The following is a 72,089-nucleotide window of genomic DNA, read 5'->3' on the forward strand; positions in this document are numbered from 1 at the left end:
GTTGTTTCTGTTTCAAACATTGCAAATTGTGGACAAAATGGATTGCTTCAAGAAGTGGCAGAGAGATATCTCTAGATTTGTCTGGCAGGGCAAGAAGCCCAGAATAAAATGTAAGATATTAACAGATGCAAAGGAAAGGGGTGGATTTGCCCTGCCAGACCTTAAACTTTACTATGAATCAGCAGCCTTTTGCTGGCTGAAAGAATGGCTACTTCTTGAAAACACAGACACTTTAGACTTAGAAGGTTTTAACAATGTATTTGGATGGCATGCATATTTATGGTATGATAAGGTCAAAGCACATAAAGCATTCAAAAACCATATTGTCAGTAAAGCATTGTTTAATGTCTGGGTAAGATATAAAGACTTATTGGAAAATAAAACCCCAAGGTGGTTGTCACCAATGGAAGCAAAAGCTCAGAAAAGGCTCAATATGGAGGCCAAATGGCAGATATATTGGGAAATTTTGGAACAAGAAGGAGGCAAATTGAAACTGCAGAGTTTCGAAAAATTAAAAAACAAAGTGAGAGATTGGCTTCATTATTATCAGATAATGGAGGCATATAATTTGGACAAGAAAATCGGCTTCCAGGTGGAAAAGTCAAAATTAGAAACAGAACTGTTAGAACCCAAAACTAAGAATCTGTCAAGAATGTATAACTTGCTGTTGAAATGGAATACTCAGGATGAAACGGTGAAATCTGCTATGATTAAATGGGCACAAGATGTTGGACATAATATTATGTTTGCTGACTGGGAACAGTTATGGACCACAGGTATGAAGTTTACGGCATGCAATGCCTTAAGACAGAATATTATGAAAATGATATACAGGTGGTACATGACCCCAGTCAAGCTTGCCCGATAACGAATGTTGGAAATGTAAAGAAGTGGAAGGTACATTCTTTCACCTTTGGTGGACGTGCCCAAAGATTAAGGCTTTCTGGGAAATGATATATAATGAACTGAAAAAGGTATTTAAATATACCTTCCTGAAGAAACCAGAGGCCTTTCTCCTGGGCATTGTCGGCCAATTGGCGCCAAAGAAGGACAGAACTTTTTTTATGTATGCTACAACAGCAGCAAGAATACTCATTGCAAAGTATTGGAAGACACAAGATTTACCCACTCTGGAAGAATGGCAGATGAAGGTGATCGACTACGTGGAATTGGCAGAAATGACTGGCAGAATCTGAGACCAGGAAGAAGAGTCGGTGAAAGAAGACTGGAAGAAATTTAAAGACTATCTACAGAAATATTGTAAAATTAATGAATGTTAGAATGATGTTGGATAGAAATTAAGGGGTTTCCAGCTGTAATGCTTTAGGAGATACGAAAAAAAAGGTTTATAAATGGGTAAAAGCTTAATGGTAAGGATTTGCTGAACTAACAAATTGAAGTGGAATACAAAGAAGGGAGGTATGAGGAGGTCTGTAAGGAAGATATGTTGTGGGAAATTATTTGTTTTTTTAACTGTTTTTATGTTGTATTTTGTATTTTGTTTCTTTTTATTTTTTTTCATTGTTATATTTTAAAAACTTTAATAAATATCTTTTTTAAAAAAAATATTGGAGAACGTCTGAAGCAATTATGGACGATATGGAGGAAAGGAATGAATGGGCCTGAAGACTTAAAGACCTACCCAAACCCCAGTGCTAAATTAATGGAGTGATTAAAAATGTTTTGCTGAGAGTTTATGTGTGAGAGACATTCGATATACAGGCTCCGGCTTTTACATAGCAGAAAGCCTTTCTCCCTTTCGTTAAAAAATTCCTGACAGTTATTTGAATTGATGGTCGAAATGATGGAAAGAGATGAACAGATCTGAGGTCCTATAGATCATCCCAAATCCTAGTGCTGCACCCCACAGAGCAAGTAAAGATTCTTGGTGAAGGAAAGAGCAAAAGGTGCTTTGGACTTCTGGACTTGAGATTCTTATTGAGCCAGCTCTTTCTTAGATGAATGAGAGAGACAATAGACATTCAAGCTCCGGTTTTTGTGTAGTATGGAGGCCTGACTTCTTTGTGTTAAAATTTGCAGAAGTTGCACCAGTTTTGCTGATTTACTTCACACTATTCTTGACTGTTGAAGGGGGTGCAGGGGAAAAAGTTTTTGTGGTGAGAAGAGCCTGGGGAAGCCAAGAGAAGATTTTAAAGAACTGTTAAGAAAATAAGCCCCTCCCGACAGGGTGGGGGGGGGTTACTGGGCTCCCCTCTATTGGTGGCAAGAGGAAATTACTCTGCAAGTAACAGGAAAGTTATATAAAGGCTGGTTAAATGTGTAGGGAAATGGACAAGGGGATTTCGGACAACTAGTGGACAAAACTGGTAACTGAGTAAAAATTTATTTATTTATTTATTCTCCTTTTCCTTGTTAAATGTTATTATTATTATGTTATTATCATCATTGATGGGACAGTGTGCATTAGAGGTGTTGTCAGGGGTTCAGGAGCAGAGGCAAGGGCAAGGGAGGAAACAGAGAGCGAGGGGGAGGAGGCAGAAGAAAAGATGAGTGATGACGACGACCCGAGATCTCCGAGTCTTTCCAGTGAATCAGAAGATTCACAGAAAGGAGCACCAGTGGCCAGGGCAAGGGGGGAGCCTAGGGGGAAACCCCAGGAAGATAGAGCCAGAGGGGACTCAGAGGAGAGCAGTTGGAAATCGGGACCAGCGTCACCGCCGGAGAGCAGGGAAGAGGAAGGGAGCCAGGGATCAAGCGCTGGCAGCTCACAACAGGGGGGAGGGCATGAGTCAGGAGTGGCCACACCTCCATTGGGGAGCGAAGAAACGGTCAGACGGAAAGTGGAAGGTTGGGCGCGCGCGCCAAGTTCAAATGCACAGGAAAGTGACGCAGTAGGCAGCCCTGAACGAGAGCCAGGTCCTAAAGCCCGGCGCAAGGAGACAGGAGGGTCCGGGGGGGTCGGCGTCAGAAGAATCCAGGAAGGAAGAGACCCCGGGGGGCAGAGGGACCCAGAGGAGAACAGTCAGGCGGAAAAGGTGGAGCAGGGCTAGGATATTAAGTTGGTGCACAAGGGGCGGAGACTCAGACGGAGCTTCGCCGATCTAGCCACTAGACGTAGAGTTGCACGCAGCAGCTTGAGAATGGAAACTGTAATTCAATAAAGACTTTTACTTAATGATCGCTGGCTAGCGTGATCCTCTGTGAGCTAGGATCTGGAAGCAGCTCTGACAGTAAGCTCCGTCCCCTAATTGTGGGCATCTACAGCCTCGAGGAGAGGAGAGAAGCAGGTGCCTACTAGCGAGCTCACGAACGGCAGACGACATGACGGCTGAGGGCGCGAACCAGCCAGGGGCTCCTCCTTCCTTCCCAGAGAAGCAGCGCGTGCGCAATCCACGCCTCCGCCAGGAGGTGGGGCGGAACCTATGGAGGTTGGAAGTGCAAGGGCTCAGTCAGCAGCCAGAGCCCTAGCACCGACAACAGTGAAAGCGAAGCCTCCTAGAGGGAACAGGAAGTGTTACATTTGCGAGGATCCAGGGCGTATGGCGAAAGGGTGTCCCCGGAGGCTCCACAAGCACACTGCAGCTTCAGCAATGGTAACTGCAGCAACGCAGCAAGGAGAACCACAGCAGGGAAACGACGATGTCTGGCTGGAGGAAGAGGCACTGGGGCCCAGCCAGACGTGTCAGTGAAGAAGTCCCCGGAGATTTTACAGCCCATGGACCCCCTCCCGCCCAAACCAGTAGTGAGGCTCACCGCATCGCTCCAGTTGCCCAATGGAATCGCCGTGGACGTGCCGCTCACCATTGACTCGGGAAGCAATGCGGACTTTATAGGGCAGGACTTTGTCAACCGGCACGCTATACAGTTGCTGCCTGCCACGCTGCCCCTGCAGGTGGTCACGGTGGATGGCAGGGAGCTGCTAGGGGGGCAAGTGGTGAAGCAGACGCCACCGATGGTGATGCGACTTGGGAATCACAGGGAAATCATCAGCTTCAACGTCACTCAACTATCGGACACGCCCATTGTATTGGGCATGAGTTGGCTGGACAAGCACAGCCCAACGCTGGCTTGGTACCAGAGGCAGCTGACCTTCGGCTCTTCCTTTTGTGCTGAACACTGCATCGTGCCCCGGCAAGAAGGAGAGGAAGAGGAGTCACAGCTGCTGCTAGGCACGCTGCAAGCGATTCCCCACAAGTACGCAGAATTTTTGGAGGTTTTCTGCGAGAAGGAGGCAGACAGGCTACCCCCCCACAGACCATATGACTGCAAAATTGACCTGCTGCCGGGGGCGGCGCTGCCTAAAGGGAAGCTGTATTCCATGTCTGAGGACGAACGGCAGGAACTCAAAGAGTTCATAGATCATAATTTGGAGCGCGGTTTCATCCGAGAGTCCAAGGCAGCGGGGGGCAGTCCTGTATTCTTTGTTAAGAAGCGGGACACGCCCCAAAAAAGACTTGTAGTGGACTATCGCATCTTAAACAGTGTGACCAAGCCATCGGACTTCCCCATGCCCCGAATCGACGACCTCCTCGCAAAGGTACGGAAGGGCAGCGTGTTCACCAAGTTAGACCTGCGAGGGGCGTACAACCTCATTCGCATGCGGGAAGGAGATGAGTGGAAGACAGCCATGTTCACGCCACTGGGCACCTACGAATATAGAGTTATGCCTTTTGGATTGCAAAATGGCTCCCAAGTTTTTCAAGCGTTCATGCATCACGTGTTGGCGGGGCTCCTCTACAAGACGTGCGTCTGTTTCTTAGATGACATCCTGATCTTTTCGGAATCGCAGCAGGAGCATGACAGACACGTCAAGGAAGTGCTGCGCAGGCTACAGCAGCATAGGCTCTACGCCAAGCTGGAGAAGTGCCAGTTCGACGTGACGGAGGTGGATTTTCTGGGCTACAAGTTGTCTGACACGGGGCTCGCCATGGACAGCGCCAAGGTTCGAGCGGTGTTGGATTGGAAAAGCCCACGCAACCGGAAGGAGGTCCAACGGTTTGTCGGCTTCGCGAACTTCTATCACAAGTTTATCAAAGGCTTCGCTATGCAGACAGCGGCCATCACGGACACGCTTAGCTCCAAGAAAAAGAAGTTCATCTGGACAGAGCAGGCGGAGCAGTCCTTTCAGGCACTCAAGCGTCTCTTCGCGTCGGAAGAGCAGCTGCTGCATGTCGACCCCGGCAGGCCGATGAGGGTCGAGACAGACGCCTCGGACAGAGCCGTGGGAGCAGTCCTGCTGCAGAAAGACCCGCAGGGGGTTTGGCGGCTGGGAGCGTTTTACTCCAGGAAGCTCAGCAAGTCCGAACAGAACTATACCATCTGGGACAGGGAGTTGCTGGCCATTCATGCAGCGTTCAAAGCGTGGAGGCACTTCCTGATCGGCGCCAAGCACACGGTGCAGGTCTGCACGGACCACAAGAATCTGGAGCACTGGCACACGGCACAGTTCCTGAACCAGAGGCAGATACGTTGGGCTGAGTTCTTTGCGAACTTCGACTTCCGAATAGAGTATGTCCCGGGGGACACCAACATCATGGCGGACGCTCTCTCCCGTAAGCCACAGTATCTGGAGGACGCCACGCCAGCGGCTGCCATGCACATCTTTGCACCGACAGTGTGGGCCTGCGCTGCGGCAACAGTTGACCTGGATGCGGTGCGACGAGCGTTGCAGGATGACTCCTTCGTGCAAGCAAAGATGGCAGAGGTGCAAAGAGGCACGGCAGCGACCGACGGGTTCCAGCTGAGAGATGGATTGCTCATCCGTAAAGGGGCCATCTACGTGCCGGGAGACGAACTTCGCGCCAAGGTATTGCAGCAGCTGCACGACGCGCCCACTGCCGGGCACTTTGGCAAGGAGAAGACGGTGGGATGAGTCGCCAGGGACTTCTGGTGGCCCGGAATGAGAGGGGAGGTCGCGGACTACGTGGCGAGGTGTGACACCTGCCAGAGGGCCAAACCAGTGCACAGGCCGCCGGCCGGACTGTTGGAACCGCTGCAAACTCCGGTCGAACCATGGGAGAGAGTGGCCCTGGACTTTGTCACGGATCTGCCCAGCTCGAGGGGCAAGACGGCCGTGCTGGTGGTGGTGGACTTGTTCTCCAAGATGGCACATTTCATTCCGTGTGCTAAGGTGGCCACGGCGGAGCACATCGCCAAACTGTTCATAGACCACGTGTTCAAGGTTCACGGTCTGCCACGGTCTATTCTGTCCGACCGGGGGCGGCAGTTCATCTCGAATTTCTGGCAGAAGCTGATGGGCTTCCTGAACGTCAAGATCAACCTGGCGTCGGCGAGACACCCGCAGACCAACGGGCAAGCGGAGCGGGTCAATTCCATCATGCAGCAGTACCTGAGATGTTATGCGAATCAACAGCCTGCGACGTGGGTGGATTACCTGCCGCTCGCCGAGTTCGCCTACAACAACACGAAGCACGTGTCCACGGGGGTCACGCCGTTCTTCGCCAACAACGGGAGGCACCCCAGAACCTTCCCGGGACTGGAAAGAATGGGGGAGGGGGAGCCGCAGACAGCAGACGCGTTCGCGTTGGAGTTGCAGGAGGTCCACGATCAGCTGCGGTGGCACCTGGAGCTGGCCAAACACGCATACAAGGTACAAGCGGACAAACACAGAAGGGTTGGCGAAGAGATCCAGGTGGGAGACTGGGTCTGGTTAGCAGCCCACGCAGTGCCGGCCAGGTCGTTGGCCAAGAAGAAACTAGGGCATAAGCAACTGGGGCCCTACCAAGTCGAAGGGCAGGTCAACCCGGTGGCTTTCAGGCTGGCGCTTCCGGAGGGTTCCAGAATGCATCCGGTGTTCCACAGATCGGTGCTCACTCCCTACAAGGCACCGCACAGGTTTCAGGAACCCGGAACGGCACCGAGTCCGCTCAGAGAAAGAACCGGGCACGCGGGAGTGGCACAGGAGGAGCGCATCAACGAAGTCACGGAGATTTTGGACTCCAGATGGGGGGAGGAGGGGGTAGAATACCTTCTCGCCAAAGAGGGCACCCCGGCCAGTGCGAACAGCTGGGTGCCGGGCTACGCCTTGGACGAACCTCTGCTCAAAGACGAGTTTCATGCCCTTTTCCCACATAGACCAATGCCAGCAGACTTTTTCGACGACTGGCTTTTCACGCCCACGCTTTCTGCCAGCACGTTCCGGGGATTCGACTCGGACGAGGACCCGATACGAGACACCCGTTCCCCGGAGGGGTCACCCTCGGGATCTGCCTCAGAACCCTCGTATTGGTGGGACGATAGACCAGAGGAGCAGTGGCGCAGGAAGTGGCTGGAAGGTCCAGGACGAGCAACGCCGCTGGGAGGAAGTGAGGGAGAGACGGACATGGACGTTTTCGGGGACGACCCTGGTTTCGAGCACGGCAGCACAGAGATGGAAGCGGAGGTGACCGTCGTCGACGAGAGCAGGGAGGAAGAACCGGGAGACTTCAGATGGAGGCCCGCCACGGGAAGCGAACTGTATCCGACGTTCGTCCCTCTGACACAGCAGCACCCAGCTCCCGCACCGGAAGGAGGGGAGGGGGGAACAGGGGGCTTCAAGGGGGGGATGGATGTCAGGGGTTCAGGAGCAGAGGCAAGGGCAAGGGAGGAAACAGAGAGCGAGGGGGAGGAGGCAGAAGAAAAGATGAGTGATGACGACGACCCGAGATCTCCGAGTCTTTCCAGTGAATCAGAAGATTCACAGAAAGGAGCACCAGTGGCCAGGGCAAGGGGGGAGCCTAGGGGGAAACCCCAGGAAGATAGAGCCAGAGGGGACTCAGAGGAGAGCAGTTGGAAATCGGGACCAGCGTCACCGCCGGAGAGCAGGGAAGAGGAAGGGAGCCAGGGATCAAGCGCTGGCAGCTCACAACAGGGGGGAGGGCATGAGTCAGGAGTGGCCACACCTCCATCGGGGAGCGAAGAAACGGTCAGACGGAAAGTGGAAGGTTGGGCGCGCGCGCCAAGTTCAAATGCACAGGAAAGTGACGCAGTAGGCAGCCCTGAACGAGAGCCAGGTCCTAAAGCCCGGCGCAAGGAGACAGGAGGGTCCGGGGGGTCGGCGTCAGAAGAATCCAGGAAGGAAGAGACCCCGGGGGGCAGAGGGACCCAGAGGAGAACAGTCAGGCGGAAAAGGTGGAGCAGGGCTAGGATATTAAGTTGGTGCACAAGGGGCGGAGACTCAGACGGAGCTTCGCCGATCTAGCCACTAGACGTAGAGTTGCACGCAGCAGCTTGAGAATGGAAACTGTAATTCAATAAAGACTTTTACTTAATGATCGCTGGCTAGCGTGATCCTCTGTGAGCTAGGATCTGGAAGCAGCTCTGACAGGTGTAATATAGAAGTATTATAAAACACAATTTGTCAGGAAAAGAAGTAGCTACGGGTACTAACGGATTATAAAACAACTGGTTATGTCAAATGTGAATAAGAAATTTATGAATCCAGCGGCAGCAGTGTTATCTGCAAATCCTAACAGGAGAAACGCAAATCAAGACCCCAGAAATGAATTCAGAAATGAGAGATCTTCTCCTGGGACTGAGAAAAGACATTTCAGAGATGAAGAAAGAGATGAACAACAGTATAAGATCAACAGATCAAAAGTTGGATAAGATGGGGCAAAAAATAGAGGAAAATGCAAAAATGGTGTTAGAAATGATGGTTAAAATCAATGATCTGGTGGTTAAAAATTTGGAAATAACAAAGACTGTACAAGAATTAAAAGGGAAAACGATAAGTTTGGAGGAAGGGCTAAGAAAAGTACAGAAGGAGAGGGGGGGAAAGGGGAAACAGAAAAAATTAAGAAAGAGCTGGCAGATATGAAAGAAGCCCATGAGGCAGTCCTAGATTCAATCTCTATGATTGAAATGCACAGAAGAGAAAAAACATTGAGATTTAGATCTATTCCAGAAGAACCAGATGAAGTGATAGAGCAAAAAATATCATCAGAATTAGCCAAATGGATTGGAATAGAAGAACAGGAAATGAGAAATAAAATTGAGAGAGCCTTTAGAATCAGATCAAGAATTGCAAGAGCTAATAATTGGCCAGGGGACTGTCTGGTAACTTTTGTGAATATGGATATTAGAGATAAAATACTACAAATTAGCAGTACGACAAAACTTAAAATTCAGGAAAAATTGTTCCATCGAAGCTTTTAAGAAAAAGGGAAAAATATAAACCGTTGGTGGAAGCACTAAATAAAAAATCAATTGTGCACAGATGGGAATTCCCTGAGGGAATTTCCTTTTTTTACAAAGGGAAAAGGAGAAGATTTGTTACTTGGGAGGACGCTGACAAATTTTGGAGAACATATAGAGAGGAGTTAGGATGTAAAAGACAGCTGAGAGGAGGGGCGGACGATCTTAAAAAACAATCCGAGGAGGAAGAATCTCAAGCATTAAGGACAAGTGACTTTTCTGAATTTCTTTTTTTAAAAAAATTATTTTATTTTTATTTTATTTTTTGTTAAGAAATTGAATCACTGTGTAGTAAATAATGGAATTAAGGATTGTTACCTGGAATGTTAATGGTTTAAATGATAAAAAGAAAAGAAATAAGGTGGAATTTATATTCAGCAAACAGAAATTGGATTTGATATCTTTGCAAGAAACTCATATCACAAAACAACACACAAGAATTTTATCCAATAAGAAACTGGGACTTGATTTTGTTTCTTCAGATAAATCTAAGAAGAATGGAGTTGCAATATACGCAAAAAAGCATTTGGAGCCGAAATTGATCTATAAAGATTCACAAGGAAGGGTCGTTGTCATAGAAATAATAGTCCTGGGGGAAAGAATTAAAGTTATCAGTTTTTATACACCGAATGAAAAAAAAAAGTGAATTTTATCAAAAGTTGGAACGAGAGTTGGGGGATTTTATTGGAGAGAAAATTTTATTTTTAGGAGACCAAAATGGCGTGGTAAATCCTGATTTAGACAGATCCAAAAAGACTACTAAAAAACAGCAAATAAAACTCCCCAAAACCTTTTTTCAGTTAGTAGATTTGTTAAGTTTAGAGGACGCATGGAGAATACAAAATCCGACAGTGAAAGAATACACTTTTTTTCCTACCCTAGTAACTCGGCAGGAAGAATTGATGCCATCTGGCTAACAAAAGATTTGACAGTCAAAATATGTAAATTTGAAATTCAACCAAAGACAATAGCTAATCATAATGCAGTACAAGTAACGCTGACTTGGGGAAAGAGGAAATCTATAAGATGGAGATTAAATGAAACTTTATTGAGAGATGAAATAATAATAGAAAAAGCAAAAAAGACCTTAAAGGACTTTTTTGAACTGAATTTAAATAAGGGCACCGATTTAAAGATAGTCTGGGATGCTAGTAAAGCTGTCTTAAGAGGTTTCTTTATTCAACAAAACGTAATTCAAAGAAAACAAAAGGGGGGAAAAAACAAGAAATCTTAGAGGAGATTAGAAAAAGCGAGCTGGAATTATACAAAAAACCAAATAGTGTAGAATTAAAAAGAAATATTAAGATCCTACAATCTCAATAGTTAATGCTAATAAATGCAGAAATGGAATGGAAACTAAGATTATTGAAACAAAAAACCTTTGAACATGCTAATAAACCAGGAAGGTTATTAGCATGGCAATTAAAGAAGAGAGAGGCAGAAAGGCTTATAAATAGAGTTAAGTGCGAAGGCAAAATAATAAACAACCCTAAAGAAATAGAGAAACGATTTCTCGAATTCTTTAGAGAACTCTATAAGGAAGGAAATGAAACATCAGAAGAAGTTAAAGAATATTTAGAACAGAACGGTCTTCCGAAACTTACTAAAGAACAAAAAGAACTGTTGAATGCCCCTATTACATTGTACGAAATTCAAAGAGCAATTAAGGAAGCAAAGATAGGAAAGTCACCAGGGCCAGATGGCCTACCGGCAATATATTATAAAAAATTTGAGGACATACTGTCTGACCCATTAAGAAGTATCATGAACAACATTTTAAAAGATGGAACCATGCCGAGACTCATGGAAAGACAGCCTTATTGCATTAATTCCAAAACAGGGAACGGACAATCTACTTATTAACAACTATAGACCAATCGCAATCCTTTTTTAAAAAATAATAATATTTATTAAAAGTTTAAGGATTACAAAACAAAGTAATGAAGAAAAGCAAAGGTAAACAATACAAATCAAAACATTACAGTACATATAAAGAAAAAGAAAAGAGATAAAAGACCGAAAAACACAATACATCCGAACAAAAACAAAAACAATTAAAAAACACCTCCAATATTTCCATATCTTTATCTTTCATTGACTTGTTTCATCGACCTCCTCACACCTCCTTTTTTGTATTCTAGTTATTAATTATTTCAGCAAATCCTTTCCATCTTTCACTATTTTCTGTCATTTAATTGTCTTAATTTATTTTAACCTTATCTTACCATTAAAATCCTAAAACTTATATATACTTAATTCCTTATAACATTTCTACTAAAGCCGTATAATTTCATTCCAACAATTTTTCTAACACTCATTAATTTAACAATATTTCTCTAAATAATTTTTTAAAACTTTTTCCCACTCTTCTTCCACCGTCTCTTCTCCCTGGAGTCGGATTCTGTCAGTCCTTTCTATCAATTCCATATGGTCCATCAACCTGGTGATCTTCTATCCGAGGCTTTTAACTCTTTTCCATGTCCCTTCTGCAGGTCTTCTTCATATCTATACATGTGCTTCACTTTGTCTTCTGCTGATCTTGTTCTTAGTTTCCTTCCTTTGGCACTGAGGAGTAGATCTCGGGGAAACTCCAACCTAGCAATGTCATTGTTCCTTCTCGACAGGTCAGCCTATTCTCCATAGTCAGAACTAAAGTCCAAACAATATTTCAGAGTGTGTTTCAAAGTCCCTCCAAAGCTAAAGGCCCCCACAACTCCAATCTCCCCCTGACCCAAATCCAGATCCCAAACCTGCATAGGGGAATCTAACCAACTTTCCTTCTCCAATCCAAGCGGGACTCCATCCCTCCAAATCTGGCTTTCTCTGGATTCAATTGTAAAGGGCAACAGCTTATATTCATCAAATTGCCTCTGTAAGGCCGAGGCTCTATCCACTTCAATTACTTGAGGTTCAATAACAACTTTCTCCTTCTTCTTCTCCACAGCTTGCAGTGTCAAAACAGATTCCTGAGTCAAATCCTGGGTTGTTTCTGTATAGGTATTCACTTTTAGTCCCAACTCAGTCATTTTTTTGTCCCATATTGTCAATTTTAATAATCATCACATCCATCTTCTTATGAAGCACTTGTCTTGCAAAATGCAATCACTAGGGCTTCTTCTGTCAACATTCTTGTCCAAGGTCAGTCTCTGTATCACACGGTCAGTCTCTGTATCACACGGTCAGTCTCTGTATCACACGGTCTTTAATCTCTACAGCTGAAAAATTCCCCAGATCCACTCCTGCAACAGTTTCAAAAACTCCCTCTAGAGGAAACAATTTCTATTGTAACCATCCTTTTAAACAAATATCCAGCAACAAAGTTAGTTCAGTTTTCAGTTACATTTGCTCCTTTTCAAGTGCAAAAGGAAACTTTGAAACAATATATTTCTCTTATTTAGCTATCTGTCAGCAGACATTATTCACAGTCAATGAACTTTCCCAAAAAGTCGATCTTACTAAAAGCCCGTTCCCAGGTTCAAGACGCTGGTAATTTATCTTCCTTCACTCTCTCTCCTGCAGGCTTAGGCAGTCTAAAATTCCCCCCTCTTCTCCTGCTACCAAGGGGGGTTTAGTAGTTTTAACCGATGGAGATTTAATCCTTTACAAAAGGCTTTCCAGACTTTAGTTTGCAACGTCTTTGCTTCAGTCTATTTACAAAAGGGGAAGGCGGACCTCCTGTTTGAAACCTTCCCGTTTCAATGCCAAAGATCCAATTTTCCGTCACCATCACAACGACATAGCAGTGTGAATTTGGTGAGTAACAGGGAACTCTGCATTTGTGTAATCAAGGAATAAAGTCCCAGGAGGAAAGATCACCCAGATGTGGCCTGCGTATTGTCCTACCCAGTGCTTTTTTTCCTGAGGGGACGCGAGGGGCATACGCATACCCCTAAACATCTTGTGAATCTACGTTTGGCCTCATTGAGGGGCAGTATTTCAATATGCCTAGGAAAATGAGAGTACCCCTAAACATTTTTTTTTTTAAAAAAAGGACTGGCTTTTTAAAAAAGCACTTTCTTTCTGTATTGTCGCCCCATAGTTTTTCACTGCTTAGAACAGGGGTTCCCAGAGTGGGCACAGGCTGTGGGATTAACCAGAGGGTGCTAGGAGGCAAGAGGGGCATTGGGGGTATAACTATCAGAATTTGAAAAACTGGTATCACTCGATCAAGCTCATTGATTTTACTGATTTAATTGAACTAAATAGTTTTAACTGGATTTGGAATAAATGTGCAATTGATCGTTGCTGTTTTGAATTTTATTGCGTTATTATCTTCCTTAGTTGGTCATGCAAACCACTATTCTGGATACCGTTGTACCTCTGCTCCCGAATGCCTTGGGAGTCAAACGTTCTTTTGGAAGCCGAACGTCCAGTGGGGCTTCCACGGCTTCTGATTGGCTGCAGGAGCTTCCTGAGGTCAATCAGAAGCCGCACTTTGGTTTCCAAACGTTTCAGAAGTCAAATGGACTTCTGGAACGGACTCCGTTCGACTTCCAAGGTACGGCTGTACAGTGGAACCTCGGTTGTCGAACATAATCCGTTCCGGGAGACCGTTCGACTTCCGAAACATTTGACAACCAAGGATCAATTGCCGATCAGCAATTGCCCTTGAAACAACATCAAAAGATGAGGCCCCTGAGACGCTACATCGGTAGTTTTAACCGATGGAGATTTAATCCTTTACAAAAGGCTTTCCAGACTTTACTTTGCAACGTCTTTGCTTCAGTCTATTTACAAAAGGGGAAGGCGTACTTCCTGTTTGAAACCTTCCCGTTTCAATGCCAAAGATCCAATTTTCCGTTCTACTCACGGGTAGTTGTTTAAAATCCAATTGTCCACAGCAAAAAGTCAGCGCTCTCCGGCAACAGCAATGCGGCTTCACTCCGTGATAAAAGCAGTCGATTCAAAGCACCGCGCCACTCACCCCACGTCGCTCCGGAACCCCGAAACTGGGTTTCCCCACGAGTAGGGGAGGCGCAAAAGGTGCCAGCCGAATCCCACGTCCACAGGCTTCTCCCGCCTGTGGTTTTTAATGCGTCTCCGCCTCGCCATGGCGGTCAAGACCCTGATTTTCACGGAGCGGATTCCTCCCGATCAGAGGAAATCCGCCATTGCTGGAGGCGCTAACCTGGAAGTCCCCAGGCCTATCGCACTCCTAAATAGCGATTATTAATTATATGCAAATATTTTAGCCGAAAGATAAAAAAAAGTCTTCCAGATGATTATACACAATGACCAAGCTGGCTTTTTGCCCGGGAGGCACATTTATAACAACACCAGAAACATTATAAACTTATTAGAGTATTTAGACTTAAGAATAGAAAAGAAGGCAGTCTTAATGGCCATAGATGCTGAAAAAGCTTTTGATAGGGTCTCCTGGAAATTTATGAAAGGTCTATTACACCATATGGATTTTGGTATACAGTATATAAAAGGGATTGAAGCAATATATTCAAAACAAAAAGCTAAAATCATAATAAATGGAAATTTATCACAGGAGTGTGAAATCAGTAAAGGGGTCAGACAAGGTTGCCCACTATCCCCCTTAATTTTCATACTAACATTGGAAGTCTTATGTAAACGAATTAGGGAGGAAAAAGAAATAAAAGGGATTATGCTGGGAAATAGAAGTTACAAAATGAGGGCATTTGCTGATGATCTAATTATAACTACGGAGCAACCAAAACAGAGTCTAACAAAGGCGTTGGAAATAATATATGCCTATGGTAAATTTGCGGGGTTCAAACTGAATTTAAACAAGACAAAACTATTACAAATTTGTCGCCAGATGAAAAAGCAGAATTAGAAAAAATAATACAAATTAAAATCTACCCCAAAATCAAGCATTTAGGATTATGGATAACACCAAAGAATATTAACTTGTATGAAGATAATTATATTAATTGTTGGAAAGATATCAAAAGACAGTTGGAGACATGGACAAGCCTAAACTTATCATTCCTGGGCTGTATTTCGGTAATTAAAATGACAGTCTTACCGAAGCTACTCTTTTGATTCCAAACGATTCCAATTATAGGAAAGACCAGCAGTATTGACAAGTGGCAAAAAGAAATTTCTAATTTTTTGTGGAAGGGTAAAAGACCAAGAATAAGATATGAATAGATACTGTAGAAAGAGGTGGCTTCGGGTTACCGGATTTGAAGCTATATTACAAAGCCTCATGTCTTCTCTGGTTGAAAGATTGGTGTTTATTAAAAAAATGGGATATTTTAGTTCTAGAAGGTCATGACACACGTGTCAGGGAACTGCCATCAGTGCCGGAGGGAGAGAGCAAAAGCCAGAGGGATTCCAGAGAGCGTCCAGGGATCGGGAGAAAAAGCCCATCTTAGAATCATAGAATCATAGAATCATAGAGTTGGAAGAGACCACAAGGGCCATCGAGTCCAACCCCCTGCCAAGCAGGAAACACCATCAGAGCACTCCTGACATATGGTTGTCAAGCCTCTGCTTAAAGACCTCCAAAGAAGGAGACTCCACCACACTCCTTGACAGCAAATTCCACTGTCGAACAGCTCTTACTGTCAGGAAGTTCTTCCTAATGTTTAGGTGGAATCTTCTTTCTTGTAGTTTGGATCCATTGCTCCGTGGCCGCTTCTCTGGAGCAGCAGAAAACAACCTTTCTCCCTCCTCTATGTGACATCCTTTTATATACAGTGGTGCCTCGCAAGACGAAAAGAATCCGTTCTGTGATTCTCTTCGTCTAGCGGTTTTTTCGTCTTGCGAAGCAAGCCCATTAGCGGATTAGCGCTATTAGCGCTATTAGCGGCTTTTAGCGGCTTTTAACGGCTTATCTGCTGATCGGATCAGCTGATAAGCAGCTTAGCGGCTTAGAAAAAGGGGGGAGGAAAAAAACCCCGCAGGAACTCACAAGGCATTGTCGTCTTGCGAAGCAAGCCCATAGGAAATTCGTTTTGCGAAGCACCTCCAAAACGGAAAACTCTTTCGTCTAGCGAGTTTTCCGTCTTGCGAGGCATTTGTCTTGCGGGGCACCACTGTATTTGAACATGGCTATCATATCACCCCTTAACCTCCTCTTCTCCAGGCTAAACATGCCCAGCTCCCTTAGCCGTTCCTCATAAGGCATCGTTTCCAGGCCTTTGACCATTTTGGTTGTCCTCCTCTGGACACGTTCCAGTTTGTCAGTGTCCTTCTTGAACTGTGGTGCCCAGAACTGGACACAGTACTCCAGGTGAGGTCTGACCAGAACAGAATACAGTGGCACTATTACTTCCCTTGATCTAGATGCTATACTCCTATTGATGCAGCCCAGAATTGCATTGGTTTTTTTAGCTGCCGCGTCACACTGTTGGCTCATGTCAAGTTTGTGGTCAACCAAGACTCCTAGATCCTTTTCACATGTACTGCAAGATTCTCTTCTGGGGAAGAGAATCAGCGTAGCACCAGTGGAGAAGGGGGGCAGATGGGGGATGCGGCGAGGCGGTCCCATGACTCCTTGCCTGGGACCAGCGGGGAGAGTAGGGGTCCTCCGTTGCCCACACCCTCCTTGTGCAGAGAGGGTAGGCGGAGACTAGGCGTCAAAGAGCTTCTTTGCTGGAAGAAGTTTAAGAAATGCCCACTCACGGATTCTGCCAGCAACTGAGTCAGCCACGGTGGACGTGCCCAAGGATTAAGGCTTTCTGGGAGATCATATACAATGAATTGAAAAAGGTATTTACGGTAAATGCATGTATATACACCCATATTTAGTTATTTTGCAGCATTGCTTTGCTTTAAAAATTCAGGAGATAGCTCCAAAGTCAATTCGGAGGAGAGCTAGCAATCATAGGCAATATGAAAGGGTTTGAACGACTCCTCTCTCTTACACAATTCACTTTCGATCGTATTTATACTACAGACTGAAATTGATTTGGTAGTTATTTCCTCTCCTCAGGGAACTCCGAGTACTATACTTCTGTGAACAAGGCTAGCAGTCATTAACAGAAAATTCTCAGTGCCCTTGCCAAACCACAACTCCCAGGAATCTCTGGGGGGCCTCGCCAGAATTAAACTGGCATAAAATTAATATACTGGTGCAGTAATCAGCCCTGGGTTTCCCCCAGGGCTGTCAAGTGACAACAGTAGGGCCGGCTCAGGATCCAGGGTTGCCTTGGTCCCTCCCTGCCCCCATAATGCCCCCCCAGTTGTACTTCCACCCACCCAAAGGTGCAATGGGCAGTGGCGAAGCTGCATGCTCTGGCACCAGGGGCGGAGAGCAGGCAGGCGTGTGTCCCGGGGGCGTGGCACATCGCCTGCGGGGGCGTGAAGATTGTAGAAATAACATGCCTGTGAACCCTGGAAAAAGGAAAGGTTAATCATGCGTCTCCCTTCAGAACAACTTCCCCCCCAAGGGTACATTTTTGGCAAGTATAATAAATTCTTTGATCAATCAAGTAAAACACATACACTTAATCGACTAACTGTGCAATCCCAGTGAATTCAGCAAGAGACACTCTTGTAAGTGCACGCAGGATTGCACCCTAAAATTTCTTTGAACAAGTGGACTTAGGTAGAAGAAAGGAACTGGTACCCCCTCGTCCATATTAACTGCTTCCAAGTCTATTTACCTTCTGTGAAACAGGTGAATGTCAGGAATAGCGTGAAAAACCTGGTGAGTGTCTTGCTCCAAAAAGCCCACAGTGACCTGGAGAAAGTGTGAGCCATTTGGATGTGGATCTGCCACCATATAGGTAGGTGGGGGTACCACCTTTCTGCATACTTGAGTCCCCTTGCCTCTGACAACTTCCGGTATTAAAAGATCAGCCTTTGTCACTGCCCTGCGCCCAAGAATCCAGCTCTGTAGCAGAGTTCTTTAGCAGACACCCAGTCCAGTGATTGCCAGCCAAGGAAGATGGATACGTAAGGTCATATCAAAGCAAGTTATATTCAGAGTAGACCAGCTGAAATCAAAGGATGTAAGTAACTCATGGACATTAAATTTAGTGGGTCTACTCCGAGCATGGCTTCTTTGCAGCTGTCTCGGGCATTTTCACCATTTCATAGCCAGTCATGTCAGCTCCATTTGCACAAAGGATTCTGGATTGTAACCTGTGTGGATCAGTGATTTGGTGTTTGGCTCACACAGAGCTTGACTGGGATCTCTGTTCAGCCATGAATCTCAGAAGGGATCAGGAGGTGCTCACTGATAACAGAAATCACTGGGTTAAAGCTCACTGAAAGTGCCGCGGTAGCATCATTATCAATTTACGATGGGGTGGAAGGTTTGCAGGCTATGAAGGACTCGCTCACAAATTTATTGAAAGCTGCACAAATTATGATAGCTAGCAAGTGGAAGGGGCAAGCAGAATATAAAATGGAAAAATGGTATGAAGAGGTGTGGGATATATAGCTATTAATGATAAATGAACATGTGCCATTAAGGTAAGACGGGGAATATGCAGGAGGAATGATTTTGAGGAGATATGGAGGGTGTCTGTAGAATTTGTACTGTTACAACGGAAAGGGGTCAAACCATCGCTAGAGGTGTTGAAATTTTGGGAGGTTGGATAGTTACAATGGAATGGTCTCACTGGTGGGGTGCACATTTTTATTCTTATTTATTTATTCTTATTACCTTGTCAAAATAAAGTAAAGGTCGCAGCACGGGAGGAGAGGAGGTGTCTCCCGACTCCTAACCCTTGCACCAGTGTGCATTTTTATTTGGCAACAAGACCCTGGGTCTACACAAAGCAGATTTATGAGTGCTTCCAGACTTTCTCTTTTGAGGTGCGATTCAATCACATATGGGCAAATCCATGTTGTGCAATCAAAAGTTCATTTGGAGCTCTTGCAAGACAAGCCACCCCACCCCCCAATCAGATTTTGGCAACCAGGAAAGATATCGAGAAACACGATGGAAAGTGTTGCAAAGTGTTGCCACCCCACAAGCAAATCAGAATGGGTGCTCATTGTCTTTATTTCTACAGAATATGATGTGGAAGGCTGCTATAACCTGGACAAGGTGTCATTTAAACCAGCTGATGTCCTTCAGTCAGGAAAGGCTATTTGCGGTGGATATGCTCGACTCTTTCAAGAAATGTGCAGGTAACTTCTGTTGGCTCCGGCCATCATGGCAAGTGGTTGCTACTTGGCTGTAGCGATAGGAGATCTGGAGAGCCACAGGTTCCCCACCCCTTACCCTAGGCAGCTATCTCCATGCTTAGGCGTGATCAACTCGCACGTGACAGCCCTTGGAAATAAGTAAATCAATAGATTCTAAGCAGAAAATGGCGGGAGAGAGCTGGAGAGTCCTCATGGCTCATGAGGAGACCCTCCCCAGAACCCAAAGAGGACTTCAGTGGGATCGGAGGAAGCCCCAAAGAGAACGGAGGCACAGTGGGGCTTTGTTTAGGCTGCTCAGCCTCCCCACCTAGTAGCTGACACACGTCACAGCATGGCAGCTGCTGTTGCTTTTCCACAGGTCCTCCAGCCAGCTCCAGAGCTTCAACTCTAGTTGAAAAGAGTGTTGTGGGGAGAGAGAGCTGGAGAGCAGGAAAAAATGAGCTTTTTTTAGTGTGTGCTCCCTACTTACACAGGGACACGGGTGGCGCTGTGGTCTAAACCACTGAGCCTCTTGGGCTTGCCGATCAGAAGGTCGGCGGTTCAAATCCCCACGACGGGGTGAGCTCCCGTTGCTCGGTCCCAGCTCCTGCCAACCTAGCAGTTCGAAAACATGCCAAGAAGTGCAAGTAGATAAATAGGTACCGCTTGGGCGGGAAGGTAAACGGTGTTTCCGTGCGCTGCTCTGGTTTCGGTGTTCTGTTGCGCCAGAGGCGGCTTTGTCAGGCTGGCCACATGACCCGGAAAAACTGTCTGCGGACAAACGCCGGCTCCCTCGGCCTGTAAAGTGAGATGAGTGCCGCCACCCCAGAGTTGTCTGTGACTGGACTTAACTTTCAGGGGTCCTTTACCTTTACCCTACTTACACAATTTTTGCTTATGTGCATGGGGTTCCGGAACATGACCCACCATGTAAGTGGAGGAATGCCCACACTGTGAATGATCCTGAAGCAAACTTGCATATATAGGGCTTCATTGAATTGAGTAGGTCCACTGGAATCCATAGACTTAAAAATTACTTGAATTTAATGGGTCTCTTCCCTGTGTGACTTAGTTCCTCATCCATACTTAGCTTTGCTCTGTGCTTTATAGGCACAGTTCCTGGCTTTCCAGGTCCGTGTCCAAATGTTGTTGTTGTTGTTGTTTCATCCCAGGAAAACTTGTGTTTTCCTGCCAAATTGGAGCAAATGAGAATCTGTGGAGAACCTGATTGCTGTTTTCTCTGATCCAGCAAAATGAAGGACGGCCAATCCAGCCTATCAAAGCGGTGAAAGCAACCACTTGTCCTCTTGGTAGCAACACTGTTCCTGAATACCTTCCTTCCCCTCTCAGTATTGCAGGGATACAGTGCCAGTATTTGATAGGCAGCTGCAGCGTAAAGGGGAAGAGCGACCATGCCTGGAATGCTGTCCGCATTGATGGAAGGTGGCATCTCTTAGACTGCACCTGGGGAAGTGGCTCTGTGAATACTGCTTTTAGCAAGTTCACTTTCAGGTACGCTGTTAGGCAGACCAGGCAGAGCGTGGGACACACTGAGGGGATAGCAGAAGAAGAAGAGTTTGGATTTGATATCCCGCTTTCTCACTACCCTAAGGAGTCTCAAAGCGGCCAACAATCTCCTTTCCCTTCCTCCCCCACAACAGTGGGGCTGAGAGACTTCAGAGAAGTGTGACTAGCCCAAGGTCACCCAGCAGCTGCAGGTGGAGGAGCAGGGAAGCGAACCCAGTTCTCTTAACCACTACACCACACTGGCTCTCACAGTTAACTTCATTTGCTTTCAGGCGGTTTTGTTTTGCTTGGACCACTTGTCAGAGTTTGCAATTTGATGGCCGCAGGGCTGATTAATGTAAGCAAGTGCAATAAGAATGCTGCAGCTAGGTTGGTGACTGGGAGCAGCCGCCGAGACCCTATAACACCGGCCCTGAAAGACCTACATTGGCTCCCAGTACATTTCCAAGCACAATTCAAAGTGTTGGTGCTGACCTCTAAAGCCCTAAATGGCCTCGGCCCAGTATACCTGAAGGAGTGTCTCCACCCCCATCCTTCAGCCTGAGGTCCAGCTCTGAGGGCCTTCTGGCAGTTCCCTCACTGTGAGAAGTGAGGTTACAGGGAACCAGGCCTTCTCAGTAGTGGCGCCCGCCCTGTGGAACGCCCTCCCATCAGATGTCAAGGAAATACAATAACTATCTGACTTTTAGAAGACATCTGAAGGCAGCCCTGTTTAGGGAAGTTTTTCATGTTTGAAGTGTTATTCCGTGCAGAGTGGCTGTGGAGGCCCGGCCAGATGGGCGGGGGTATAAGTAATATTTCATTATTATTATTATTATTATTATTATTATTATTATTATTATTATTATTATTATGATGCCATGGGCATGGAGTGTCCTGATGGCAGGGATAGATACCATCTATTCATCCTCTTTGAACAGTTCTGGAGTGTTGTGCTTATTCCGGGCTACATGTGTAAAATCTGGGGATTCTGGAGGCTGGATTGTTGCAACACAGCAGCTTCCTCAACCAGATGCCGTCCAGCTGCTCTGGATCACCACTCTGTTTGCCTGTCTGGCCCTGGTGCTGATTTAGGCATTATTATGAAATACTAGACTATTGCGCCTTCTCCTTTTGCAGGTACGATGAGTTTTACTTCCTTACTCACCCCGCTCTGTTTATTAAGAAGCACTTCCCTGAGGACCCCAAGTGGCAGCTTCTGAAACAGACGGTGACACTGGAGCATCAGCATGATCTGACTTAAATGCAGAAGGACTGACCGTCGCAGTCATAAGAACATCAACCACTGAAAATGGGTAAAGTCAATTAGAAGCATCTGTCTTGTTCCCTTTGATATCACAGTTACATCCACAATCAGCCTCATGTACAAGCTGTTACTGCAGTGTATATAACAGGGATGGAGAACCAGAGGCCCTTTCAGAGGTCCTGCACTACAACTTATCCAGAATGCGGCAGCTAGACTGGTGACTGGGAGCGGCCGCCCAGACCACAGAACTTGAAAGACCTACATTGGCTCCCAGTCCATTTCCGAGCACAATTCAAAGTGTTGGTGCTGACCTTGAAAGCCGCCTAAACGGCCTCGGTCCAGTAGACCTGAAGGAGAGTCTCCACCCCCATCGTTCTGCCCGGACACCGAGGTCCAGCGCCGAGGGCCTTTTGGCGGTTCCCTCACTGCGAGATGCCAAGTTACAGGGAACCAGGCAGAGGGCCTTCTCGGTAGTGGCTCCCGTCCTGTGGAACGCCCTCCCATCAGATGTCAAAGGAATAAACAACTATCTGATGTTTAGGGAAGTTTTTTAATGACTGATGTTTTAATGTATTTTTAAGCTCCTGTTGGAAGCCGTCCAGAGTGGCTGGGGAGACCTGGCTGGGCGGGCGGGCCGGGTATAAGTAATAAATGATGATGATGATGATGATGATGATGTCCCATCATCCCTGACTATCATGTGGTTGATGGGACATAAGAATTCAGCAACATCTGGAGGAAATCAGATTGGCGAAGGCTGGTTTAGCACACCACCCCAGACTCTCAGCTGTGGTTAACGTTATAAAGTTATAGAGTTATTATAGAGTTGGAAGGGACCACAAGTGTCATTTTGCCTAACCCCCAGCAATGCAGGATTATTATTTTTGCCCCGTGTGAGGCTCCAACCCACGACCCTGAGATTAAGAGTTTAAACAAGCTAGCTGGATGAGCCATGGTTTAAAGATGGCTTATCAAACCAATCAACCAGGGTTAACAATAAGCATAGTTCATCAGGTTTGGGTGAGGCAACAAGCTGTGGTTAAGCCTAACGAGGATGTACCGTAGTTTCCAAACTCTTCACCGCTTGTGTAGAGGGAGGAGGGGGGGAATGTGTGAGCCCAAGGCTTGCTTTGGCTCATTCCCAGCATACTAAACCATGGTTTCACTTGACATCTGAACTGGGTCTGTAAGTATTCCATGCTCTACCTTAGATACCTTTGTTTGCCCCTATTGCTGATTTAGATAGTGTTGCTAAATACTGCACTATTGACCTCTCTTTTTCAGGTACCATGTGATTTACCTCCTCAACCACCCTGTTCTGATTATTAGCACTTCCCAGATGATCCCAAATGGCAGCTTCTGAAGCAGACTTCTGCACCTGCAGCAGCTTGAATGGAACCCGCCTACCGTGTAATTTGATATCCTTCAAGGACAGTCACTTGTCTCGGGCATCACTGCTAAACTGACCACGGTTTTGATGCACAGGGTTTTTAGCTTGACACAAAGTTTTTAAAAATGGAAAACATATATAATATATATAACATGATATTTGTTTCAATGAGCTAAAATCGATTGCAGTAGCTATTTACAAATTTACAGTATAACTAAGAAATCGGGGAGGTGTTCCAGGATTTCTTTTTAAAGGCCGTATCCAAAAATGAGTAAAGTGGGAAACCCTAGATTGATTTTGAAAAGCAGATAATGAAAGGGTACAATTAATGTTTAGGCATAAACTTGTTCATATAAAAATGTGTTGGATCCCGCCCCCCCATCCTTTACAGTACAGCAACACAAATCATTAGCATTTTATCCACCATATTCTTGAGACACCCTAATGTGGTCCTATCCATTCACTTAAAGTAGTAGCAGATGTTTTTTATATATAGCAAACAGTAAATAAAAAGAGTACAATCCATAAATTGGTGCAAGCTTTTGGGGCTTGCCTTTGATTTCCCAGTGTGTTTGTAAATGCAATAAAGTTTCACTGTTCTCCGCCAAATGTGTCCTTGTGGTTTGTTCCTCTTGCTTGATTCAGTTGTTTAATATGTGGCAATCTAATAAATTTACAGTCGTATCTTGGCTCCCGAACGCCTTGCAAGTCGAACGTTTTGGCTCCCAAAAGCTGCAAGCCCGGAAGTGAGTGTTCCGGTTTGCGAACGTTATTTGGAACCCGAACGTCCAACGCGGCCTACGAGGCTTCCGATTGGAAGCCACGCCTTGGTTCCCAAACATTTTGGAAGACGAACGGACTTCCAGAACAGATTCCGTTCGACTTCCGAGGTACGACTGTACCTACAGCATAATCACATCTTACGCGCAGAGGCATATCTAGGGGTTCTCTATGTAGAGGTGAAGGGGGTAAGGTCCTGAAAACTGCTGCTACTTAGGGGTCTAAAACAGATACATTTTTACTTAGCTTTAACACACTTACAACTGTTATTTTATAGTGCAGAGCAACAGGGACAGAAGGAACCATGAGAGAAGCGATGACTGGCTTCACGGTTTTTCCCACATAATGGTTTTTTACACGGCACGCGCACACATTGTGATTAATATTATGGCACTGTTACCACGCTGTGGACTTCAAACTTATTTCCTCACCCCAAATGTATTGATACATTGCCCAGCCTTAAAGTATGTGTGTGTGCTCTATGCAAAAATCACCATGCGGGAAAAACTGTGAAGCCAGCTAGTGCCTCAAAATTTAGCTGGTGCTCTATCACAATTTTGAAAAGCAGGTAACATCTAGCCCTCCACTCAACCCTTGTTATGCTTCAAAAAGAATTTGTCTAAGTTTGCTTAAGTAAGTGGAAAAGAGACTAAGAAAAAGAGAAATTAAGAAAAGAGGAGAAATGATTCCCTACAACAGGTAACTTATCAGTTTTCGTGAAAGGTGTCAACTTTGAGAGAAAGCAGTATTATTTGTGATGGCTAAAGGGTAAAGGGACCCCTGACCGTTAGGTCCAGTCGCGGACGACTCTGCGGTTGCGCGCTCATCTCGCTCTATAGGCCGAGGGAGCCGGCATTTGTCCGCAGACAGTTTTTCCGGGTCATGTGGCCAGCATGACTAAGCCGCTTCTGGCGAACCAGAGCAGCGCACGGAAATGCCGTTTACCTTCCCGCCGGAGCGGTACCTATTTATCTACTTGCACTTTGACGTGCTTTCGAGCTGCTAGGTTGGCAGGAGCCGGGACTGAGCAACGGGAGCTCACCCCGTCGCGGGGATTCGAACCGCCGACCTTCTGATCGGCAAGCCCAAGAGGCTCAGTGGTTTAGACCACAGCACCACCCGCGTCCCTACACAACACAAAACACTGTTGCTGTCTGTAGGTTTTATCTTTATTTTTTCTACCTTATATTTTGGAAATGTACATCCAGGTTTTATTTCCTTTAAATTGGGGGGGGGCAAGAGAGTGGGGCCCTAAACTATAGCGTGTTTAGCATACATGTAAATACGGCACTAGGGGCTGCCTGCCCTGCTCACTCTGCTAAGCCTAGACTAACCGATCCAATAGGAATCCAACCCCTGCGACAATCCAATATTGTGTCCTACATTTCTAAGCAGTGAAAAGTTCTGGAGCAGCAATACAGGGAGAAAGGGTACCAGGGGTAGGGGGGCTTGTAAACTGGCCACATATGGTTGATCTGTCTGGACTGAGATCAAGTCATACTCAAGCCACAAAGCTCTGTTTTGACGCTTCGTTCTTTGCTTGAATTCCCCAGAATTCCCCCTCGCTCTCTAAACCGAAAGCACAAGCATTTCCTCCACCCTCTAGAAATAATGTAATAGCTTAAGGAATCATTTACCTCGAGAGAAACAGAGACTCCTGCAGCAATACCCAATCTTCAAAGTTGAACAATCATCACCTGGACGTCCTCACTGAGCATCGACGCCAAAAGGTAAGCAGAGCATCCCGATTTGTTTGGGTCTCTTACAAAAACAACATTTGTGAAATGAAACAACTGACTTCGCGAATGAGATATCTACTTAATGGTGACTGGCAAATTTTGCAGACTGGCATTCTAGGACAGTTGCCTTGGAGGAAACTTCTCTGTCACAAAATGACAGTACACTTCTCTACTCAATGAGGTCAAGGCGAACAAGTGAAATGTTGAGGGCTAGTCACTTGTGGGCTTATTTGCAAAGCTACGGTAGGCCCTGCATTATTTTCAGCATGGTGGCTAAGTTTTGATTTGTAACCAGAAATTCCTAGAGGTCTTTCCTAAAGCAAGGACACATAGAATTGCGCTGTTCCTCTGTAAGAAAAAGAAATAAAAATCTTTTGTTATAGTTTTATCTGTCTCCCAAATATGATGGGGGAAATTTATTCTGGGGCTCAGCACTAATACATGTTTCTTGTACTACGTGTGTCAGGGTTGCTCCCAGATCCTAGCTCACAGAGGATCACGCTAGCCAGCGGTCATTAATTAAAAGTCTTTATTGAGTTACAGTTTCCATTCTCAAGCTGCTGCGTGCAACTCTACGTCTTATGCTTAGATCGGCGAAGCTTCGTCTGAATCTCCGCCCCTTGTGCACCAATTTAATATCCTATCCCTGCTCCACCTTTTCCGCCTGACTGTTCTTCTCTGGGTCCCTCTGCCCCCCGGGGTCTCTTCCTTCCGGGATTCCTCTGACGCGGACCCCCCGGACCCTCCTATCTCCTTGCGCCGGGCTTTAGGACCTGGCTCCCTCTCCGGGCTGCCTACTGCGCCACCTTCCTGTGCATTTGAACTTGGCGCGCGCGCCCAACCTTCCACCTTCCGTCTAACCGTCTCTTCGCTCCCCGATGGAGGTGTGGCCACTCCTGACTCATGCCCTCCCCCCTGTTGTGAGCTGCCAGCGATTGATCCCTGGCTCCCTTCCTCTTCCCTGCTCTCTGGCGGTGACGCTGGTCCCGATTTCCAACTGCTCTCCTCTGAGTCCCCTCTGGCTCTATCTCCCTGGGGTGTCCCCCTAGTCTCCCCCCTTGCCCTGGCCACTGGTGCTCCTTTCTGTGAATCTTCTGATTCACTGGAAAGACTCGGAGATCTCGGGTCGTCGTCATCACTCATCTTTTCTTCTGCCTCCTCCCCCTCGCTCTCTGTTTCCTCCCTTGCCCTTGCCTCTGCTCCTGAACCCCTGACATCCATCCCCCCCTCGAAGCCCCCCGTTCCCCCCTCCCCTCCTTCCGGTGCGGGAGCTGGGTGCTGCTGCGGCAGAGGGACGAACGTCGGATACCGTTCGCTTCCCGTGGTGGGCCTCCATTTGAAGTCTCCCGGTTCTTCCTCCCTGCTCTCGTCGACGACGGTCACCTCCTCGTCCATCTCTGTGCCGCCGTGCTCGAAACCAAGGTCGTCCCCGAAAACGTCCATGTCCGTCTCTCCCTCACTGCCTCCTGGCGGCGTTGCTCGTCCGGGACCTTCCAGCCACCTCTTGCGCCACTGCTCCTCTGGTCTATCGTCCCACCAATACGAGGGTTCCGAGGCAGATCCCGAGGGTGACCCCTCCGGGGAACGGGCATCCCGTATCGGGTCCTCGTCCGAGTCGAACCCCCGGAACGTGCTTGCAGAAAGTGTGGGAGTGAAAAGCCAGTCGTCGAAAAGGTCTGCTGGCATTGGTCTATGTGGGAAGAGGGCATGAAACTCGTCCTTGAGCAGAGGTTCGTCCAAGGCGTAGCCCGGCACCCAGCTGTTCGCACTGGCCGGGGTGCCCTCCTTGGCGAGAAGGTATTCTACTCCCTCTTCCCCCCACCTGGAGTCCAAAATCTCCGTGACTTCGTTGATGCGCTCCTCCTGTGCCACTCCCGCGTGCCCGGTTCTGTGTCTGAGCGGACTCGGCGGCGTTCCGGGTTCCTGAAACCTGTGCGGTGCCTTGTAGGGAGTGAGCACCGATCTGTGGAACACCGGATGCATTCTGGAACCCTCCGGAAGCGCCAGCCTGAAAGCCACCGGGTTGACCTGCTCTTCGACTTGGTAGGGCCCCAGTTGCTTATGCCCTAGTTTCTTCTTGGCCAACGACCTGGTCGGCACTGCGTGGGCTGCTAACCAGACCCAGTCCCCGACATGGATCTCTTCGCCAACCCTTCTGTGTTTGTCCGCCTGCACCTTGTATGCGTGTTTGGCCAGCTCCAGGTGCCGCCGCAGCTGATCGTGGACCTCCTGCAACTCCGACGCGAACGCATCTGCTGTCTGCGGCTCCCCCTCCACCATTCTTTCTAGTCCCGGGAAGGTTCTGGGGTGCCTCCCGTTGTTGGCGAAGAACGGCGTGACCCCCGTGGACACGTGCTTCGTGTTGTTGTAGGCGAACTCGGCGAGAGGCAGGTAATCCACCCATGTCGCAGGCTGTTGATTCGCATAACATCTCAGGTACTGCTGCATGACGGCATTGGCCCGCTCCGCTTGCCCGTTGGTCTGCGGGTGTCTCGCCGACGCCAGGTTGATCTTGACGTTCAGGAAGCCCATCAGCTTTTGCCAGAAGTTCGAGATGAACTGTCGCCCTCGGTCGGACGGAAAAGACCGCGGCAGACCGTGAACCTTGAACACGTGGTCTATGAACAGTTTGGCGGTTTGTTCCGCCGTGGCCACCTTCGCACACGGAATGAAATGTGCCATCTTGGAGAACAAGTCGACCACCACCAGCACAGCCGTCTTGCCCCTTGAGCTGGGCAGATCCGTAACAAAGTCCAGGGCCACTCTCTCCCATGGTTCGCACGGAGTTTGCAGCGGTTCCAGCAGTCCGGCCGGCGGTCTGTGTACTGGTTTGGCCCTCTGGCAGGTGTCACACCTCGCCACGTAGTCCGCGACTCCCCCTCTCATTCCGGGCCACCAGAAGTCTCTGGCGACTAATTCCACCGTCTTCTCCTTGCCAAAGTGCCCGGCCGTGGGCGCGTCGTGCAGCTGCTGCAGTACCTTGGCGCGAAGTTCGTCTCCCGGCACGTAGATGGCCCCTTTATGGAGGAGCAATCCATCTCGCAGTTGGAACTCGTCGGTCGCCGCCGTGCCCCTGTGCACCTCTGCCATTTTTGCTTGCGCGAAGGAGTCATCCTGCAACGCTCGTCGCACCGCCTCCAGGTCAACTGTCGCCGCAGCGCACGCCCACACTGTCGGTGCGAAGATGTGCATGGCGGCCGCTGGCGTTGCCTCCTCCAGATACTGTGGCTTACGGGAGAGAGCATCCGCCATGATGTTGGTGTCCCCCGGGACATACTCTATTCGGAAGTCGAAGTTCGCAAAGAACTCAGCCCAACGTATTTGCCTCTGGTTCAGGAACTGTGCCGTGCGCCAGTGCTCCAGATTCTTGTGGTCCGTGCAGACCTGCACCGTGTGCTTGGCTCCGATCAGGAAGTGCCTCCATGCTTTGAATGCTGCATGAATGGCCAGCAACTCCCTGTCCCAGATGGTGTAGTTCTGTTCGGACTTGCTGAGCTTCCTGGAGTAAAACGCTCCCGGCCTCCAAACCCCCTGCGGGTCCTTCTGCAGCAGGACTGCTCCGACGGCTCTGTCTGAGGCGTCTGTTTCAACCCTCATTGGCCTGCTGGGGTTGACATGAAGCAGCTGTTCTTCCGACGCGAAGAGACGCTTGAGTGCCTGAAATGACTGCTCTGCCTGCGCTGTCCAGATGAACTTCTTTTTCTTGGAGCTGAGCGTGTCCGTGATGGCCGCTGTCTGCATAGCAAAGCCTTTGATAAACTTGCGATAGAAGTTCGCGAAGCCGACAAACCGTTGGACCTCCTTCCGGTTGCGTGGGCTTTTCCAATCCAACACCGCTCGAACCTTGGCGCTGTCCATGGCGAGTCCCTTGTCAGACAACTTGTAGCCCAGGAAATCCACCTCCGTTACGTCGAATTGGCACTTCTCTAGCTTGGCATAAAGCCTATGCTGCTGTAGCCTGCTCAGCACTTCCCTGACGTGTCCGTCATGCTCCTGCTGCGATTCCGAAAAGATCAGGATATCATCCAAGAAACAGACGCACGTCTTGTAGAGGAGCCCCGCCAACACGTGATGCATGAAAGCTTGAAAAACGTGGGAGCCATTTTGCAATCCAAAAGGCATAACTCTATATTCGTAGGTGCCCAGGGGCGTGAACATGGCTGTCTTCCACTCATCTCCTTCCCGCATGCGAATGAGGTTGTACGCCCCTCGCAGGTCCAACTTGGTGAACACGCTGCCCTTGCGTACCTTTGCGAGGAGGTCGTCGATTCGGGGCATGGGGAAGTCCGATGGCTTGGTCACACTGTTCAAAATGCGGTAGTCCACTACGAGTCTTTTCTGGGGCGTGTCCCGCTTCTTAACAAAGAATACCGGACTGCCCCCCGCTGCCTTGGACTCTCGGATGAAACCGCGCTCCAAATTATGATCTATGAACTCATTGAGGTCCTGCAGTTCGTCCTCAGACATGGAATACAGCTTCCCTTTGGGCAGCGCCGCCCCCGGCAGCAGGTCAATTTTGCAGTCATATGGTCTGTGGGGGGGTAGCCTGTCTGCCTCCTTCTCGCAGAACACCTCCAAAAATTCTGCGTACTTGTGGGGAACCGCTTGCAGCGTGCCGAGCTGCAGCTGTGACTCCTCCTCCTCCCCGTCCTGCCGGGGCACGATGCAGTGTTCAGCGCAAAAGGAAGAGCCGAAGGTTAGCTGCCTCTGGTACCAAGCCAGCGTCGGGCTGTGCTTGTCCAGCCAACTCATGCCCAATACAATGGGCGTGTCCGACAGTTGAGTGACGTTGAAGCTGATGACTTCCCTGTGATTCCCAAGTCGCATCACCATTGGTGGCGTTTGCTTCACCACTTGCCCCCCCAGCAGCTCCCTGCCATCCACCGTGACAACCTGCAGGGGCAGCGTGGCAGGCAGTAACTGTATAGCGTGCCTGTCGACAAAGTCTTGCCCTATAAAGTCTGCATTGCTTCCCGAGTCGATGGTGATTGGCACGTCTAGGGTGATCCCATTGGGCAGCTGGAGAGATGCGGTGAGCCTTACTACTGGTTTGGGCGGGAGGGGGTCCATGGGGTGTAAAATCTCTGGGGACTTCTTCACTGACACGTCTGGCTGGGCCCCAGTGCATCTTCCTCCAGCCAGACTGCGTCGTTTCCCTGCTGTGGTTCTCCTTGCTGCGTTGCTGCAGTTACCATTGCTGAGGCTGCAGTGTGCTTGTGGAGCCTCCGGGGACACTCTTTCGCCATATGCCCTGGCTCCTCACAGATGTAACACTTCCTGTTCCCTCTAGGAGGCTTCGCTTTCACTGCTGCCGGTGCTAGGGCTCTGGCTGCTGACTGAGCCCTTGCACCTCCCACCTCCATAGGTTCCGCCCCTCCTCCGGGCGGAGGCGTGGATTGCGCACGCGCTGCTTCTCTGGGAAGGAAGGAGGAGCCCCTGGCTGGTTCGCGCCCTCCACGCCCTTCGTCCCTGCTCCACGGACGTTCTTCCAGCCGCACCCCCACCGCCAGCGCCCTCTGAACGATCTCCTGCGTGGTCCGGGGTCTCTCCCCCCTCGCAATTTCATCTTTAACCAAACTGTGCAATCCCTCCCAAAACAGGTCTCTTACAGGGGCCGAATCTCTGTCCCATTCCAGGGCACTGACCAAAGCGAAAAAGCGGGCATGGTACTGCCTTACGCTGGCTCTCCCTTGCCTTAGTCCATGCACCTCCTTCCGGGCAAGATCCACGTCAATGCTTGATAAAAAACACCCATCCATCGCTTTAATAAAGGCATCCGCATTTTGGAGCGCAGGATCCTTATCTCTCCACAAATTGCGCAGCCATGCTTTAGCATCTCCATGCAAATGTGACATGATGAACCCCACCTTCTCTTCTTCATCTCTAAAGTCTTTGTGCAGCAGTTGCAGTGCACACATTACATCTGCTCTAAAGTTGGGGTACTGTTGCAAATTCCCATCAAAGTGAGAGACCAGACCGCCTGTGCGTCTCCCCAACCCAATCCCCTCCGGTTTGGGTGTCTGTTGTCCTTGCTTCGTAAGCACTTCCAACCTGACCTGGAGATCCCTGTAGGCGGCAGCTGCGTCCTCCTCTCTCTTCCTGGATGCCAGAGCCTCGGCATTCAGTCGTGATACTGCTTCTCTGAGTTCTGCTATTTGCTGTTCGGCCGTCATCTTGTCTGCTGTTCGTGAGCTCGTTAGTAGGCACCCGCTTTCTCTCCTCTCCGCGAGGCCGTGGATGCCCACAATTTAATGAGACGAAGCTTACTGTCAGGGTTGCTCCCAGATCCTAGCTCACAGAGGATCACGCTAGCCAGCGGTCATTAATTAAAAGTCTTTATTGAGTTACAGTTTCCATTCTCAAGCTGCTGCGTGCAACTCTACGTCTTATGCTTAGATCGGCGAAGCTTCGTCTGAATCTCCGCCCCTTGTGCACCAATTTAATATCCTATCCCTGCTCCACCTTTTCCGCCTGACTGTTCTTCTCTGGGTCCCTCTGCCCCCCGGGGTCTCTTCCTTCCGGGATTCCTCTGACGCGGACCCCCCGGACCCTCCTATCTCCTTGCGCCGGGCTTTAGGACCTGGCTCCCTCTCCGGGCTGCCTACTGCGCCACCTTCCTGTGCATTTGAACTTGGCGCGCGCGCCCAACCTTCCACCTTCCGTCTAACCGTCTCTTCGCTCCCCGATGGAGGTGTGGCCACTCCTGACTCATGCCCTCCCCCCTGTTGTGAGCTGCCAGCGTTTGATCCCTGGCTCCCTTCCTCTTCCCTGCTCTCTGGCGGTGACGCTGGTCCCGATTTCCAACTGCTCTCCTCTGAGTCCCCTCTGGCTCTATCTCCCTGGGGTGTTCCCCTAGTCTCCCCCCTTGCCCTGGCCACTGGTGCTCCTTTCTGTGAATCTTCCGATTCACTGGAAAGACTCGGAGATCTCGGGTCGTCGTCATCACTCATCTTTTCTTCTGCCTCCTCCCCCTCGCTCTCTGTTTCCTCCCTTGCCCTTGCCTCTGCTCCTGAACCCCTGACAACGTGCAATGGGGTTTCTCGATCATGCCCATTTTGGACTTTCTGAGGACTGAAAAACCCTGAATTTAAAGGGCAAAAGGCCCAGGAGAACAATGGGGTGGGAAGGGTAAGAGCTGTTCGACAGTGGAATTTGCTGCCAAGGAGTGTGGTGGAGTCTCCTTCTTTGGAGGTCTTTAAGCAGAGGCTTGACAACCATATGTCAGGAGTGCTCTGATGGTGTTTCCTGCTTGGCAGGGGGTTGGACTCGATGGCCCTTGTGGTCTCTTCCAACTCTATGATTCTATGATTCTATGATTCTAAGTATCTCATCTGAAGGCCCATATATTCATGGGGAGACAGGGTGATGCAAATCTACTCTAGACTGCAAATTCTGCTCTGGTGCAGGCAAGTCCTAAGTTCATAGTGTGGACACAGCCAGCCTCCAAAGTTGCTTTAGGCTGCAATTCTAAACCCACTTGCCTGAGAGTAAGCACCACCAAATTCAATCAGACTTACAGTTGTACCTTGGTAGTCAAACGACTTGGCTCCCAAACGCCGCAAATCCAGAAGTGAGTGTTCCAGTTTTTCGGAAGCCAAACGTCCGACGCGGCTTCCGCTTGAGTGCGAATGGACTTCCGGAACGGATTAAGTTCGAGAAGCAAGGTACCACTGTATTGAAAACATAATATCACAATTAAATTATATGAAAATGATATGAAGTGGAATTATGAATGATATATAACTTATACTTTTAGAAGATACCTGAAGGCAGCCCTGTTTAGGGAAGTTTTTAATGTTTGATGTTTTATTGTATTTTTAATATTTTGTTGGAAGCCTCCCAGAGTGGCTGGGGAAACCCAGCCAGATGGACGGGGTATAAGTTATAAATGATGATGATGATGATGATGATGATGATGAAAATAGTATAGGAATTAATACCAAAAAATACTACACCCCATTCCCTGCAAAAAGAAGGACGCCCTAAAAACAAACTGAGCACACCTCTTATATCAATCGGCAATGGGAACAGGAGATGGACCTTTCCATTAATTATATGTGGGCAGATCCACATAAAACATAGACTATGAACTGCCGAAATCTACCTGGCAGGGGAGGAAATGTGCAATTGGGACTCCAGGGAACTTTGACACACTGCTGTGCTGTTTTGTCCAAACTTGTTCTGCTTTCACTTTTGTTTGGGCGCCGTAAGTGCTCTTCCTGTTTCTCTTATCATAATGCCAAGGTCTCCATCAAAAGCAGAAATTGCATGCACGAAAGTTGAAGCAACTTCTACGGAACAGAAACACAACGTGGCATTGTCTCATCGGTCTTGATCCATCAAGGGTGCTCTATTGTGTGCACGAAACATACCAGAGCTGCTGGGTGCGATGGCTATCAGGGCTTCAAGTAAAAGTAGTGATTATTTATTTCACCACTGAGGGAGGGTGGCACTCTGCGCATGCTCAGGCACTCACTCGTTTATGATGGCTTGAACATGAGAGGTAAGCGGAACAGCCGTGCACAAAGGCAGCATACCTCTAACGTAAGAACATAAAAAGAGCCTGCTGGATCAGGCCAATGGCCCAACTATTCAAGCATCCTGTTCTCACAGAAGCTGAGCAGATGTGTGTGGAAAACCCATAAAAATAAAATATCAGGGAAGGGCAATCTGTGGCCATACAGATGGTCTCTGCCAGCATGGCTAATGGTCAGGGATGGTGGGCATTGCAGTATATGTTTTAATGTACATATTGTCTCATCCCAAGGATAAGATCAAGGGAAGTAATAGTGCCACTGTATTCTGCTCTGGTCAGACCTCACCTGGAGTACTGTGTCCAGTTCTGGGCACCACAATTCAAGAAGGACACTGACAAACTGGAACGTGTCCAGAGGAGGGCAACCAAAATGGTCAAAGGCCTGGAAACGATGCCTTATGAGGAACGGTTAAGGGAGCTGGGCATGTTTAGCCTGGAGAAGAGGAGGTTAAGGGGTGATATGATAGCCATGTTCAAATATATAAAAGGATGTCACATAGAGGAGGGAGAAAGGTTGTTTTCTGCTGCTCCAGAGAAGCGGACACGGAGCAATGGATCCAAACTACAAGAAAGAAGATTCCACCTAAACATTAGGAAGAACTTCCTGACAGTAAGAGCTGTTCGGCAGTGGAATTTGCTGCCAAGGAGTGTGGTGGAATCTCCTTCTTTGGAGGTCTTTAAGCAGAGGCTTGACAACCATATGTCAGGAGTGCTCTGATGGTGTTTCCTGCTTGGCAGGGGGTTGGACTCGATGGCCCTTGTGGTCTCTTCCAACTCTATGATTCTATGATTCTATGATTCTATGATTCTATAACCATTTTGTAGCCTTTCAAGAGGAAAGGAGAACAAGGATCAACTCTGTCCCAGAAACAATCTGATGGGATGCCCATGTGTTGAAGGCATGCTGTCTCTTATTGTGATATATACAGTGTGGAATTATAGTCCTGTAAGGAATCTGCTAGAATGCTGAGGGTTTTTTTTCATGTGGATTTGGAATTTGATAGTACAGTGGTACATTGGTTCTCGAATGTAATCCGTTCCGGAAGTCCATTCGACTTCCGAAACACATACATTTAATTGACCAGCTGTGCAACCCTGAGCAGTTTTACTCACTGAGTAGCCCCACTGAGTTCAGCAAGATTGACCCTCTTGTAAGTGCCTGTAAAAATGCACCCCACATTTTCTTTAAACAAGTGTCAGGCTTAGAGAGAAAAAGGTAAAGGTAAAGGGACCCCTGACCTTTAGGTCCAGTCGTGGCCGACTCTGGGGTTGCGACGCTCATCTCGCTTTATTGGCCGAGGGAGGCAGCGTACAGCTTCCAGGTCATGTGGCCAGCATGACTAAGCCGCTTCTGGCGAACCAGAGCAGCAGAACTATTACTTTAGCAAATAATAATTGCTGTTGTGCAAGAAACTGATTTCTGCAGTTATTGCTATACCATCCAATTGTAATCGTGACTGATAGCTTTTCAAATAAAGTTTCTCAAGACAAAAGCAAGAATGTCATGTTTAAATGCATATTGTATTTTTTAAACATAGTTATAGTAAGTTGGGAACCCAAATAAAGCAGAAGCACGAGGGCCAACTTGTGTTTTTGGCAATCTAGTAAGGTAAAGTCAGGGAAGTGATTATGGCAGTCCTAAAAAGAGGTTTAAATGACACACATGACAACACTTTTATGCTAGGTAAGTTGCACATTGTGGTGTTATGTTGATCAAAAGAAATACTGCATGTAAAACACATTTCAAGTAGCATCTCATCATATTTCTTAACACTAAGAACTCCAAAGAAGAGAATAAAGTTAAAACATATGGCTTTTTCTTTTCATTTGTTGAGTGTGTGTGTGTGTGTGTGTGTGTGTGTGTGTGTGTATTTGTGACAAGCATAATATGCTAAACTCTCATGAGTTTATTTTCGTAAGCTCATCTGATTGTGTTCCCCATATTGCTCACATGCAGGGCTCCAAACCCAGAAATAGCCCTAAAACGTCATATAGACGTCACAAAAAGGAGTGAAAAAAGGAGTGAACATGCGGTCCGCCAAGCTGCACAGAGGTCCGGAACTAAACCCTTACGCAAAACGAGGATTGCCTGTACCATACTCTGGACTTCTAAGCCAGTGGTTCCCAAACTTTCTGGGGCTGCTGCCCGCTTGGTTCCATAGACTCATCCCCAGTGCCTCCTACAGTCCCACTCTATAAAAAGCATTACAGGGGAACCTTGGTTGTTGAATACTTCGGAAGCCGAACAATTCAGCACCTGAACGCCGACAACCCGGAAGCGAATGCTTCCATTTTTGAATGCACCTCGGAAGTCGAACGGAACTCCATTTTTAAAAAAGAATTTGCCGATCGGCAATTGATCCTTGGTTGTCAAATGTTTCGGAAGTCGAACGGTCTTCCGGAACGGATTATGTTCGACAACCGAGGTTCCACTGTACAGTCGTACCTTGGAAGTCGAACGGAGTCCGTTCCAGAAGTCCATTTGACTTCTGAAACGTTTGGAAACCAAAGTGCGGCTTCTGATTGACCTCAGGAAGCTCCTGCAGCCAATCAGAAGCCGTGGAAGCCCCACTGGACGTTCGGCTTCCAAAAGAACGTTTGACTCCTGTCAGGGAACTGCCATCAGTTTCCGAGGGAGAGAGCAAGCTCCAAAGGGATCCCAGAGAGCGTCCCGGGAGTGGGAGAGGCAGCCCATCTTCTGGGGAAGGGAATCAGCGTAGCTCCAGTGGAGAAGGGGGGCAGATGGGGGAATCGGCGAGGCGGTCCCATGACTCCTTGCCGGGGACCAGCGGGGAGAGGAAGAGTCCTCCGCTGCCTACGCCCTCCTTGCGCAGAAGGCTTCCGCGCAGGGAGAGTAGGAGGAGACTGGGTGTCAAAGAGCTTCTTTGCTGGAAGAAGTTTAAGAAACGCCCACTGACAGATTCTGCCAGCGATTGAGACAGCCACGGGTGAGTGGCTGCTCGGACAGGAAAGGTTCACTCAGGCAACCCAGCCAGGTGTTGGGACAAGCTTACGCACGAGCAACCCCTAGAACCATTACAGCAATCCGTCAGTCCCTGATGTTGCTTGTGCGCAGCCCCGGAGAGGCAGCAAGATGAGCCAAACAGAGCCGGCCAGAGGGACAGAGCAAGAAGCCCTGGTGCGAGGTCTGGCCGAGAGGAACCGAGACCTGGAGGCGCATGTAGCTACCCTGACGGCGCGGCTGGAGGAGAGACGGGTTCAGGATGCACAGGTCAGAGCCACCCCGATAGGAAGGAAGGTTCAGGGGCTGGTACACAAGTTTGGTGGAAAGCCCCAAGACTACAATGCCTTCCGAACGGAAATTCAGTACGCTTTGGAATTGCAGAAAAATGACTTTGATGTTGGCGGGGAGAGGGTGGCTTACATTGTGGGACATCTGCAGGATGGGGCGCGTGAATGGATCAGGCCCCTAATGGCGACGCAGAATGATGCATTGAAAGATCTTAAGAAATTCTACCAAGGGATGGACGCGATGTTCTCCGGCGAGGTGGACCAAAGCGTGACGAGACGGGAGCTGATGGGGTGCAAGCAGGGAAGCCTGTCCGTCAGAAACTACTGGTCGCGTTTCGCGATGTTAGTCCACAAGCTCGGGTGGGATCTGGACTCTGAACCAATGCAAATGTTGTTTGAAGCGGGTTTGTCCCCCAAAGTGAAAGACGAGTTGTCCCGAGTGCCCCGCCCGTGGTCGATGGATGAACTCACAAAGACTGTGCTTGGAATCGGTGTACGCCAGGAAACGTGGGCTCAAGAGAAGCGGGAGATAAGGGCGGAATGTTTCCATGACAACCGCATTCCAGAGATGCCGAGGGAGCCTTCCCAGGCGGCGGAGCTGATGGAAATTGAGGGAGCGCGCGTGTGTGAAGTTTCAAACGCTGGTGAAGGGCGGAAAAGGGAGGGGAAGGAGTGGAAAACTACCAAGAAGTGTTTCCTCTGTCTGCGACTGGGACATTTTGCAAAGGCCTGGCAAGGCATGATGGGGGCTGCAGACCACGATGAGAAGGGGGAGGAGGGGCAGGTGCAGGGAAACGACAACGCCTGGCTGCCAACCAGCAGGGGCAGCAGCCAGGCCAGCAACCAATAGAAGTGCCCCAGCCTGACCCCCCCCCCAAAGGCAGCTATAGCCATAGAGGTGGTGCTAGAACTCCCAAACGGGCACCCCGTCAAAGTGAAGGGACTGCTAGATTCTGGCAGCTCGTGTGATTTCTTCAGCAGAGACTTTGCTCTGGAGCACCAACTCCACCTGTTGTCACTAGATTTTCCCTTGCAGGTGACCACCATCGATGGCAGGGAACTCCTGGGAGGGGAAGTGACACACCAGACACCGCCAATGAGAATGAGGGTCTCCAGGCACACGGAAACCATTGCCTTTCACGTGGCCACGCTGGCAGGACCCCCAATAATACTGGGAATGAGCTGGCTGGCAATGCATGACCCAGTGGTGTCATGGCATCAGCGGTTGGTCACCTTTGGGTCAGCTTACTGCTTAGAGCAGTGTCTGGGAGGGAAGGAACCAAGAATGACTGTGGCCAGGGTGGCTGGGTTGGCCCTGGGGCAAAAAGGGGAGGTGCCACCACAATATGCTGATTTGAAGGAGGTCTTCAGCGAGAGGGAGGCAGATAAGCTGCCCCCCCACAGGCCCTTTGACTGCCAAATCAACCTGCTTCCAGGGGCTCAGTTACCAGTGGGTAAACTGTATGCCATGTCCGACCGGGAGATGCAGGAGCTGCGGCAGTTTATTGACAAGAACCTGAAGAGAGGTTTCATAAGGGAATCTAAGGCGATGGGGGGCAATCCAGTGTTCTTTGTGGACAAAAAGGAGACTAATCAGCACAGATTAGTTGTGGATTACCGGGCCCTAAACCTGGTATCAGAACCCGTGACTTTCCCAATGCCCAGGATTGACGATATTTTGACACGTGTGAGGCAGGGGAAGATTTTTATCAAGCTGGACCTCAGGGGAGCCTACAATCTGATTAGGATAAGGGAGGGGGACGAATGGAAAACGACCATGTTCACCCCCCTGGGGGCTTTTGAGTACTTAGTCATGCCATTTGGATTACAATCGGGCTCTGCCTGCTTTCAAGCCTTCATGCATCATGTGTTGGGGCCCCTGCTGTACAAGAATTGCATAGCCTTTTTGGACGACGTCTTAATCTATTCGGACAATGAAAAGCAACACGTCAGAGACATCAGGGAGGTGCTACAGAGATTGAAGAAGCATCAGTTGTGGGTCAAGCTGGAAAAATGCCAATTCCACGCCCGGGAGGTCGAGTTCCTGGGGTACAGGCTGTCAGACAAAGGACTAGCCATGGATCCGGGCAAGGTGAAGGCAGTGCTGGAATGGAAAGCCCCCCAAAACAGAAAGGACGTGCAAAGGTTCCTAGGCTTCAGCAACTTCTACAGGAAGTTCATAAAGAACTTCGCTCACTTGACGGCGCCCATAACGGATTGTCTTAGTAGCAAAAAGAAGTTCGCGTGGACAGAGGGTGCGCAGCAATCCTTTGAAAAACTGAAGAGGGCGTTCGCCTCGGAAGAGCAGCTCCTGCACGTGGATCCGGAGAATCCCATGAGACTGGAGACGGATGTGTCCGACCGCGCCATTGGAGCGGTCCTTTTGCAGCCCGGGGCCAAGCAGAACTGGAGGCCGTGTGCCTTTTTCTCTAGGAAGCTGAGCAAGTCAGAGCAAAACTACACAGTGTATGACTGAGAACTGCTTGCGATCTATGCGGCATTTCGGCAATGGAAACATCTGTTGATAGGGGCGCGGCACAAGTTCCAGGTCCGAACTGACCACAAGAACTTGGAATACTGGTGGACCGCGCGAGTGCTCAATCAGAGACAGATCAGGTGGTCCCAGGAGTTCGCCAAGTTTTCCTTCGAGATCCGATACATGCCGGGAGAGGAAAACGTAAGGGCAGACACTCTCTCCCGGAAACCGGAGTACATGGAAGGAGAGGGGCCACCAGAGACCAGGCACGTATTACCCGAGGACCGGTGGGTGTAGGGGGGGGGCGTTGGTTGGCAAACGAGAACTGGCAGGGCTCACCAGAGACGATGAGTTTGCTCAGACAAAAATTAGGGAGCTCAGGGACGGAAAGGAAGTCCATGGAGGGTTTGAGGAAAAGGAAGGGCTACTGTACTATAAGGGGGCGCTGTATGTACCGGGGGAGACTTTGAGGGGGAAGGTACTCAAGCAACTCCATGACAACCCAACAGCTGGGCACTTTGGACAGCACAAGACCATGCTACTTGTCACCAGGCAGTTCTGGTGGCCAAAGGTGAGGGAAGACGTACGAGAATATGTACGAGGGTGCGACCGATGCCAGAGGGCTAAGGGGGAAAGGGCCACCCCCGCGGGGTTACTGCAACCCTTACCCACACCGGGAAGGCCCTGGGAGGTGGTGTCCATTGATTTTATGACAGATCTGCCCAAGTCAAGGGGAAAGACAGCGGTCATGGTAGTAGTCGATCTACTGACTAAAATGTGCCATTTCGTAGCTTGCTCACATGCAGCAACGGCAGAGGAGACCGCCAGGCTGTTTGTGGATCACATTTTCAGACTGCATGGGGCTCCCTTGAGGGTAATCTCGGATTACGGGAAACAATTTACTTCCCGGTTCTTGCGGAAACTCATGAGCTTGCTACAGGTTGAGGTGAGCTTCTCGATGGCGAGGCACCCAGAAACCAACGGACAAGCCGAAAGAGCGAACGGCATACTCCAGCAATACCTACGCTGCTATGTCAGTGAGAGACTGAACAATTGGGTAGTGAAATTAGCTTTGGCTGAATTTGCGTACAATAACGCTGAACACGTGTCCACGGGAATGAGCCCTTTCATGGTGTCACCCCAGGGCATTCCCGGGGGAGGAAGGATGGAGTGTACCTGCGGCTGAGCAATTTGTGGAGGAAATGGAGGCCTTACACCACCAGCAACTAAGGCTGAACTTGGAGCGGGCCAAGGAAGTTTACAAGAGGCAGGCGGACAGGCACCATCAGGAGGGGGAGGCCATACGGGTGGGAGACCGGGTGTGGTTGTCATACCAAGGGTTGCCCCTAAAGGGAGGGTGCAAGAAGTTGCAGCCGAGGCGGCTGGGGCCTTTTGAGGTAATACAGCAGGTGAACCCAGTGGCATTTAAACTCAAGTTGCCTGACAGCATGAAGATACATCCGGTGTTCCATAGGTCCCTACTTTCACCTTACAGGAAGGGGCGGGAATTCCCGGGACGGGAGGGAGGGGTTACCACCCACCCGCGGGTAGAGGAGAGGGAACACTGTAACGAAGCCACGGAAATAATCGATTCAAGGTGGCGAGGTCGCCAGGTAGAGTACTCGGTAGCCTGGGAGGGGGAACCTAGGTCGGAAAACACTTGGGTCCCTGCTGAATCAATCACTGACGGGTATCTGGTGGAAGAATTCCACAGTTTGTTCCCGGATAAGCCCAAACCATTAGTGAGATTCTGGGAGGAGGAATTTGGACCCATGGATGACGAAGGGGATTTTGTGGGTTTTCCTGCCTCCGAAGAGGAGGGAGAGGAGGTGTCCAAGGGAGAAGAATCAGACTGGGAGGTTCAACCAGCGGGAAGAGATCCGAGCGGATGGGAGGCTGGTTTTGAATCCTCAGAAGATGATGCCAGCTCTTTCAGGGGATTCCCCGCATCGTCGGCCGAGGAGAGGGAGGAGGTTGTGCCGGAAAATCGCGCCCGGGGTGGGAGGGGTCCTGAGGAGGAGGTGGATGTCAGGGAACTGCCATCAGGGTCCGAGGGAGAGAGCAAGCTCCAAAGGGATCCCAGAGAGCGTCCCGGGAGTGGGAGAGGCAGCCCATCTTCTGGGGAAGGGAATCAGCGTAGCTCCAGTGGAGAAGGGGGGCAGATGGGGGAATCGGCGAGGCGGTCCCATGACTCCTTGCCGGGGACCAGCAGGGAGAGGAAGAGTCCTCCGCTGCCTACGCCCTCCTTGCGCAGAAGGCTTCCGCGCAGGGAGAGTAGGAGGAGATTGGGCGTCAAAGAGCTTCTTTGCTGGAAGAAGTTTAAGAAACGCCCACTGACAGATTCTGCCAGCGATTGAGACAGCCACGGGTGAGTGGCTGCTCGGACAGGAAAGGTTCACTCAGGCAACCCAGCCAGGTGTTGGGACAAGCTTACGCACGAGCAACCCCTAGAACCATTACAACTCCCAAGGCATTCGGGAGCAGAGGTACAACGGTATCCAGAATAGTGGTTTGCATGACCAACTAAGGAAGATAATAACGCAATAAAATTCAAAACAGCAACGATCAATTGCACATTTATTCCAAATCCAGTTAAAACTATTTAGTTCAATTAAATCAGTAAAATCGATGAGCTTGATCGAGTGATACCAGTTTTTCAAATTCTGATAGTTATACCCCCAATGCCCCTCTTGCCTCCTAGCACCCTCTGGTTAATCCCACAGCCTGTGCCCACTCTGGGAACCCCTGTTCTAAGCAGTGAAAAATTATGGGGCGACAATACAGAAAGAAAGTGCTTTTTTAAAAAGCCAGTCCTTTTAAAAAAAAATAATGTTTAGGGGTACTCTCATTTTCCTAGGCATATTGAAATACTGCCCCGCAATGAGGCCAAACGTAGATTCACAAGATGTTTAGGGGTATGCGTATGCCCCTCGCGTCCCCTCAGGGAAAAAAAGCACTGGGTAGGACAATACGCAGGCCACATCTGGGTGATCTTTCCTCCTGACGGAGTTCAAGCCACCTTAATCCCTCACTCCTCCCCTTTGGGACTTTATTCCTTGATTACACAAATGCAGAGTTCCCCGTTACTCTCCAAATTCACACTGCTATGCCGTTGTGATGGTGACACACCTTGGCTGTATAAATTTCTTTCCCTAAGCAACCTCTATAAATAATATGATTGCTTGCATTTGCATTGTGAGAGAGAGATAAAGTTCAGCCTTTCTCCAGCAAGGAAATGAAACAACTTACCTGTTTCTCCTAGGTGCACTGAGAAGTCTTCTCCAAGGGAGAAGAATCATTACCTGGATGTCCCTGCTGAGCATCTATGCCGAAAAGGTAACCAGAGCATCTTGATTTGTTTGGGCCTCTTACAAAAGCAGGGTTTGTGAAATGAAGCAACTGACTGGTCCATGGAGTGTCTATTTACCAGGAACTGGTAAGCCTGGCAGACCGGAATCCTAGGATAGTTAGGAAGCAGAAGCTCATTCCAGGCACAGCCCCTGGAGGGAACTTTTCAGGTCACAGAATAACAGTTCAGTGAATTCTCCAGAGTGTTTCTCTCCAGTTTTATACAAATGAACGGTGAGGGATGGATGGGAATGGCAAGAAAAGCAGGTAAGGGCAGTGGTGAGTTTATGCTCTCGGGCCCTTTTGGCAGGCCCTATTCATTCACCTTAATAAACCTGACTATGTCTGAAAATACAATGGATTTAAAAGCTGAATTAATATATCACATAGGTTATCTTTTTTCCTATTACAGTACTTTCCGCTTCTACTGAAAGAAATACAGAGATAGAGATAGAGATAGAAAGATAGATAGATAGGAGAGAGAGAGAGAGAGAGAGAGAGAGAGAGAGAGAGAGAGAGAGAGAGATATTTTTCTGGGGGGACGCGGGGGGATGCATACCCCTAAACATTTTGTGAATCTAAGTTTGGCCTCATTGAGGGGCCGTGTTTAAATATGAGTAAGAAAATGAGAGTACCCCTAAACATTGAATAGATAGATAGATAGATAGATAGATAGATAGATAGATAGATAGACAGATAGTCTCCAGAACCAGACCTGAACACCCTTCAGAAACTGGGTTTTGCCCCTCAAGCCCTTCTGAGCCTGGGGTTGGGCCAGGCAAAAGCCATGGTCAGGCAAAGAATCTTAGACACCGAGAGACAACAGGACTGCGCAAGGTGCCCCGACTATAAAATTTGAGAAATCGAGAGATATATAGCTGCACCGGCAGCATATCTCTTCTTTCTCGTATCTAAAAATGCAAGAAGAGCCTTTACACTCGCCAGAAGCTCGGCTCTGCCCTCACAGGTCCTGGAAGGAGCCTTTAAGAAGTCCCATATGCTCAGAGTCTTTGCACCTGTCCATTGGGAGAGATAGGAAGCCCAGAGCACTTGTTCTTTAGATGTCTCTTTTATGAAGAGGCACGTAGTAAGACCATTGATCCCCTGCTGGTGAGGCTCGCCAACCTCCCGGAAAAGCAAAAACTTGACCTTTTCCTGTTAGGCAAAGATCAGAAGACGACCTGGATGGTCGCCAGATTCTGTGTACAGATCTGTAGGCACAGACCATCTCCCAACTCAAACTAGTTTGTTATGAAAATCCCCAAACTCGGTTCCATGGGTGACTCTGGGTCAACTCCCTGCGATAGTTTATTGTTGTACATTGTTTTTAAATTTATTGTTGTACATTTTTTAATTCTCTGTTTTTCTTCTGTGACTGTACCCCCAAGTGCGTTTTATGAGCTGGTCTCCAACCATAATAAATTAGATATATAGATAGATAGATAGATAGATAGACAGATAGATAGATAGATAGATAGATAGATAGATAGATAGATAGATAGATAGATAGATAGATAGATAGAACATGGACATGGGTACCTAAAGGAAGTCAGTGTGAGCAAGTGAAATGTTGAGGACTAGTAACTTGTGGCAGAGGCAGATCTAGGGCAGTGCAGCCAGTTCTGCCAAACTGGGCATCAAGCCAAGGGGGGCACTGCAGGGTGTCGCAACTATGATGTAGGGAATTGAGCAGAGCAGGTGGTGAGGCAGGGAGCTGCTGGATTTTGACCTTGCGCAGAGCGCCACTGAAATCTGAAAGATCAAAGTTCCCCCCACCTCACTTGTGGGCTGATTTGCAAAGCTACAATAGGCCCAACTGCATTTCCAGGACAGTGGCCTTTTTTTAACCTATAACCACAATAATCAAGAATTATTGTTCCAGTTGCTAGAACTGAGCTGAGGGGGTCTCCTTGTACCTCTTTCCTAAAGCAAAGACATGAAGGATCTCGCTCCATGAGAACCTACCCGGACCCTGAAATAAACATCAGAGGCCCTTCTTTGTGTGTCTCCCCCACGAGAGGGCCAAAGGGTGGCAACACAAGAACGGGCCTTATCTGCAGTGGCTCCCTGTTTGTGGAATGCTTGCCTGGCACCTTCATCATACACCTTTAGGCACCAGGCCAAAAAGGGAAATAGATTCAGGAGCAGTTGACACGAATAAGGAGTACCCAGTTCCCTTTTTCTCTCTAAGCCTGACATTGTTTAAAGAAAATGTGGGGTGCATTTTACAGGCACTTACAAGAGTGATCTTGCTGAACTCAGTGGGGCTACTCAGTGAGTAAAACTGCTCAGGGTTGCACAGCTGCTCAATTAAATTTATGTGTTTTAGCTGATTGACCACTTAATTTCTTAAATTTGGCAAAAACTTGCCCCTGGGTAAAAAGTATTCTGAAAGATGCTTAAGCTTTCCTTTTTCTTGGGTACACAGGTGTACACCTGTAAACAGGTGCCCTATTGTGTTAGAGCATGTGCAAGACAGGAGCATGGTCTTGTGTGACCCACATTGTTCCCCATTGGGACCTTCAATGTGAACAGAAGAAGTTGCCTCCTATCCGGAGAGGACACTTGAAGGCACAGTGGAACCTTGGGTCTCAAATGGCTCAGTTGACGAACAAATCGGAACCCGAACGCCGCAAACCCAGAAGTTAAATGCTTTGGTTTGCAAACTTTTTTCGAAAGCCGAATGCCCGATGTGGCTGTCGGCTATTGTTTCCAGGGCGCCGGCGCCAATTGGAAGCCGCACCTTGGTTTTAGAACGTTTCGGAAGTCGAATGGACTTCCGGAACGGATTACATTCGAGAACCAATGTACCACTGTACTATCAAATTCCAAATCCACATGGAAAAAAACCCTCAGCATTCTAGCAGATTCCTTACAGGACTATAATTCCACACTGTATATATCACAATAAGAGACAGCATGCCTTCAACACATGGCTACAAAATGGTTATCCTTGGGATGAGACAATATGTACATTAAAACATATACTGCAATGCCCACCATCCCTGACCATTAGCCATGCTGGCTGAGACCATCTGTATGGCCACAGATTGCCCGTCCCTGATATTTTATTTTTATGGGTTTTCCACACACATCTGCTCAGCTTCTGTGAGAACAGGATGCTTGAATAGTTGGGCCATTGGCCTGATCCAGCCGGCTCTTTTTATGTTCTTACGTTAGAGGTATGCTGCCTTTGTGCACGGCTGTTCCGCTTACCTCTCATGTTCAAGCCATCATAAACGAGTGAGTGCCTGAGCATGCGCAGAGTGCCACCCTCCCTCAGTGGTGAAATAAATAATCACTACTTTTACTTGAAGCCCTGATAGCCATCGCACCCAGCAGCTCTGGTATGTTTCGTGCACACAATAGAGCACCCTTGATGGATCAAGACCAATGAGACAATGCCACGTTGTGTTTCTGTTCCGTAGAAGTTGCTTCAACTTTTGTGCACGCAATTTCTGCTTTTGATGGAGACCTTGGCATTATGATAAGAGAAACAGGAACAGCACTTACGGCACCCAAACAAAAGTGAAAGCAGAACAAGTTTGGACAAAACAGCACAGCAGTGTGTCAAAGTTCCCTGGAGTCCCAATTGCACATTTCCTCCCCTGCCAGGTAGATTTCGGCAGTTCATAGTCTATGTTTTATGTGGATCTGCCCACATATAATTAATGGAAAGGTCCATCTCCTGTTCCCATTGCCGATTGATATAAGAGGTGTGCTCAGTTTGTTTTTAGGGCGTCCTTCTTTTTGCAGGGAATGGGGTGTAGTATTTTTTGGTATTAATTCCTATACTATTTTCATCATCATCATCATCATTTATTACTTATACCCCGTCCATCTGGCTGGGTTTCCCCAGCCACTCTGGGAGGCTTCCAACAAAATATTCTGGGGAATTCAAGCAAAGAACGAAGCGTCAAAACAGAGCTTTGTGGCTTGAGTATGACTTGATCTCAGTCCAGACAGATCAACCATATGTGGCCAGTTTACAAGCCCCCCTACCCCTGGTACCCTTTCTCCCTGTATTGCTGCTCCAGAACTTTTCACTGCTTAGAAATGTAGGACACAATATTGGATTGTCGCAGGGGTTGGATTCCTATTGGATCGGTTAGTCTAGGCTTAGCAGAGTGAGCAGGGCAGGCAGCCCCTAGTGCCGTATTTACATGTATGCTAAACACGCTATAGTTTAGGGCCCCACTCTCTTGCCCCCCCCCCCAATTTAAAGGAAATAAAACCTGGATGTACATTTCCAAAATATAAGGTAGAAAAAATAAAGATAAAACCTACAGACAGCAACAGTGTTTTGTGTTGTGTAGGGACGCGGGTGGTGCTGTGGTCTAAACCACTGAGCCTCTTGGGCTTGCCGATCAGAAGGTTGGCGGTTCGAATCCCCGCGACGGGGTGAGCTCCCGTTGCTCAGTCCCGGCTCCTGCCAACCTAGCAGCTCGAAAGCACGTCAAAGTGCAAGTAGATAAATAGGTACCGCTCCGGCGGGAAGGTAAACGGCATTTCCGTGCGCTGCTCTGGTTCGCCAGAAGCGGCTTAGTCATGCTGGCCACATGACCCGGAAAAACTGTCTGCGGACAAATGCCGGCTCCCTCGGCCTATAGAGCGAGATGAGCGCGCAACCGCAGAGTCGTCCGCGACTGGACCTAACGGTCAGGGGTCCCTTTACCCTTTAGCCATCACAAATAATACTGCTTTCTCTCAAAGTTGACACCTTTCACGAAAACTGATAAGTTACCTGTTGTAGGGAATCATTTCTCCTCTTTTCTTAATTTCTCTTTTTCTTAGTCTCTTTTCCACTTACTTATGCAAACTTAGACAAATTCTTTTTGAAGCATAACAAGGGTTGAGTGGAGGGCTAGATGTTACCTGCTTTTCAAAATTGTGATAGAGCACCAGCTAAATTTTGAGGCACTAGCTGGCTTCACAGTTTTTCCCGCATGGTGATTTTGTTGGCTTTTTTGCAGTATAGTGACGCTGCAGAGAGCTTGCTGGGGAGATCATGCATTAAAAAGAAAGGACTCAAAAATAACTTAAAGAAGGTTTTAATAAGAAAAACAAAAACTCCATTAACACTAAATATATTAACAAACAAACATGACCCAACCACCAACCCATCCCCCAGGGTAATGGGAGAGCTAGGTGCTGCCCCTTATATACTCTACCCAAATGCTGACACGCCTTAATCAAATACAACTCAGCAGCACCTGCTATGTTTCACAGCTGTAAAGCTGGGTCTCGTTATCTTGCTCTGGCCCTTGCTCCGGCCCCTTTAAGACATACACATGGAGTGGAACAATGATGAACCTTTACATTTAAAGAAACCATTCAACAGATTTTTGCATAGAGCACACACACATACTTTAAGGCTGGGCAATGTATCAATACATTTGGGGTGAGGAAATAAGTTTGAAGTCCACAGCGTGGTAACAGTGCCATAATATTAATCACAATGTGTGCGCGTGCCGTGTAAAAAACCATTATGTGGGGAAAACCGTGAAGCCAGTCATCGCTTCTCTCATGGTTCCTTCTGTCCCTGTTGCTCTGCACTATAAAATAACAGTTGTAAGTGTGTTAAAGCTAAGTAAAAATGTATCTGTTTTAGACCCCTAAGTAGCAGCAGTTTTCAGGACCTTACCCCCTTCACCTCTACATAGAGAACCCCTAGATATGCCTCTGCGCGTAAGATGTGATTATGCTGTAGGTACAGTCGTACCTCGGAAGTCGAACGGAATCTGTTCTGGAAGTCCGTTCGTTTTCCAAAATGTTTGGGAACCAAGGCGTGGCTTCCAATCGGAAGCCTCGTAGGCCGCGTTGGACGTTCGGGTTCCAAATAACGTTCGCAAACCGGAACACTCACTTCCTGGCTTGCAGCTTTTGGGAGCCAAAACGTTCGACTTGCAAGGCGTTCGGGAGCCAAGATACGACTGTAAATTTATTAGATTGCCACATATTAAACAACTGAATCAAGCAAGAGGAACAAACCACAAGGACACATTTGGCGGAGAACAGTGAAACTTTATTGCATTTACAAACACACTGGGAAATCAAAGGCAAGCCCCAAAAGCTTGCACCAATTTATGGATTGTACTCTTTTTATTTACTGTTTGCTATATATAAAAAACATCTGCTACTACTTTAAGTGAATGGATAGGACCACATTAGGGTGTCTCAATAATATGGTGGATAAAATGCTAATGATTTGTGTTGCTGTACTGTAAAGGATGGGGGGCGGGATCCAACACATTTTTATATGAACTAGTTTATGCCTAAACATTAATTGTACCCTTTCATTATCTGCTTTTCAAAATCAATCTAGGGTTTCCCACTTTACTCATTTTTGGATACGGCCTTTAAAAAGAAATCCTGGAACACCTCCCCGATTTCTTAGTTATACTGTAAATTTGTAAATAGCTACTGCAATCGATTTTAGCTCATTGAAACAAATATCATGTTATATATATTATATATGTTTTCCATTTTTAAAAACTTTGTGTCAAGCTAAAAACCCTGTGCATCAAAACCGTGGTCAGTTTAGCAGTGATGCCCGAGACAAGTGACTGTCCTTGAAGGATATCAAATTACACGGTAGGCGGGTTCCATTCAAGCTGCTGCAGGTGCAGAAGTCTGCTTCAGAAGCTGCCATTTGGGATCATCTGGGAAGTGCTAATAATCAGAACAGGGTGGTTGAGGAGGTAAATCACATGGTACCTGAAAAAGAGAGGTCAATAGTGCAGTATTTAGCAACACTATCTAAATCAGCAATAGGGGCAAACAAAGGTATCTAAGGTAGAGCATGGAATACTTACAGACCCAGTTCAGATGTCAAGTGAAACCATGGTTTAGTATGCTGGGAATGAGCCAAAGCAAGCCTTGGGCTCACACATTCCCCCCCTCCTCCCTCTACACAAGCGGTGAAGAGTTTGGAAACTACATCCTCGTTAGGCTTAACCACAGCTTGTTGCCTCACCCAAATCTGATGAACTATGCTTATTGTTAACCCTGGTTGATTGGTTTGATAAGCCATCTTTAAACCACGGCTCATCCAGCTAGCTTGTTTAAACTCTTAATCTCAGGGTCGTGGGTTGGAGCCTCACACGGGGCAAAAATAATAATCCTGCATTGCTGGGGGTTAGGCAAAATGACACTTGTGGTCCCTTCCAACTCTATAATAACTCTATAACTTTATAACGTTAACCACAGCTGAGAGTCTGGGGTGGTGTGCTAAACCAGCCTTCCCCAATCTGATTTCCTCCAGATGTTGCTGAATTCTTATGTCCCATCAACCACATGATAGTCAGGGATGATGGGACATCATCATCATCATCATCATTTATTACTTATACCCGGCCCGCCCGCCCAGCCAGGTCTCCCCAGCCACTCTGGACGGCTTCCAACAGGAGCTTAAAAATACATTAAAACATCGGTCATTAAAAAACTTCCCTAAACATCAGATAGTTGTTTATTCCTTTGACATCTGATGGGAGGGCGTTCCACAGGACGGGAGCCACTACCGAGAAGGCCCTCTGCCTGGTTCCCTGTAACTTGGCATCTCGCAGTGAGGGAACCGCCAAAAGGCCCTCGGCGCTGGACCTCGGTGTCCGGGCAGAACGATGGGGGTGGAGACTCTCCTTCAGGTCTACTGGACCGAGGCCGTTTAGGCGGCTTTCAAGGTCAGCACCAACACTTTGAATTGTGCTCGGAAATGGACTGGGAGCCAATGTAGGTCTTTCAAGTTCTGTGGTCTGGGCGGCCGCTCCCAGTCACCAGTCTAGCTGCCGCATTCTGGATAAGTTGTAGTGCAGGACCTCTGAAAGGGCCTCTGGTTCTCCATCCCTGTTATATACACTGCAGTAACAGCTTGTACATGAGGCTGATTGTGGATGTAACTGTGATATCAAAGGGAACAAGACAGATGCTTCTAATTGACTTTACCCATTTTCAGTGGTTGATGTTCTTATGACTGCGACGGTCAGTCCTTCTGCATTTAAGTCAGATCATGCCGATGCTCCAGTGTCACCGTCTGTTTCAGAAGCTGCCACTTGGGGTCCTCAGGGAAGTGCTTCTTAATAAACAGAGCGGGGTGAGTAAGGAAGTAAAACTCATCGTACCTGCAAAAGGAGAAGGCGCAATAGTCTAGTATTTCATAATAATGCCTAAATCAGCACCAGGGCCAGACAGGCAAACAGAGTGGTGATCCAGAGCAGCTGGACGGCATCTGGTTGAGGAAGCTGCTGTGTTGCAACAATCCAGCCTCCAGAATCCCCAGATTTTACACATGTAGCCCGGAATAAGCACAACACTCCAGAACTGTTCAAAGAGGATGAATAGATGGTATCTATCCCTGCCATCAGGACACTCCATGCCCATGGCATAATAATAATAATAATAATAATAATAATAATAATAATAATAATGATGATGATGATGATGATGATGATGATGAAATATTACTTATACCCCCGCCCATCTGGCCGGGCCTCCACAGCCACTCTGCACGGAATAACACTTCAAACATGAAAAACTTCCCTAAACAGGGCTGCCTTCAGATGTCTTCTAAAAGTCAGATAGTTATTGTATTTCCTTGACATCTGATGGGAGGGCGTTCCACAGGGCGGGCGCCACTACTGAGAAGGCCTGGTTCCCTGTAACCTCACTTCTCACAGTGAGGGAACTGCCAGAAGGCCCTCAGAGCTGGACCTCAGGCTGAAGGATGGGGGTGGAGACACTCCTTCAGGTATACTGGGCCGAGGCCATTTAGGGCTTTAGAGGTCAGCACCAACACTTTGAATTGTGCTTGGAAATGTACTGGGAGCCAATGTAGGTCTTTCAGGGCCGGTGTTATAGGGTCTCGGCGGCCGCTCCCAGTCACCAACCTAGCTGCAGCATTCTTATTGCACTTGCTTACATTAATCAGCCCTGCGGCCATCAAATTGCAAACTCTGACAAGTGGTCCAAGCAAAACAAAACCGCCTGAAAGCAGACTGGGTAAAAAACAGGACAGAAAGACCCCGAGAGACTGCCTGATTACATTTAGATCCAAGGAGGAAAGAGACAAAATATTAGGACTACATTTTGAAAAGGCCCTGCAAATTGGCAACTCAACTGTACAGATTTTCAAAGATATCCCAAAATATATCTTGGACTTAAGAAACTTCTACAAGGACCTGGCTCTTCTGTTAAAGAAAAATTCCATCCGCTTTAGGTGGGAATTTCCACAAGGACTGTCATTTGACTACAAGGCAAAAAAGGTGAAAATAAAGACAATTCAAGATAAAGACAAATTTTTGGCAAGAAATCAGGAGGACTTACAGAAGGGGACTGTGGATGTACTGGCAGAACAGAGGAGAGCACTAGATATCCTGAATCTCTCGATTGGACAAAAACCACCACCATCAGAAGAAGAGCAACAACTTGGAGCTGTTGGAGGAGCCTTAAGAAAATAACAAGATGGCTTTGCAATTCCTTAGTTGGAATTGTAATGGACTGAATGGGCCTTTGAAGAGAAGACAAGTATTTCATATTTTGAACAGAGAACAATTGGACTTGATATGCCTACAAGAAACGCACATAACTAGAGCCCACAGGAGACTACTTACAAATAAAAGGCTAGGACAAGAATTTGTTTCATCAGACAAAGTTAAGAAAAGAGGAGTTGTAATATATGTGAAAGAAAAATGGGCTCCAAAAATGATATTTAAAGATGAACAAGGGAGATACTTGGCAGTGGAGATACAAGTACAAGGAGAAAAACTTTTAGTTGTTGGAATTTATGCACCAAATGAAGGCAAATCTGACTTCTTTAAGAGACTTCATGAAACCCTGACGGACTACCTGGATTACAATATGATAATTATGGGAGACATGAATGGCGTGGTCTCCACTAATATGGATAAGGCACAAAGACTAACAATCAGTAAGGAAGGGAGACTTCCTAAGACTTTCTTTGAAATGACTGAAAACATGGACTTGATAGATATATGGAGAACAAGGAACCCTCTGGAGAGAGAGGGAACCTTTTTCTCCCAAGCAATGTTGACCTGGACCAGAATTGATCAAATTTGGATTACTAGTGGTATGGCCCCAAAGATTAAGAAGGTAGAAATCTGCCCAAAAACTTGCTCCGACCATAACGCCGTGAAGATGGAAATGAAACTAACAACAACTGGTCAATTTAGATGGAGAATGAATGACGCCCTCTTTCGAGACAAGGAAATCCTTATGAAGGCCCAAAAAACCCTAAAAGACTATTTTGAAATAAACTTGAGGGCTGACGTTGAGAAAAGAGTGATCTGGGACGCAAGCAAAGCGGTGATGCGAGGTTTCTTGATTCAACAAAACTCAATAATGAGGAAAAAACAAAATGAGAAAAAAGAAAAGATTTTGGAAAAGATAAAAGAAGCAGAGAAAAAACTAAGAGCAAAACCAAAGTCCCAGGAGATTTTAAGAGAGATCAAGTTATATCAATCACAATATATGGAATTGATGAACCTGGAGATTGAATGGAAGATAAAGCAGATGAAGCAAAAGACATTTGAATCAGCAAATAAATGTGGTAAACTTCTGGCTTGGCAACTGAAGAAAAGGCAGAAACTAAATACAGTCACAAGTTTAGAAGTGGATGGAAAGAATATATCTAAACCTAATGAAATTAGAAATTGCTTCCTGAGTTATTTTAAAAAGCTTTATACTCAAGGCCCGCAAAATGAAGAAGATATAGATAAATTCCTTGATAAATATGGATTACAAAAAATCTCTCATCAAAACAAGATGGATTTGAACCAGAGAATAACAGAACAAGAGATAGAGGCTGCCATTCAGAATATGCAACTGGGCAAATCCCCAGGACCAGATGGATTGACTTCAAGATACTACAAATCGCTGAAGGAATGGCTGATTCAACCACTGAAAGAAGTCTGCAATGAGATCCTTGAGGGAAAAAAGACACCTGAATCGTGGAAAGAAGCATATATTTCACTCATACCAAAGACAGAGACTGAAAAGACTCAACTGAAGAACTACCGCCCAATATCACTACTTAACGTGGATTACAAAATCTTTGCAGACATTTTGGCAAAAAGATTTAAAAGAGTGTTGATGGAGAAGATTCATGGAGACCAAGCAGGCTTTCTCCCTAAAAGACACCTAGCAGACAATGTAAGGAATGTGATAGATATTTTGGAAAAGCTAGAGGTGAATATAAACACTAAAGCAGTATTGATCTTTGTGGACGCGGAGAAAGCCTTTGACAATATTTCTTGGAGCTTCATGATAAAGAATCTCCATGGGATGGGGGTAGGTCAAGGTTTTGAGAATGGTATGGCTGCAATATACTCTGAACAAAAAGCTAAATTGATTGTAAATAATGTAGTGACGGAGGAACTTAAGATAGAAAAAGGAACACGACAGGGGTGTCCAATTTCCCCATTACTTTTTATCTCAGTTCTGGAGGTGTTGCTGAATATGATAAGGGAAGACCAGCAGGTTAAGGGAGTGCAGGTCGGAGCTAAACATTACAAGCTAAGAGCGTTTGCAGATGACCTAGTATTGACTTTGCAAGAGCCAAACACTAGTACGAAAAAGGTTTTAGAAATAATACAACAGTTTGGCCAGGTAGCTGGATTTAAGCTGAATAAACAAAAAACCAAAGTCTTAGGAAAAAATTTAACAGAGGCAGAAAAGGAGAAGTTTCAAGAGGAGACAGGGTTGACACTGGTTAAGAAGGTGAAATATCTAGGGGTTTATTTGACATCTAAAAATGTGAATTTGTACAAAGACAACTACGAAAAATGTTGGTCGGAAATTAAAAAAGATCTAGAAATATGGTCAAATTTGAAATTGTCAATGTTAGGCCGAATTGCTGTGATCAAAATGAATGTATTGCCTAGAATGTTATTTTTGTTCCAGACCTTGCAGATCCTGGATAAGATGGAATGTTTTAAGAGGTGGCAGAAAGATATCTCGAAATTTGTCTGGCAGGGCAAAAAGCCCAGAATTAAATTTAAAATATTGACAGATGCTAAAGAAAGAGGGGGTTTTGCCCTGCCGGACTTGAAATTGTACTATGAGGCAGCAGCATTTTGCTGGCTGAAAGAATGGATGCTCCTCGAAAATACAGACATCTTAGATCTGGAAGGTTTTAACAATGCTTTTGGTTGGCATGCATATCTATGGTATGACAAAGTTAATAGTGTCTTTAAGAATCACATTGTTAGAAAAGCATTGTTTAATGTTTGGAGAAGATATAAAGATCTGTTGGAAAACAAAACCCCTAGATGGGTCTCACCAGTGGAGGCCAAGGCAGTGAAGAAACTCAATATGGAGGTCGGATGGCCGAAGTATTGGGAAATTTTGGAACAGGATGGAGATAAGTTGAAATTGCAAAGTTATGAGAAACTGAAGCATAAGGTACAAAATTGGTTTCAATACCATCAAATAGTGGAATTTTTCAAACAGGACAGGAAAATTGGCTTCCAGATGGAAAAATCTAAACTAGAAACTGAATTGTTAGAACCTAGTACTAAGAATTTATCTAGAATGTATAACTTGTTGCTGAAATGGAATACACAGGAGGAAACAGTCAAATCAGCCATGATTAAGTGGGCACAGGATGTTGGTCATAACATCATGTCAGATGACTGGGAATGGTTATGGAACACCGGTATCAAATTTACGGCATGTAATGCCTTAAAGGAAAACATTATGAAAATGGTATACAGGTGGTACATGACCCCAGTCAAGCTGGCAAAAATTTATCATCTGCCCGATAACAAATGTTGGAAATGCAAAGAGACTGAAGGTACCTTCTACCACCTTTGGTGGACATGCCCGAAGATAAAGGCTTTCTGGGAAATGATCTATAATGAAATAAAAAAGGTACTTAAATGTACCTTTCCTAAAAAACCAGAGGCCTTTCTCCTGGGCATTGTCGGCCAATTGGTGTCAAAGAAGGATAGAGCTTTTTTCATGTACGCTACAACAGCAGCAAGAATACTCATCGCAAAGCATTGGAAGACACAAGATCTACCCACTCTGGAAGAATGGCAGATGAAAGTGATGGACTATATGACACTGGCCGAGATGACAGGCAGAATCCGTGACCAAGGAAAAGAGACAGCGGAAGAAGAATGGAGAAAATTCAAAAGTTACCTTAAGGACTATTATAAACTCAATGAATGTTAGAGTGTGTTGGTTCTTAGGAACAAAGGGATACAGTGACATAAGGTTAGAATATAGAGAGGACTAAGATGACTGAGGTTGGAAAGTAACAACCGGGAGTTGCTATAAAATTATGGACATTGGGATGCAGAAAGGGGGGGTATGGGGAAGTCCCAGAAAAGAGGTTTATGAAAATATGTTACGAAATCATACGTGTTTGTTTGTTTTCTTAAGTGTTTGTTTGTTTTTTAAAAAATTTGCAAAACCAATAAAAATCTTATTAAAAAAAAAAAAAGAAAGTGAACTTGCTAAAAGCAGTATTCACAGAGCCACTTCCCCAGGTGCAGTCTAAGAGATGCCACCTTCCATCAATGCGGACAGCATTCCAGGCATGGTCGCTCTTCCCCTTTACGCTGCAGCTGCCTATCAAATACTGGCACTGTATCCCTGCAATACTGAGAGGGGAAGGAAGGTATTCAGGAACAGTGTTGCTACCAAGAGGACAAGTGGTTGCTTTCACCGCTTTGATAGGCTGGATTGGCCGTCCTTCATTTTGCTGGATCAGAGAAAACAGCAATCAGGTTCTCCACAGATTCTCATTTGCTCCAATTTGGCAGGAAAACACAAGTTTTCCTGGGATGAAACAACAACAACAACATTTGGACACGGACCTGGAAAGCCAGGAACTGTGCCTATAAAGCACAGAGCAAAGCTAAGTATGGATGAGGAACTAAGTCACACAGGGAAGAGACCCATTAAATTCAAGTAATTTTTAAGTCTATGGATTCCAGTGGACCTACTCAATTCAATGCAGCCCTATATATGCAAGTTTGCTTCAGGATCATTCACAGTGTGGGCATTCCTCCACTTACATGGTGGGTCATGTTCCGGAACCCCATGCACATAAGCAAAAATTGTGTAAGTAGGGTAAAGGTAAAGGACCCCTGAAAGTTAAGTCCAGTCACAGACAACTCTGGGGTGGCGGCACTCATCTCACTTTACAGGCCGAGGGAGCCGGCGTTTGTCCGCAGACAGTTTTTCCGGGTCATGTGGCCAGCCTGACAAAGCCGCCTCTGGCGCAACAGAACACCGAAACCAGAGCAGCGCACGGAAACACCGTTTACCTTCCCGCCCAAGCGGTACCTATTTATCTACTTGCACTTCTTGGCATGTTTTCGAACTGCTAGGTTGGCAGGAGCTGGGACCGAGCAACGGGAGCTCACCCCGTCGTGGGGATTTGAACCGCCGACCTTCTGATCGGCAAGCCCAAGAGGCTCAGTGGTTTAGACCACAGCGCCACCCGTGTCCCTGTGTAAGTAGGGAGCACACACTAAAAAAAGCTCATTTTTTCCTGCTCTCCAGCTCTCTCTCCCCACAACACTCTTTTCAACTAGAGTTGAAGCTCTGGAGCTGGCTGGAGGACCTGTGGAAAAGCAACAGCAGCTGCCATGCTGTGACGTGTGTCAGCTACTAGGTGGGGAGGCTGAGCAGCCTAAACAAAGCCCCACTGTGCCTCCGTTCTCTTTGGGGCTTCCTCCGATCCCACTGAAGTCCTCTTTGGGTTCTGGGGAGGGTCTCCTCATGAGCCATGAGGACTCTCCAGCTCTCTCCCGCCATTTTCTGCTTAGAATCTATTGATTTACTTATTTCCGAGGGCTGTCACGTGCGAGTTGATCACGCCTAAGCATGGAGATAGCTGCCTAGGGTAAGGGGTGGGGAACCTGTGGCTCTCCAGATCTCCTATCGCTACAGCCAAGTAGCAACCACTTGCCATGATGGCCGGAGCCAACAGAAGTTACCTGCACATTTCTTGAAAGAGTCGAGCATATCCACCGCAAATAGCCTTTCCTGACTGAAGGACATCAGCTGGTTTAAATGACACCTTGTCCAGGTTATAGCAGCCTTCCACATCATATTCTGTAGAAATAAAGACAATGAGCACCCATTCTGATTTGCTTGTGGGGTGGCAACACTTTGCAACACTTTCCATCGTGTTTCTCGATATCTTTCCTGGTTGCCAAAATCTGATTGGGGGGTGGGGTGGCTTGTCTTGCAAGAGCTCCAAATGAACTTTTGATTGCACAACATGGATTTGCCCATATGTGATTGAATCGCACCTCAAAAGAGAAAGTCTGGAAGCACTCATAAATCTGCTTTGTGTAGACCCAGGGTCTTGTTGCCAAATAAAAATGCACACTGGTGCAAGGGTTAGGAGTCGGGAGACACCTCCTCTCCTCCCGTGCTGCGACCTTTACTTTATTTTGACAAGGTAATAAGAATAAATAAATAAGAATAAAAATGTGCACCCCACCAGTGAGACCATTCCATTGTAACTATCCAACCTCCCAAAATTTCAACACCTCTAGCGATGGTTTGACCCCTTTCCGTTGTAACAGTACAAATTCTACAGACACCCTCCATATCTCCTCAAAATCATTCCTCCTGCATATTCCCCGTCTTACCTTAATGGCACATGTTCATTTATCATTAATAGCTATATATCCCACACCTCTTCATACCATTTTTCCATTTTATATTCTGCTTGCCCCTTCCACTTGCTAGCTATCATAATTTGTGCAGCTTTCAATAAATTTGTGAGCGAGTCCTTCATAGCCTGCAAACCTTCCACCCCATCGTAAATTGATAATGATGCTACCGCGGCACTTTCAGTGAGCTTTAACCCAGTGATTTCTGTTATCAGTGAGCACCTCCTGATCCCTTCTGAGATTCATGGCTGAACAGAGATCCCAGTCAAGCTCTGTGTGAGCCAAACACCAAATCACTGATCCACACAGGTTACAATCCAGAATCCTTTGTGCAAATGGAGCTGACATGACTGGCTATGAAATGGTGAAAATGCCCGAGACAGCTGCAAAGAAGCCATGCTCGGAGTAGACCCACTAAATTTAATGTCCATGAGTTACTTACATCCTTTGATTTCAGCTGGTCTACTCTGAATATAACTTGCTTTGATATGACCTTACGTATCCATCTTCCTTGGCTGGCAATCACTGGACTGGGTGTCTGCTAAAGAACTCTGCTACAGAGCTGGATTCTTGGGCGCAGGGCAGTGACAAAGGCTGATCTTTTAATACCGGAAGTTGTCAGAGGCAAGGGGACTCAAGTATGCAGAAAGGTGGTACCCCCACCTACCTATATGGTGGCAGATCCACATCCAAATGGCTCACACTTTCTCCAGGTCACTGTGGGCTTTTTGGAGCAAGACACTCACCAGGTTTTTCACGCTATTCCTGACATTCACCTGTTTCACAGAAGGTAAATAGACTTGGAAGCAGTTAATATGGACGAGGGGGTACCAGTTCCTTTCTTCTACCTAAGTCCACTTGTTCAAAGAAATTTTAGGGTGCAATCCTGCGTGCACTTACAAGAGTGTCTCTTGCTGAATTCACTGGGATTGCACAGTTAGTCGATTAAGTGTATGTGTTTTACTTGATTGATCAAAGAATTTATTATACTTGCCAAAAATGTACCCTTGGGGGGGAAGTTGTTCTGAAGGGAGACGCATGATTAACCTTTCCTTTTTCCAGGGTTCACAGGCATGTTATTTCTACAATCTTCACGCCCCCGCAGGCGATGTGCCACGCCCCCGGGACACACGCCTGCCTGCTCTCCGCCCCTGGTGCCAGAGCATGCAGCTTCGCCACTGCCCATTGCACCTTTGGGTGGGTGGAAGTACAACTGGGGGGGCATTATGGGGGCAGGGAGGGACCAAGGCAACCCTGGATCCTGAGCCGGCCCTACTGTTGTCACTTGACAGCCCTGGGGGAAACCCAGGGCTGATTACTGCACCAGTATATTAATTTTATGCCAGTTTAATTCTGGCGAGGCCCCCCAGAGATTCCTGGGAGTTGTGGTTTGGCAAGGGCACTGAGAATTTTCTGTTAATGACTGCTAGCCTTGTTCACAGAAGTATAGTACTCGGAGTTCCCTGAGGAGAGGAAATAACTACCAAATCAATTTCAGTCTGTAGTATAAATACGATCGAAAGTGAATTGTGTAAGAGAGAGGAGTCGTTCAAACCCTTTCATATTGCCTATGATTGCTAGCTCTCCTCCGAATTGACTTTGGAGCTATCTCCTGAATTTTTAAAGCAAAGCAATGCTGCAAAATAACTAAATATGGGTGTATATACATGCATTTACCGTAAATACCTTTTTCAATTCATTGTATATGATCTCCCAGAAAGCCTTAATCCTTGGGCACGTCCACCGTGGCTGACTCAGTTGCTGGCAGAATCCGTGAGTGGGCATTTCTTAAACTTCTTCCAGCAAAGAAGCTCTTTGACGCCTAGTCTCCGCCTACCCTCTCTGCACAAGGAGGGTGTGGGCAACGGAGGACCCCTACTCTCCCCGCTGGTCCCAGGCAAGGAGTCATGGGACCGCCTCGCCGCATCCCCCATCTGCCCCCCTTCTCCACTGGTGCTACGCTGATTCTCTTCCCCAGAAGAGAATCTTGCAGTACATGTGAAAAGGATCTAGGAGTCTTGGTTGACCACAAACTTGACATGAGCCAACAGTGTGACGCGGCAGCTAAAAAAACCAATGCAATTCTGGGCTGCATCAATAGGAGTATAGCATCTAGATCAAGGGAAGTAATAGTGCCACTGTATTCTGTTCTGGTCAGACCTCACCTGGAGTACTGTGTCCAGTTCTGGGCACCACAGTTCAAGAAGGACACTGACAAACTGGAACGTGTCCAGAGGAGGACAACCAAAATGGTCAAAGGCCTGGAAACGATGCCTTATGAGGAACGGCTAAGGGAGCTGGGCATGTTTAGCCTGGAGAAGAGGAGGTTAAGGGGTGATATGATAGCCATGTTCAAATACAGTGGTGCCCCGCAAGACAAATGCCTCGCAAGACGGAAAACTCGCTAGACGAAAGAGTTTTCCGTTTTGGAGGTGCTTCGCAAAACGAATTTCCTATGGGCTTGCTTCGCAAGACGACAATGCCTTGTGAGTTCCTGCGGGGTTTTTTTCCTCCCCCCTTTTTCTAAGCCGCTAAGCTGCTTATCAGCTGATCCGATCAGCAGATAAGCCGTTAAAAGCCGCTAAAAGCCGCTAATAGCGCTAATAGCGCTAATCCGCTAATGGGCTTGCTTCGCAAGACGAAAAAACCGCTAGACGAAGAGAATCACAGAACGGATTCTTTTCGTCTTGCGAGGCACCACTGTATATAAAAGGATGTCACATAGAGGAGGGAGAAAGGTTGTTTTCTGCTGCTCCAGAGAAGCGGCCACGGAGCAATGGATCCAAACTACAAGAAAGAAGATTCCACCTAAACATTAGGAAGAACTTCCTGACAGTAAGAGCTGTTCGACAGTGGAATTTGCTGTCAAGGAGTGTGGTGGAGTCTCCTTCTTTGGAGGTCTTTAAGCAGAGGCTTGACAACCATATGTCAGGAGTGCTCTGATGGTGTTTCCTGCTTGGCAGGGGGTTGGACTCGATGGCCCTTGTGGTCTCTTCCAACTCTATGATTCTATGATTCTATGATTCTAAGATGGGCTTTTTCTCCCGATCCCTGGACGCTCTCTGGAATCCCTCTGGCTTTTGCTCTCTCCCTCCGGCACTGATGGCAGTTCCCTGACACGTGTGTCATGACCTTCTAGAACTAAAATATCCCATTTTTTTAATAAACACCAATCTTTCAACCAGAGAAGACATGAGGCTTTGTAATATAGCTTCAAATCCGGTAACCCGAAGCCACCTCTTTCTACAGTATCTATTCATATCTTATTCTTGGTCTTTTACCCTTCCACAAAAAATTAGAAATTTCTTTTTGCCACTTGTCAATACTGCTGGTCTTTCCTATAATTGGAATCGTTTGGAATCAAAAGAGTAGCTTCGGTAAGACTGTCATTTTAATTACCGAAATACAGCCCAGGAATGATAAGTTTAGGCTTGTCCATGTCTCCAACTGTCTTTTGATATCTTTCCAACAATTAATATAATTATCTTCATACAAGTTAATATTCTTTGGTGTTATCCATAATCCTAAATGCTTGATTTTGGGGTAGATTTTAATTTGTATTATTTTTTCTAATTCTGCTTTTTCATCTGGCGACAAATTTGTAATAGTTTTGTCTTGTTTAAATTCAGTTTGAACCCCGCAAATTTACCATAGGCATATATTATTTCCAACGCCTTTGTTAGACTCTGTTTTGGTTGCTCCGTAGTTATAATTAGATCATCAGCAAATGCCCTCATTTTGTAACTTCTATTTCCCAGCATAATCCCTTTTATTTCTTTTTCCTCCCTAATTCGTTTACATAAGACTTCCAATGTTAGTATGAAAATTAAGGGGGATAGTGGGCAACCTTGTCTGACCCCTTTACTGATTTCACACTCCTGTGATAAATTTCCATTTATTATGATTTTAGCTTTTTGTTTTGAATATATTGCTTCAATCCCTTTTATATACTGTATACCAAAATCCATATGGTGTAATAGACCTTTCATAAATTTCCAGGAGACCCTATCAAAAGCTTTTTCAGCATCTATGGCCATTAAGACTGCCTTCTTTTCTATTCTTAAGTCTAAATACTCTAATAAGTTTATAATGTTTCTGGTGTTGTTATAAATGTGCCTCCCGGGCAAAAAGCCAGCTTGGTCATTGTGTATAATCATCTGGAAGACTTTTTTTTATCTTTCGGCTAAAATATTTGCATATAATTAATAATCGCTATTTAGGAGTGCGATAGGCCTGGGGACTTCCAGGTTAGCGCCTCCAGCAATGGCGGATTTCCTCTGATCGGGAGGAATCCGCTCCGTGAAAATCAGGGTCTTGACCGCCATGGCGAGGCGGAGACGCATTAAAAACCACAGGCGGGAGAAGCCTGTGGACGTGGGATTCGGCTGGCACCTTTTGCGCCTCCCCTACTCGTGGGGAAACCCAGTTTCGGGGTTCCGGAGCGACGTGGGGTGAGTGGCGCGGTGCTTTGAATCGACTGCTTTTATCACGGAGTGAAGCCGCATTGCTGTTGCCGGAGAGCGCTGACTTTTTGCTGTGGACAATTGGATTTTAAACAACTACCCGTGAGTAGAACGGAAAATTGGATCTTTGGCATTGAAACGGGAAGGTTTCAAACAGGAAGTACGCCTTCCCCTTTTGTAAATAGACTGAAGCAAAGACGTTGCAAAGTAAAGTCTGGAAAGCCTTTTGTAAAGGATTAAATCTCCATCGGTTAAAACTACCGATGTAGCGTCTCAGGGGCCTCATCTTTTGATGTTGTTTCAAGGGCAATTGCTGATCGGCAATTGATCCTTGGTTGTCAAATGTTTCGGAAGTCGAACGGTCTCCCGGAACGGATTATGTTCGACAACCGAGGTTCCACTGTACAGCCGTACCTTGGAAGTCGAACGGAGTCCGTTCCAGAAGTCCATTTGACTTCTGAAACGTTTGGAAACCAAAGTGCGGCTTCTGATTGACCTCAGGAAGCTCCTGCAGCCAATCAGAAGCCGTGGAAGCCCCACTGGACGTTCGGCTTCCAAAAGAACGTTTGACTCCCAAGGCATTCGGGAGCAGAGGTACAACGGTATCCAGAATAGTGGTTTGCATGACCAACTAAGGAAGATAATAACGCAATAAAATTCAAAACAGCAACGATCAATTGCACATTTATTCCAAATCCAGTTAAAACTATTTAGTTCAATTAAATCAGTAAAATCAATGAGCTTGATCGAGTGATACCAGTTTTTCAAATTCTGATAGTTATACCCCCAATGCCCCTCTTGCCTCCTAGCACCCTCTGGTTAATCCCACAGCCTGTGCCCACTCTGGGAACCCCTGTTCTAAGCAGTGAAAAACTATGGGGCGACAATACAGAAAGAAAGTGCTTTTTTAAAAAGCCAGTCCTTTTTTTAAAAAAAAAAATGTTTAGGGGTACTCTCATTTTCCTAGGCATATTGAAATACTGCCCCTCAATGAGGCCAAACGTAGATTCACAAGATGTTTAGGGGTATGCGTATGCCCCTCGCGTCCCCTCAGGAAAAAAAGCACTGGGTAGGACAATACGCAGGCCACATCTGGGTGATCTTTCCTCCTGGGACTTTATTCCTTGATTACACAAATGCAGAGTTCCCTGTTACTCACCAAATTCACACTGCTATGTCGTTGTGATGGTGACGGAAAATTGGATCTTTGGCATTGAAACGGGAAGGTTTCAAACAGGAGGTCCGCCTTCCCCTTTTGTAAATAGACTGAAGCAAAGACGTTGCAAACTAAAGTCTGGAAAGCCTTTTGTAAAGGATTAAATCTCCATCGGTTAAAACTACTAAACCCCCCTTGGTAGCAGGAGAAGAGGGGGGAATTTTAGACTGCCTAAGCCTGCAGGAGAGAGAGTGAAGGAAGATAAATTACCAGCGTCTTGAACCTGGGAACGGGCTTTTAGTAAGATCGACTTTTTGGGAAAGTTCATTGACTGTGAATAATGTCTGCTGACAGATAGCTAAATAAGAGAAATATATTGTTTCAAAGTTTCCTTTTGCACTTGAAAAGGAGCAAATGTAACTGAAAACTGAACTAACTTTGTTGCTGGATATTTGTTTAAAAGGATGGTTACAATAGAAATTGTTTCCTCTAGAGGGAGTTTTTGAAACTGTTGCAGGAGTGGATCTGGGGAATTTTTCAGCTGTAGAGATTAAAGACCGTGTGATACAGAGACTGACCGTGTGATACAGAGACTGACCGTGTGATACAGAGACTGACCTTGGACAAGAATGTTGACAGAAGAAGCCCTAGTGATTGCATTTTGCAAGACAAGTGCTTCATAAGAAGATGGATGTGATGATTATTAAAATTGACAATATGGGACAAAAAAATGACTGAGTTGGGACTAAAAGTGAATACCTATACAGAAACAACCCAGGATTTGACTCAGGAATCTGTTTTGACACTGCAAGCTGTGGAGAAGAAGAAGGAGAAAGTTGTTATTGAACCTCAAGTAATTGAAGTGGATAGAGCCTCGGCCTTACAGAGGCAATTTGATGAATATAAGCTGTTGCCCTTTACAATTGAATCCAGAGAAAGCCAGATTTGGAGGGATGGAGTCCCGCTTGGATTGGAGAAGGAAAGTTGGTTAGATTCCCCTATGCAGGTTTGGGATCTGGATTTGGGTCAGGGGGAGATTGGAGTTGTGGGGGCCTTTAGCTTTGGAGGGACTTTGAAACACACTCTGAAATATTGTTTGGACTTTAGTTCTGACTATGGAGAATAGGCTGACCTGTCGAGAAGGAACAATGACATTGCTAGGTTGGAGTTTCCCCGAGATCTACTCCTCAGTGCCAAAGGAAGGAAACTAAGAACAAGATCAGCAGAAGACAAAGTGAAGCACATGTATAGATATGAAGAAGACCTGCAGAAGGGACATGGAAAAGAGTTAAAAGCCTCGGATAGAAGATCACCAGGTTGATGGACCATATGGAATTGATAGAAAGGACTGACAGAATCCGACTCCAGGGAGAAGAGACGGTGGAAGAAGAGTGGGAAAAAGTTTTAAAAAATTATTTAGAGAAATATTGTTAAATTAATGAGTGTTAGAAAAATTGTTGGAATGAAATTATACGGCTTTAGTAGAAATGTTATAAGGAATTAAGTATATATAAGTTTTAGGATTTTAATGGTAAGATAAGGTTAAAATAAATTAAGACAATTAAATGACAGAAAATAGTGAAAGATGGAAAGGATTTGCTGAAATAATTAATAACTAGAATACAAAAAAGGAGGTGTGAGGAGGTCGATGAAACAAGTCAATGAAAGATAAAGATATGGAAATATTGGAGGTGTTTTTTAATTGTTTTTGTTTTTGTTCGGATGTATTGTGTTTTTCGGTCTTTTATCTCTTTTCTTTTTCTTTATATGTACTGTAATGTTTTGATTTGTATTGTTTACCTTTGCTTTTCTTCATTACTTTGTTTTGTAATCCTTAAACTTTTAATAAATATTATTATTTTTTAAAAAAGGATTGCGATTGGTCTATAGTTGTTAATAAGTAGATTGTCCGTTCCCTGTTTTGGAATTAATGCAATAAGGCTGTCTTTCCATGAGTCTCGGCATGGTTCCATCTTTTAAAATGTTGTTCATGATACTTCTTAATGGGTCAGACAGTATGTCCTCAAATTTTTTATAATATATTGCCGGTAGGCCATCTGGCCCTGGTGACTTTCCTATCTTTGCTTCCTTAATTGCTCTTTGAATTTCGTACAATGTAATAGGGGCATTCAACAGTTCTTTTTGTTCTTTAGTAAGTTTCGGAAGACCGTTCTGTTCTAAATATTCTTTAACTTCTTCTGATGTTTCATTTCCTTCCTTATAGAGTTCTCTAAAGAATTCGAGAAATCGTTTCTCTATTTCTTTAGGGTTGTTTATTATTTTGCCTTCGCACTTAACTCTATTTATAAGCCTTTCTGCCTCTCTCTTCTTTAATTGCCATGCTAATAACCTTCCTGGTTTATTAGCATGTTCAAAGGTTTTTTGTTTCAATAATCTTAGTTTCCATTCCATTTCTGCATTTATTAGCATTAACTATTGAGATTGTAGGATCTTAATATTTCTTTTTAATTCTACACTATTTGGTTTTTTGTATAATTCCAGCTCGCTTTTTCTAATCTCCTCTAAGATTTCTTGTTTTTTCCCCCCTTTTGTTTTCTTTGAATTACGTTTTGTTGAATAAAGAAACCTCTTAAGACAGCTTTACTAGCATCCCAGACTATCTTTAAATCGGTGCCCTTATTTAAATTCAGTTCAAAAAAGTCCTTTAAGGTCTTTTTTGCTTTTTCTATTATTATTTCATCTCTCAATAAAGTTTCATTTAATCTCCATCTTATAGATTTCCTCTTTCCCCAAGTCAGCGTTACTTGTACTGCATTATGATTAGCTATTGTCTTTGGTTGAATTTCAAATTTACATATTTTGACTGTCAAATCTTTTGTTAGCCAGATGGCATCAATTCTTCCTGCCGAGTTACTAGGGTAGGAAAAAAAGTGTATTCTTTCACTGTCGGATTTTGTATTCTCCATGCGTCCTCTAAACTTAACAAATCTACTAACTGAAAAAAGGTTTTGGGGAGTTTTATTTGCTGTTTTTTAGTAGTCTTTTTGGATCTGTCTAAATCAGGATTTACCACGCCATTTTGGTCTCCTAAAAATAAAATTTTCTCTCCAATAAAATCCCCCAACTCTCGTTCCAACTTTTGATAAAATTCACTTTTTTTTTTCATTCGGTGTATAAAAACTGATAACTTTAATTCTTTCCCCCAGGACTATTATTTCTATGACAACGACCCTTCCTTGTGAATCTTTATAGATCAATTTCGGCTCCAAATGCTTTTTTGCGTATATTGCAACTCCATTCTTCTTAGATTTATCTGAAGAAACAAAATCAAGTCCCAGTTTCTTATTGGATAAAATTCTTGTGTGTTGTTTTGTGATATGAGTTTCTTGCAAAGATATCAAATCCAATTTCTGTTTGCTGAATATAAATTCCACCTTATTTCTTTTCTTTTTATCATTTAAACCATTAACATTCCAGGTAACAATCCTTAATTCCATTATTTACTACACAGTGATTCAATTTCTTAACAAAAAATAAAATAAAAATAAAATAATTTTTTTAAAAAAAGAAATTCAGAAAAGTCACTTGTCCTTAATGCTTGAGATTCTTCCTCCTCGGATTGTTTTTTAAGATCGTCCGCCCCTCCTCTCAGCTGTCTTTTACATCCTAACTCCTCTCTATATGTTCTCCAAAATTTGTCAGCGTCCTCCCAAGTAACAAATCTTCTCCTTTTCCCTTTGTAAAAAAAGGAAATTCCCTCAGGGAATTCCCATCTGTGCACAATTGATTTTTTATTTAGTGCTTCCACCAACGGTTTATATTTTTCCCTTTTTCTTAAAAGCTTCGATGGAACAATTTTTCCTGAATTTTAAGTTTTGTCGTACTGCTAATTTGTAGTATTTTATCTCTAATATCCATATTCACAAAAGTTACCAGACAGTCCCCTGGCCAATTATTAGCTCTTGCAATTCTTGATCTGATTCTAAAGGCTCTCTCAATTTTATTTCTCATTTCCTGTTCTTCTATTCCAATCCATTTGGCTAATTCTGATGATATTTTTTGCTCTATCACTTCATCTGGTTCTTCTGGAATAGATCTAAATCTCAATGTTTTTTCTCTTCTGTGCATTTCAATCATAGAGATTGAATCTAGGACTGCCTCATGGGCTTCTTTCATATCTGCCAGCTCTTTCTTAATTTTTTCTGTTTCCCCTTTCCCCCCCTCTCCTTCTGTACTTTTCTTAGCCCTTCCTCCAAACTTATCGTTTTCCCTTTTAATTCTTGTACAGTCTTTGTTATTTCCAAATTTTTAACCACCAGATCATTGATTTTAACCATCATTTCTAACACCATTTTTGCATTTTCCTCTATTTTTTGCCCCATCTTATCCAACTTTTGATCTGTTGATCTTATACTGTTGTTCATCTCTTTCTTCATCTCTGAAATGTCTTTTCTCAGTCCCAGGAGAAGATCTCTCATTTCTGAATTCATTTCTGGGGTCTTGATTTGCGTTTCTCCTGTTAGGATTTGCAGATAACACTGCTGCCGCTGGATTCATAAATTTCTTATTCACATTTGACATAACCAGTTGTTTTATAATCCGTTAGTACCCGTAGCTACTTCTTTTCCTGACAAATTGTGTTTTATAATACTTCTATATTACACCTGTCAGAGCTGCTTCCAGATCCTAGCTCACAGAGGATCACGCTAGCCAGCGATCATTAAGTAAAAGTCTTTATTGAATTACAGTTTCCATTCTCAAGCTGCTGCGTGCAACTCTACGTCTAGTGGCTAGATCGGCGAAGCTCCGTCTGAGTCTCCGCCCCTTGTGCACCAACTTAATATCCTAGCCCTGCTCCACCTTTTCCGCCTGACTGTTCTCCTCTGGGTCCCTCTGCCCCCCGGGGTCTCTTCCTTCCTGGATTCTTCTGACGCCGACCCCCCCGGACCCTCCTGTCTCCTTGCGCCGGGCTTTAGGACCTGGCTCTCGTTCAGGGCTGCCTACTGCGTCACTTTCCTGTGCATTTGAACTTGGCGCGCGCGCCCAACCTTCCACTTTCCGTCTGACCGTTTCTTCGCTCCCCAATGGAGGTGTGGCCACTCCTGACTCATGCCCTCCCCCCTGTTGTGAGCTGCCAGCGCTTGATCCCTGGCTCCCTTCCTCTTCCCTGCTCTCCGGCGGTGACGCTGGTCCCGATTTCCAACTGCTCTCCTCTGAGTCCCCTCTGGCTCTATCTTCCTGGGGTTTCCCCCTAGGCTCCCCCCTTGCCCTGGCCACTGGTGCTCCTTTCTGTGAATCTTCTGATTCACTGGAAAGACTCGGAGATCTCGGGTCGTCGTCATCACTCATCTTTTCTTCTGCCTCCTCCCCCTCGCTCTCTGTTTCCTCCCTTGCCCTTGCCTCTGCTCCTGAACCCCTGACAACACCTCTAATGCACACTGTCCCATCAATGATGATAATAACATAATAATAATAACATTTAACAAGGAAAAGGAGAATAAATAAATAAATAAATTTTTACTCAGTTACCAGTTTTGTCCACTAGTTGTCCGAAATCCCCTTGTCCATTTCCCTACACATTTAACCAGCCTTTATATAACTTTCCTGTTACTTGCAGAGTAATTTCCTCTTGCCACCAATAGAGGGGAGCCCAGTAACCCCCCCCCACCCTGTCGGGAGGGGCTTATTTTCTTAACAGTTCTTTAAAATCTTCTCTTGGCTTCCCCAGGCTCTTCTCACCACAAAAACTTTTTCCCCTGCACCCCCTTCAACAGTCAAGAATAGTGTGAAGTAAATCAGCAAAACTGGTGCAACTTCTGCAAATTTTAACACAAAGAAGTCAGGCCTCCATACTACACAAAAACCGGAGCTTGAATGTCTATTGTCTCTCTCATTCATCTAAGAAAGAGCTGGCTCAATAAGAATCTCAAGTCCAGAAGTCCAAAGCACCTTTTGCTCTTTCCTTCACCAAGAATCTTTACTTGCTCTGTGGGGTGCAGCACTAGGATTTGGGATGATCTATAGGACCTCAGATCTGTTCATCTCTTTCCATCATTTCGACCATCAATTCAAATAACTGTCAGGAATTTTTTAACGAAAGGGAGAAAGGCTTTCTGCTATGTAAAAGCCGGAGCCTGTATATCGAATGTCTCTCACACATAAACTCTCAGCAAAACATTTTTAATCACTCCATTAATTTAGCACTGGGGTTTGGGTAGGTCTTTAAGTCTTCAGGCCCATTCATTCCTTTCCTCCATATCGTCCATAATTGCTTCAGACGTTCTCCAATATTTTTTTTAAAAAAGATATTTATTAAAGTTTTTAAAATATAACAATGAAAAAAAATAAAAAGAAACAAAATACAAAATACAACATAAAAACAGTTAAAAAAACAAATAATTTCCCACAACATATCTTCCTTACAGACCTCCTCATACCTCCCTTCTTTGTATTCCACTTCAATTTGTTAGTTCAGCAAATCCTTACCATTAAGCTTTTACCCATTTATAAACCTTTTTTTTCGTATCTCCTAAAGCATTACAGCTGGAAACCCCTTAATTTCTATCCAACATCATTCTAACATTCATTAATTTTACAATATTTCTGTAGATAGTCTTTAAATTTCTTCCAGTCTTCTTTCACCGACTCTTCTTCCTGGTCTCAGATTCTGCCAGTCATTTCTGCCAATTCCACGTAGTCGATCACCTTCATCTGCCATTCTTCCAGAGTGGGTAAATCTTGTGTCTTCCAATACTTTGCAATGAGTATTCTTGCTGCTGTTGTAGCATACATAAAAAAAGTTCTGTCCTTCTTTGGCGCCAATTGGCCGACAATGCCCAGGAGAAAGGCCTCTGGTTTCTTCAGGAAGGTATATTTAAATACCTTTTTCAGTTCATTATATATCATTTCCCAGAAAGCCTTAATCTTTGGGCACGTCCACCAAAGGTGAAAGAATGTACCTTCCACTTCTTTACATTTCCAACATTCGTTATCGGGCAAGCTTGACTGGGGTCATGTACCACCTGTATATCATTTTCATAATATTCTGTCTTAAGGCATTGCATGCCGTAAACTTCATACCTGTGGTCCATAACTGTTCCCAGTCAGCAAACATAATATTATGTCCAACATCTTGTGCCCATTTAATCATAGCAGATTTCACCGTTTCATCCTGAGTATTCCATTTCAACAGCAAGTTATACATTCTTGACAGATTCTTAGTTTTGGGTTCTAACAGTTCTGTTTCTAATTTTGACTTTTCCACCTGGAAGCCGATTTTCTTGTCCAAATTATATGCCTCCATTATCTGATAATAATGAAGCCAATCTCTCACTTTGTTTTTTAATTTTT

The sequence above is a fragment of the Podarcis bocagei genome, assembly GCF_964188305.1.
Source record: "Podarcis bocagei genome assembly, chromosome: W".
NCBI classification, from domain to species: domain Eukaryota; kingdom Metazoa; phylum Chordata; class Lepidosauria; order Squamata; family Lacertidae; genus Podarcis; species Podarcis bocagei.